Here is a 72,089-nt window from a genome sequence, read left to right on the forward strand (position 1 = left end):
TGACCGCTGGGGAAGACACCTGCTCTCAGGCACCTGTCTTTCCTCTCCGTCCCAGAATGGAGCCAAGACAAGGGAATAAAGAAAATTAAATAGTACACGGAGATCGGGTGTCTGGGCAGCGTCTTGGAAAAACTATCCACTACAGGTAAGAATAAAAATTATGTCCAAACCTCTGAAAGGTGTGAACATATCAAAGCTCCAGAAGGCGTTCATAGGAAGATTTATGGTAAAGTATAACTTTTATCCTACAGGGAGACTATTTTGTATCGAATTCCACTATTTCTCTGTAAAATGATCTGGGACGACAGGTTCACCTCTATTTAAAGGAACGAAATAGGAGCAAAGTGGTTAGTGGAAAACTTAAAAAAAAAAAAGTAAAATTTTTTTTTCTTTACATTTTTGTTGGTTCCAGCTAGCAACATGTTTGCAAAGGTTTTATTTAACCAAATCTTAATGTTGAAAAAAAGAAAAAAGAGGATTCTTTACTCTGCAACTTGTTTTAGGTATTGCTACTTAAAAATTTTGAACTTTTAGATTAAGTTTCTACAAAGCGAGTAATTTTAAGTTCATCTTTTCTGTACAGAGGTTTCTAGGAGGAAAGTAAGATTTGGGATGATAATCGTGAGGTTATAAAAACTTAAACATATCTATTATGCCATTAAGTCAAAACAGCTCTGGGAAAAAATACCATACATTGATACAGTCTTTTATAGTTTGTGCTTTCCCATTCACTACCTCGTTAATGTGAGTTAATGTCTCCATAACTGGAGATCTCAATCTCTAGTTCAAATTCAGAACCCACTAAATAGCGCTTGAAAACACTTTTATTCATTTGTATTTATGCCCTGCCACTCCTCTTAGGACATTCCCTCAATGTGTTATGTGATCTCATTACTTTCAAGTGACATCGGACCCTCAGTTTTCAACACCTCCATTGCCGCCTTCTGTTTGCTATTTAAACAAACAGTTAACAATGGAGAAAAGGGTATGATCAACTGGATTGGCTAGCACTGCACGGTGGTTAGCTCTATGGGCTTTGGAGTCACTGATGGCCACCTCATCACTTCTTCAAGACTATATACTGTATAGATATACTCCTCCCTTATCTGGTACTGCTATGAATGAACTATATATAGCATTTAGATCTCAAATGAAGATTTACCCAAGCTCTAAAAGTAATAGATGGCAGACCAAAAATGTAAGCTTAAGTCTCCTGACTCTAAAGTCAAACTTAGAACTTGGTTTGTTTTTAATGATACTGCATTAAAAAAATTAAAATAGCTTTATTCTTTTTCTCCTGTATTTTTATGGAATAGCTACATTTCTTTTATACTCAGAACATACATTCTCATTTTTCTGGGTTATGAGTATAAAAGAAATACAGCTGTTTCATAAAATAAGGAGGGGAGAGGAATATTAAGGAGAGAAAACAACTATTCTAGAATTATAGTTGCCAGGGTTGGGTTATAAGCCTTGGATTAAACCATTATGAAGAAATTTGTGACGGTGCATAAAATTGGGAAGGGCTAGTTCTACTATTCCGTAGCTTAAAGCACTCCAAATAGCTTGTTTTCTCAGTGACTGAGCAGTGGGTACTTGCTTCCTTCCAGCTGTACTGTCCTTTAACGTGGCTTTCCCTTCTCAATGCTTTCAGAAGTCATTTTCCTGAACTCCTGGTCATTACATAATCTACTCATTTACAAATAGTTTTCAACTGAAGCTAATTTGCTACATAAGTATAATTTTTTGTTTTGTGACCTGTGAATACTAAGCAACTACTTTACGCTAAAATACCACTTCTAGTATACTACTATCTGTAACTAAATGTTGAAGCACTTTGGGTCACAGTGTTTGTGCTTAAGTATACCTGTGCCCCCCCCCCCCAAATTTTGCACTGAATCTTAGTATTGTTAACTTTTGTTCCAAAATTTTCATACAATTGTAATCACTGTCCTCCATTGTAAGATAAAAACAGTTACCTAAGAGATCTGTGGCTCAGTTCCTTTTGTTCAGTATATATACCTCAGGGTACAGGACCTAAGGCTCTGGCACTTCCTACATAATTTGTTCATAAAAATAATTTTCTGTACCTGTAGGTGCAGGGATTCATAGTGATTTTTCGGTTTTAAAAAAATATCTTTCTACACTGTCTGATTTTTAAAAATGAGATTATCAGTATAAAAGAAATACAACTATTTCGTAAAAGAAAAATACAGGAGGAAAAGAATAAAGCTACTTTGTTTTCAAATCCTTAAAACAAAAACAAACCAAATTTGTTCTAAGTTTGACTTTAGAGTCAGGAAACTTAAGCTTACATTTTTGGTCTGCCATCTACTACTTTTAAAACTTGGGCAATTTATTCATTTGAGGTCTAAATTTATTAATCTGTTAATGGGAATAGATTAGAAATCTTCAGAGAAACTCTAGCCTTTGTAACATTATGTGACTATAATGCTGAGAACTGCTTCACTCATCCCATTCATATTTTAAAAATACTAACATTTTGTGTTTGAGCATTTTAATAGGCTCAGAAACTTAAAAATGACGTTTCTTTTCTAACAACATACTCTTTTCAATGGGATATTATGGTTGTTATTATTTAACATGACATTTAGGGACTCAACATACATTAAGGTGATGGCAATAAGATAAATGTAGAAATAACCAGTACCATGTAATTTTCATAAGTGCTTAAATTGTTGGCAAACAATTTTATGAGTTGGAGGTGTTGAGGCAAATATTATTAATATTTGAACATAAAAGCTGATCAAAGGGGCCTGGTCCACAGAAGATGTTTATTTGATGTAACAAAACAATACAGTTAGTGTTAGATCCAACCACAAAGAGCAAAAGGAATGAAAAATTTGTACAATGTACATAGAAAAAACAAGATATTTACTGTGACAACTATGTATTCCTAAAATAATGCTTCTAAAATTACTCAATTATTGAAATCTACATGAAAAAAAGGATGTTAATAGCGACAAAGTGCATAAAATCAAACATTGTATTTTGAGCAAATTAACATACTAGGCAATTTTGCTAAGAATGCATGATTTTTTTTTTCTTGTTTACAGTCTGCTCAAAATATCTTTATACCAACAGGGTAGGCAGAACATTTAGGTTTAATATCAGTTACACAATATTAGCATAAACTTCCACAACTACATAGGGTATTGTTTTCTTTTGAGCTGGCAAAGTGACTATAGAAACATCAGATGATTTCTCTGAATTGAGAATTTTATCCAAATAAATGCCACATACCTTCTAGATATATGCATATCTTTCTATATTATGTAAATGGCTTTACCCATTTAAATAATAAACCATACAGCATTTAAGAATCATTATTATGTGATTAACAATGTCATGTTCCAGGTTTAACAATTTCATAGGCCAAAAAAAATTTCTTCTTAAAAACTAGTTTTATAAACGCAGAATATATTCCATGAGTAACTGCTGGTATTTTTTAAGAAAATATATTGTGCAATTGTGGCTACCACGTACTGCTGGCAAAGCATTATTATTTATGTAAAATGTGAAAAAAAGGTGTAAAAATTTTTCAACTGCCTATGATCATGATGAAAGGTTACTCCCTTCTTACAAAAATTATATTGGCATCTTCTTAAAAATAATTCGAAAAAGGGATAAACTCCCTAGCCAAAAATAAATAAATAAAAAGGTGCATTTTTTTTAAAATGATGCTACTGCAATGCAATGGTTTAAATACCAAAAAACTGAGAAAATGAGCTGTCTGTGATCCAGCATTAAAGAACATAGTAAAAAAGAGCATTAATGTAAATTAAGTAGAAAGGGGATCAAAATTGAACTAACCAAGTTTGTGCAGTATTGTAGCCAGGCTTCTAAAATTAGATGTAGAAAATATAAATAGACTGCTTTAGGTAATGAGCCACCAGTGTCCAAAAAAAGGAATGAAATTATGAAAAAGCTCAGTTAACTTGATCCAAAGCTCTGAGTAATTCTTCACCCTGCAGTAGGTTTCTGCTGCCTTGTATAGGAGCATTAACTTCACAATCATAACTGGTCAGCTGTGGTAATCCACTTTCATCCATTGATTGCCCCAGCAGTCTACATGCTAAATCTGAAAAACAAAAGAGATACCTAAGTATACATTCATCTAGTCAATGAATATTAAACACCCACAGTGTGTTAGGTATCATAGAAAATAAAGCAAACTTCTGGAAGTGTTTTTAGTTTACCTGGCAAAACCACAACTATGTAAAAAAGTATAATCAAGTGATACTGTTGCTGTGTCACAAATGTTTACAGGATACAATAAAGGCACAAAGAAATAACAATTTGGAAAAAGGCATAAATATGGTGGGCATCGAGACTGATGCCTGTAATCCTAGCACAGGCTGAGGCAGGAGGATCACTTGAGGCCAGGAGTTTGAAACCAGCCTGGGCAACATAGTGAGACCCCATCTCTACAAAAACTAGCCGGGTGTGGTGAGGCATGTCTGTAGTGCAAGCTACTCAGAAGGCTGAGGTAGGATGATCGCTTGAGCTTGAGCACAGGAGTTTGAGACTGCAGTGAGCTATGATCATGCCACTGCACTCCAGGCCTGGGCAACAGAGCGAGACCCTGTCTCAAACAAACAAACAAACAAACAAACGAAAAGTAGTCATAAAAATCCACAAATTTCAGCTTCTATCAATATTGACAGCACATGGACATAGATAAGTCAAATAAAATTACTAAAAATGAAAAGCTCCACCTTGAAATGTTAATCTCTGTATTAAGACCATTAAATGACATACAACTTTACTTTTTTTTTTTTTTGAGGCAGAGTTTCACTCTTGTCGCCCAGGCTGGAGTGCAGTGGTGCCATCTTGGCTCACTGCAACCTCTGTCTCCTGGGTTCAAGCAATTCTCATGCCTCAGCCTCCCAAGTAGCTGGGATTACAGGCGCCCGCCACCACGCCCAGCTAATTTTTGTATTTTTAGTAGAGATGGGGTTTCACCATGGTGGCCAGGCTGGTCTCCAACTCCTGACCTCAGATGATCTGGCTGCCTCGGCCTCCCAAAGTGCTGGGATTACAGGTGTGAGCCACCGTGCCCAGCCGCAACTTTAGTTTTTAATCTTGCTAAGGAACCAAAGTCATTCTCACTTAGATTAAATCTCCTAAGTAAAAATGTTTAATGTATTTTGTCTTTGTGATGTTCAAGGTCAGAAAGAATAAACTAACCAGAGGGTATTAAAATAATTGTCTTTTGCTCCATTCCATTCTGTTCACTAGATTTGCATCCTTTTACACGTTTCCAAGAAAGTGATGTAGTAGCTGCATGATCATCTGGCTGCTGTAATAATGTTCCCTATAAACAGTAAAGTTATTTCAAGTTTAGTTTGTTGAACTTTTTTTTTTTAAACAACCAAAAACCTTGAAATCAGTGTAAATTTAATAACATTATAGGCAGTTTCTTAAATACTACCCTAAATTATTTTGAATTCCTTAAGTTATTTGCCATCCATTATGACCATTCTGTCTATAAATACTTTCCAGTTAATTTAGTTTGAAAATATCAGAATGTATTATACCACTATTGACTTACCCCAAAACATAGCAGTTCTTTTTTAAATTTGAGATGGGCTCTCACTCTCTCGCCCAGGCTGGAGTGCAGTGAGTGGCCTGATCTCAACTCACCACAACCTCTACCTCCCAGGTTCAAGCTGTTCTCCTGCCTCAGCCTCCAGAGTGGCTGGGATTATAGTTGTGCACCACCACGCCTGGCTAATTTTTGTATTTTTAGTAGAGATAGGGTTTCACCAAGTTGGCCAGGCTGGTCTCAAACTCCTGACCTCAAGTGATCCTCACCTTGGCCTCCCAAAGTGCTGGGATTACAGGCATGAGGCACTGTGCCTGGCCAACAGCAGTTCTTTTAATAAGGCAAAGTAACTTAAAGGGAAGAGAATGAGATTGGTGGTGATATTCAGGGTGGAGTAAGGGGAGAACTTCACTTTTTAACTCAAAATACACTGGAATTGTTTGGAATATGTATTTATTAAATATTTGTATTTTTAAAAACCAGTGTATACAGAGTAAAAAAACCCAATGTATAACTTCTGAAAATATAACTTTACTATTTGGAAGAGATGTGGAAACACACACACGCACAGGAAATAGCACATTAGCTAGAAAAGCAAAACCTACTACTCTCATACTTACAATTCCTACTGCTTGAAAAAGTGAACCATCATGTTCCATTTTTCGCTTTCTCTGAGCATTCTGCAAAGCTAGTATCTTTGGATTTAGTTCTTCCTCAGGAACTGTAGTTCTGAAAAGAAAAAAATTCTATATGAAAATATAGCTGTTTTTTTTTTTTTTCTGAAATACCCAGTGAGCTCTTTTAAAGAAAATACATAATTCCTTAGTTCTCCAATATTAAGGAATATAATATACATAAGATAACTTTCCTGATTACTGAAGTGTATCACCTTAAAAGTAAAAGCTTAATTTTTTTTTTTTTTTTTTTTTTTTTTTTTTGGTGAAACGGGGTCTCACTCTGTCAGCCAGGCTGGAGTGCAGAGACATCATCTCTGCTTACCGCAACCAAGCCCTGCCTCTGGAATCAAGTGATCCTCCCACCTCAGCCTCTCAAGTAGCTGAGATTATGGCTAATTTATATATATATATTTTTTGTAGAGACGGGATTTCACCATGTTGCTCAGGCTGGTCTCAAACTCCTGAGCGCAAGTGATCCGCCCACCTTGGCCTCCCAAAGTGCTGGGATTACAGGCGTGAGCACCTGGCCTTCAAAGCTTAATTTAACAGAAAATTTTCTACAGTATGCGTACCCCTATTTTATAAAATAGAGCTGAACACGACTAAATTGACACTATTGTAGAGTCAAACAGTTAAATATTGTCCTTTTATTCCACGAATATAACAATGCAGTGATATTGTTGGGACTACTGAAATACAAGATCAATCTCACATTCATATAGCATTTTCAGTTTATAAAACATTTCAAGTTCATTAGTTCATTTTGACCTTACTTAAGTTCCCAAGATAGATAAGGCAGGCCTATCATACCCATTTTATAAATAAGAACCCTGAGGCCTATTGGGTAACTTTCTCAAAGTCCTACTGCTCACTAGTTGCGATATGGAAGTACACTCTAGGTCTCCAGATCCCTACCTCCCCTCCCCTGCTCTTCCCACTATGCTATTTTTCACTCAGTATTGATGTGGTTATCAAACATGAACTATGTATATCTAAAATTAATATTAAATTGTGAAGAATTGTTCTAATGAGTAAAGTACATCAGCTTTGTTATATTATTTTGACTTTTCAAGACACCCCACAAACCAAATGCATAATCATAATGGCTCCTTGCTGTTCCAGATAGTTGAGAATGCCAAATAGGTAAGTGATCTTATTTTGCAGTTTTCTTTGGTTTTTAAAAAATTTCTATAAAACTTATATAGACAGGCAAGTTTAAAAATTCTTATATAGATATATTGTCTTTATGAAATGTAACTCAGTCTATTATGTAAATATTGTAGTAGTAGTAGTAGTACTTAGTAGTTATGTTTTTAATGGTTTATCTTAATTTTTGAAATTCCTTTCATAAAAGTTTTCAGTGTATGCTACATTGGAACTAACGTTTACAAACAATTGCTAGCTGGGTGCAGTGGCTCACAACTGTAATCCCAGCACTTTGGGAGGCTGAGGCAGGCGGATCACCTGAGGTCAGGAGTTTGAGACCAGCCTGAACAACCTGGAGAAACCCCATCTCTACTAAAAATACAAAATTAGCTGGGCGTGGTGGCGCATGCCTGTAATCCCAGGTACTCAGGAGGCTGAGGCACAAGATTTGCTTGAACCAGCGAGGCAGCGGTTGTGGTGAGCCGAGATCCGAGATCGCGCCATTGCACTCCAGCCTGGGCAACAAGAGCAAAACTCCGTCTCAAAAAAAATTGCCAAACCGACCTGATGTGTTGTTACACTTTGGCTTTGACAAGTACAAGAGAACAGTTGTTCAGAAAACTGGATATCCCATCCTCTGTAGCTGATAGTAAACTGTAACTTATAAGTGATTGTCATTTTTATTACTGTATTCATGCATCTGTCAGTCCAACAACTATTGTTTTTTTCTTTTTTTTTTTGAAACAGAGTTTCACTCTTCTCGCCCAGGCTGGAGTGCAATGGCACAATCTCGGCTCACTGCAGCTTCCACCTCCAGGGTTCAAGCAATTCTCCTGCCTCAACCTCCCAAGTAGCTGGGATTACAGGCGTGTGCCACCACGCCCAGCTAATTTTTGCATTTTTAGTAGACAGAGTTTCACCATGTTGGCCAGTCTGGTCTCAAACTCTTGGCCTCAGGTGATCCACCCGCTTCAGCCTCCCAAAGTGCTGAGATTACAGGCATGAGCCACTGCACCCTGCCTCAACAACCATTTATTGAGGAAGTATTACACATTAGGTCATCAGCTAAGTGTTAGTATCATTAAAATGCCCAAGATACTATGATTGCCCTCGTGGAGCTCCGAGTCAAAAGTGAGTTAGTGACACAGTAAATAAAGTAACATAAAGTACTTCTGAGTTCATCTAAAGCCCCAATATGTTTTCTAAGCTTAGGGAAAAGACCTCTCCCAGCACTCTAGGTCAAGGTGGGAATGCTAGGCAGGGAAAAAAGCTATGTGTTCTGGCTACCACAGTGGTTCTTTCCTATTGCTATTGATATCTGGCTTAATCTAGACATAGTAGAGAAGGAATCATTTCCCTCTTCCACACACTTATTAGATAAAACTTAATTTCTTCTAGCTATAGCCTTTAACTTAAAATATGTGAAATCCCCTTACAAATTATATACAGAAAGTATAACTTAAAAATTGGGTCATGGCCATATGTTTGTTTGAACTAGCTCCATAGAAGTAATAATTCATGCTTAGATTCCTGGTGTACAGTTCAAAACCCTGTGTAGCCTGCAATATATATATAGCTAATGTTCTACAAATACGTAATGAAAAATAAAAGCAACTTTAATATAAGTTAAGTATAATGAAATTTTAAAAGAGGGACCTGTAAACATCTATATTGAATGCTGAAGATGGAAGGCTCAATTTGGAATGTGCAATTGGAAATAACCCTTAAATTGGAAGGGCTTTTCTTCAGATAAGCTTAAAAAAGAGCTCTAAGAAATGGAAGCATCTAAGTAGCGAGGGTAGTTAACTAGTCTGATTTAAACAACTGCAGGAAGTACGTCTGAGCCAACTTCTACACATTTACAGAACTTACTGAGCTGGATTTTATTTTAAAGGTGTCAGAAGACCCTCTTACATTTAGATAGGTAATTTTAGAATTTATAATTATTTTAGAAAAAATAGGAGCGGGCGTGGTGGCTCACACCTGTAATTCCAGTTCTTTCGGAGGCCGAGGCAGGCGGATCACCTGAAGTCAGGAGTTTGAGACCAGCCTGACCAACATGGAGAAACCCTGTCTCTATGAAAAATACCAAAAAAATTAGCTGGGCGTGGTGGTGCATGCCTGTAATCCCAGCTACTCGGGAGGCTGAGGCAGGAGAATCTCTTGCACCAAGGAGGTGGAGGTTGCCGTGAGCTGAGATTGTGCCACTGCACTCCAGCCTGGGCGACAGAGTGAGACTCTGTCTCAAAAAAAAAAAAAGAAAGAAAGAAAAAGAAAAAATATATGAGGTTAATTTAGAAAGTTTTTTGAGTTCTCAAGAATTTGCCTTAGGGCATAGCTATCAGAAAGTTTGCTGTAAGTTTAAAAATCATGTACTATCACATACATTTATCTCAAAAATAATAAAAGAACTATAACTTGAATGTTACACATAAATACCTTTGACTCAAAGCGACAGATAACACGTTAGGGCTTCTTGGATGAGATTTTTCTGTCTGTTCTATGACTCCTTTTCCTGCTCTGTTTGGTGAGGCTGTCCGACTTTGAGTATCTCTATATGGTGATGACGTGGCACTAGTAGTTTCTTTATGTATGTGGGTAGGAGATGGAGATGCAATCAATATCTTAATGTCTTCCATACGGTCTTTTGTCACTGTTTTTAATTCATCAGTGGTGGCAGTGGTAGTGGTGACATTAGCAGTAGGTTCTTGTATTTGAGTCTGCTGGAATACTGTAACTGTGCTTTGAGGACTTGCGCTTTCAGGGCTTGCGGAACTGCTTTCTAATGGTGACAACTGATCGAAGGAACGTAACTGGAAGTCATCATCCATTGGGATATAGGGAGCTAACATCTCCAAGTCTAAATCTGTGTCCTTTAAAACAGCAAATACATGAGTTTTTACAATGGCCACACCTTATAAATAAAAAACAAGTGAAACCCAAAGTCACTTCAGACTAAAAACTAATGAAATTTAATATAAAACAAGTTCATATACCTGAGTGGAAAATGGGTTCTTTGCTTCTGTGTCTTCAGCAAAAAGTTTTTCTACCAATTCCAACTTGAATTCATTGACCATATCACTATCCACATAAAAACAATATTCACTGGGACTATTAGGCTGTAAAAAGAAATATGTTTACTATTTCCTGAAGAAGCCTCCATATACTTTGCTAGTTGTCAGAATTTTCAAACTAGATCCAGAAAAACCAGAAAACACACAACCAAGTCCATCGTGTTTATCAAATTTTATTTAACTAGGCTGGGCTCGGTGGCTCACGCCTGTAATCCCAGCACTTTGGGAAGCCAAGGTGGGCGGATCCCGAGGTCAAGAGATCGAGACCATCCTGGCCAACATGGTGAAACCTCATCTCTACTAAAAATACAAAATTAGCGGGGCATGGTGGCATACGACTGTAATCCCAGCTACTCAGGAGGCTAAGGCAGGAGAATCACTTGAACCTGGGAGGCGGAGGTTGCAGTGAGCCAAGATCATACCACTGCACTCCAGCCTGGCGACAGAGTGAGACTCCATCTCAAAAAAAAGAAACAATTTTTTTAGTGAAAATAGTGACATTTTGAAGCTTATACTAGTAACTAATTTTGCCAATATACATATTTCTGACTATGTAATATAACATCATTTACAAAATTGAGATGAAAAGAAACACCTTATTCTAAAGAATAAAACCTATTTGGTAATTCACATCCCACAATGGTACCTAATTGACCAATTAACTAGATGCCACATTCACTGGAATTTACCTTTGAACTGAGAAGGCACACTCCTGTGGTGACTGAGCTACCTAAAAATCTCACAGTTACTGTCGGGGGTGGGAGAGTAAAATAAGTTATTTTACCTGCATATACCTGAACGAATATACATTATTACTATTTTAAGAGTTCTGGGCAAGAATTTTAACAAAAAACTATAGCTGTGTATTCTAAGCAAGAAATTTTGCTTTCCTCATTCTAACGTTTTTGTTAGATTTACTTTTGTTAGATAAAAACCAAGATGAATCAAACATTTTTTTTTTGTGCTGGGTAAATTAAGCAACCAGAGCATAGGATATATATTCATTCAACACAAGGCTATGAGATGTCAAATCTCCTACTCTTAGCTTGTCAGTTTTATTCAACAAATACTTAATGTAGAATTATTTACCACTTATTAAAGCTTATTTATGCCTCATTTATCAAGTTATAATGTTCAGATCTAAGTTGCCCTACTCCTGAGCATATTTTTAGATGTAGGAAGCCCTAAAATGGAATCATTCTAGATTTAGAAATAGAGCCCTGTGTGGTATCTCTAGTCTTGGCCAGCCTAGCCTTTAAAGATTATTTTTATTGTGTTTATAGGACAATTAATACCAAGACAGATCCAGAATAAAAAAGACCAGTACTAAGTATTTATTTTACAAAACATTTGTTATTTTCGTATTATACTTATCCAAAATTTCAAAATAGTGATGGAAATTAGACTAAATTGGGCAAAGAATTTATAAGGTCCTTTCCCATTTAAACCCTGGTAAGTCTGTTGCTACCAGACAGTTCTCCAACTCAAAGGGGTAATGGGCCAGGCATGGTAGCTCACACCTGTAATCCTAGTACTTTGGGAGGCCAAGGCAGGAGGATCGCTTGAGCCCAGGAGTTTAAAACCAGCCTGGGCAACATAGTGAGAACCCTGACTCCACACACACACACAAAAAAAAAAGGTTAAAAACTTAGCCAGGGGGGTGGTGCGGGCCTGTAGTCCCAGCTACTTGGGAGGCTGAGGTGGGAGAATCACTTGAGCCTGGGAGGTTGAGGCTGTGATTGCACCACTGCACTCCAGCCTGGGTGATAGTGAGACTCTTTCTCAAAACAAAACAACAAAACAAAACACAATAAAACAAACTAAAAGGGGTAACAGGTATAGGCTGTAGCTACCTTGAGCACATATTCTCTTTAAATGTCCAAATTCAAGATGTTTTTGTCCTACTGATATAAATAATAGAGAAACAATGTACTTTTCACCTTTTGGTTTATATTAAGCTAGTTTCTTCCCATGTCCCTGACTATCTTTGAGCCTAAAACATGTGCTCAGGTCTAAGTTAGGCAATAGCTCTTGCAATAATTTTAAAGTGCTAAAATTCAAACACACAAATGTAATTTGTGGTTCAAATGAGTGTTTGAATCAAACTTATAAATACATTCTTGAATGTTAAAATCTGAAAGTTGTCCCTTTCTGATTATATTATGACACCTACCTCAGGTGAACTTTGTCTAGTGCTTCCATCAGAAGGACTAGGTGGCTGATCCTGAATCTGGGGCATGGTAAAAGAAAGTTCCAGTGACTCTGGATTTGGTTCTAATTTTAATGCAACTTCTTGATTGAGTGCAGGGTCAGCACTACTTCGAAGCGGCTTTGGTGTTTCAGAGGTGGGTAATGGAGACATTGCCAAATTTATATTCTGTAATTTTTCGTTGGGTGAGGGGAGCATTACATCATTATACAATGGTACTTCCTCAAGTTGCTGGTCATCAGTTTCTGTGTCTGTGGGGAAAAAATATGAGTCAATCTAAAGTATGGAAGGATTTTTTTTTTTTAACCCAAGACAGAGTCTTGCTCTGTTGCCCAGGCTGGAGTGCAATGGCGCAATCTCGGCTCACTGCAACCTCTGCCTCCCAGGTTCAAGCAATTCTCTTGCCTCAGCCTCCCAAGTAGCTGGGATTACAGGCGCACACCACCACGCCCAGCTAATTTTTGTATTTTTGGTAGAGACGGGGTTTCACCATGGTGGCCAGGCTGGTCTCGAACTCCTAACCTCCAGTGATCCACCCGCCTCGGCCTCCCAAAGTGCTGGGATTACAGGCGTGAGCCACTGCGCCCGGCCACAAGGATTTTCACATATAAAAAATTTATGTTCTTTTTCACAAAAGGTTTGTCGAATTCATCAAACAAGAAAATGTTACCAAATTTTCCTTCATCAGAAAGTTTACATATAATAGTATAGTATAACCATAAGTCTGAGTTATCTTTACAATCCACGATTGATACCTCCTCTTAATCTCTATGGCATAAAAGACAAAAGGCAATACCAACCTTTTTATATATTAAAATGTTCTCTACTTTAAAATTGCAGTTTTCATCTTCAATGCTTGTCGATGTTATAGTATGACTACTTTTTTATCCTTTAATGCAACAATGCCTACTTCCATATAACTCTGCTAAACTTGGAGAAAATCTGACAGCAGGATACAGAAATAGAGTAGCCAGGAAAAATTTATGTGGGAAGAAGAAATACCTTAAGGACACTTTGAAGCACAATTTCCAACAATATAAAAAAGCAAGAATGTTAAGAAATTACAGGGGCAAAAATATTTAAGCAAATACATTTAAGAAAACTATAAAAATATATTAGCTTGTAATGTCCAAATGATTACCAACAAAAACCGTAAAGTAATGTTTAGTTGAAATGGGGCTTGCAGCAACAGACACAATTTAGGCGATTAACAAAATAACTACTCACCGTTGCTGCCAAAATCTAAAGATATGATTGTGTCTCCAGCGGCTGGGGCCAGCAAAGTTAAAGCATCAGGTTCCTTCTTAAGTTTGTCAAAGAGGCTACTTGTATCTTCTGATTCAACTTTGGTGAATAGCTGAGTCATTTTCATATCTGAAGATTCAACCGGTTTAAGGACACATTCTGTTTGTTGAAGGGAGAAAATCAAGTCGTGCTGAATAATACCACTGTCAAAACAAGAGAAATTAGTAATTCACAAATGAGCACTTCATACAGTAAGGGGAAGGGGGACTGTGAAATGGTCTCTTAAAAAATTCTGCTTTATGGACAGGAACATTTTAAGATTTCTTGAAATGCATGATCACTCATGCGTACTATGTCACACTTAGGGTTTTAAAATGCTAATACAAACTAAAGACCCAATAAAATTCACAGTATGCAGCCATAAAAAAGAATGAAATCATGTCCTTTGCAGCAACGTGGATGCATCCAGAGACCATTATCCTAAGTGAGATAACCCAGGAACAGAAAACCAAATGCTGCATGTTCTCACTTGTAAGTGGGAGCTAAACACTGGGTTACTTGTGGACATAAAGATGGCATCAATAGACATTGAGGACTACTAGGGGAGAGGGGCAAGGGTTGACCAACTGTTGGGTATTATGCTCACTACCTGGGTGACAGCATCAGTTGTATCCCAAACCTCAGCATCACATGATATATTCACGTAACAAACCTATGCATGTATCCCCTGAATCAAAAATAAAAGTTGAAATTTAAAAACTCCCCAGTACAAGATAATTTGACTAATTTCAGTTAAGAATTTCAGATATCCAGGCTGGGCGCGGTGGCTCATGCCTGTAATCCCAGCACTTTGGGAGGCTGAGGCGGGTGGATTGCTTGAGCCTGGGAGTTCAAGAGCCTGGCTAACATGGCAAAACCCCGTCTCTACTAAAAATACAAAAAATTAGCCTGGTGTGGTGGTGCACACCTGTAGTCCCAGCTACTTGGGAGGCTGAGGCACAAGAATCGCTTGAGTTCGGGAGGTGGAGTGAGCCCAGATCATGCCACTGCACTCCAGCCTGGGTGACAGAGTGAGACTCCGTCTCAAAAAAAAAAAAGAAAAAAAGAATTTCAGATATCCTTTGAGAAGAGTGGTGATGACAAGGCAATTTGTAGTCAAGTACATGAAGGACACCAAAAAATCTTCAGAATTGTTGTGCTGACACACATTATGAAACTGGCACAAAAGAACTCTTTAGCATCAATATGTGAGGCATGATCTAAGGATAGTCCTAAAGATACACAGATAAATGATCAAGAACTTTCTAAGACAGGGGCCATATTTTCTTTGGTGGTAAGAACATAAGGTGATACCACCTACAGGATACGGTTGAAGAGGGATGATGAGCAAAAGTTTATCTTCACGTTTGGCTTAAATGTAAATTACTCCTTTAATTAACGTATTAAATGTTCACTATCTGAAATGAACTGAGAATGCAAAGATTAAAATGGCCAACTCTTGACCTTAAGAAATTTATAACCCATTGTGAAAGTAGATATGTAAACAATTAAAATACACTGTGATAACTGTGAAAATAGAGAAGGCTTGCTTCACTGAGAAGCTAACAAGCTGATACTTGGGATCAAGTGGCATTTGCTAGGCAGACTGGCGTGTGAGGAAGAGAAAGACATTCCAAGTGGAGGATTCTTACATAATGGTAAAGCCACAAAAGAACTCTGTGGCACTAATATTAAAACATTAAAGGATGGTGTCAGAAGTGGCAAAAATAAAAAACTGGCCAAAGTCCTCCTAAGAGGGGTGGCCCTAGATGTTAAAGGGAAGGCTAAATCTCTGATGCATGAGTATGATGGTAAACAAGGATGCTATACACCTAGGCAAGTGTTTATCTTGGAAATGATAAAAAGATCGCTAAAATTCTAAGGAAAATAAGATGATGACATATCCACACTAGAAAGCTTAGCCTGGTAGTAATGGGCAAGATGGACTAGAATGTGGTAATAATGTGGACAGGTAGACTAGATGGGGCAGGAGTCTAGTAAAATAGATCATATGAAAAATTAAATTTTGATGTACATAATATTCACAAGCCAAAGAGCTAAATGAAGAGTTCATGAATATACAAGAGCCATGTATTAACATCATATAGCTTATTAATCTCATAGAATTTTTTTTAAATTATACTTTAAGTTCTAGGGTACATGCGCACAACGTGCAGGTTTGTTACATATGTATACATATGCCATGTTGGTGTGCTACATCCATTAACTCGTCATTTACATTAGGTATATCTCCTAATGCTATCCCTCCCCCCTCCCTAATCTCATAGAATTCCATTTAATTTTCATTATAACCTTCTGAAGGATTATCTACATAGATGAAATTCAGAAAAATGAAGAGACTTCCCCAAGGTCAGGGAGCTAATGAGAAGTAGAGCTATGATACAAACCTAGGCCAGTATTCTTCCTACAAAAAGAACACAGCTGTCTTGAGATAGTATATGCCAATATCTGTATAACTAGACCAAACCAATCAATGGATCTGGTATTTTTTTCATGGTCTTTTTAAAAATAGGAGTGAAGGTATGGGGATAGACAACCACTGACAGTATTTAGTGGCATCACTGTAGAATAGCTGGACTGGAAACCTAGGTCAGAGTATAGAAAATAACAATTTGGTAGTGATGTAAAAGAATTAAAATTTAGTTAATATTTATAATCTTATCTTCCTATAAATGAACAGAGTATCCAAAAAGAATTATTATTTGTTCCCCAAAAATGTTTATTTCTCAAACTTACCTCACAACATAATTCACACATACAATGCACTGTGGTTGAGAGTTCTTGGTGTTATATATGACAGTTGCTTGAGTTTCAACCCAGACATATCCACCTCTTTTGGCAAGCATCCTGTACTGTCCTGTGGTGACTTGTCCTTTAGTAAACACTAGGGGGGGAAAGGAAAAAGAATCATGCAGAGAAAATATTGTAACTTTGAATTTTCAATTAAATGAACAGATGCTGAATGTTGATCATTGTTTTGGAAAACAAATGTTTATTTAGTGGAATCAGTTGTAACTGCTTACATTCTGACAGTGTGTCCCAGAATAGCTGAAAATATACCCATTTCCTTTTTCAAACCCCCTAAATAAAACTCCTTTGCTGCCAATGAGCTAAGTGAAGAGTTCATGAATATACAATCTTCAGTAACTAAAATTCCTTTAATGACTTAGGTTGAAAGTGTCAGATTAGAGAATAATCAATAGCCTTTTTAAGAAAATGGTGCCGCAATAACTTCCTTAAATTCTGACTACGGTTTCCAGAGAACCAAAGATGCTTTAAAAAGCTGTATGTAGCATATTTAAATATAAATTGATACCACATTGTAAGTCTTTTGGCAATTTAGGCAATTTAAATTAAATATTGATTTGGGAGAAAGTACTAAATAAATCCTAATGATGGTATTATTTTGAGGATTGGGGGGTCCTGACTGCAGACTTGGATTTACTCTTAAGTTCAAGGCTGATCAGTCACACAAACTAAGTGATATTTAGGTATCCTCAAGCACAGTAGAAAGTCATGCATAGGTACAGATTAAACAGGTGAGATAGTCCAAAGTTTAACTTACCTTGGGGATCTTAACATTCGAGTAAAATTCAGAATCAAATCTTATGTCAAAGGTACTTGTTTTGGGTGACTATAGTCAAAAATAATTTAATTGTACATTTTAAAGTAACTAAAAGAGGCCGGGTGCCAAGGCATGTGGATAACCTGAGGTCAGGAGTTCGAGACCAGCCTGGCCAACATGGCGAAACCCCGTCTATACTAAAAATACAAAAATTAGCCAGGCATGGCGGTACATGCCTATAATCCCAGCTACTTGGGAGGATGAGGCAGGAGAATCTCTTGAACCTGGGAGGCGGGGGTTGCAGTGAGCCGAGATTGCTCCACTGCACTCCAGCCTGGGCGACAGAGTGAGATCCTGTCTCAAAAGAAAAAACTAAATAAATAAATAAAATAAAATAACCAAAAGAGTATAACTGGATTGTTTGTCACACAAGATAATGCTTGAGGTGATAGGTACTCCATTTATCCTTATGCATTGCATGCCTATATCAAAATATCTCATGTAACCCATAAATATACACAGCTAACTATGCACTTATATGCATTTTTAAAAATGGTACTTATTACCAAATGTGATGTTCACCACCTTCACATTCATTGATTGTACAAATATTTTCTGAGTGCCTTTTACATACGAACCACTGTTCTGAGTATTTATGTGAATTCTGAAAATTATGCTATTCAATACTCTATAATATTTGGATTTTCAAAAGTCTTTGTATTTAAAATGCCAGGAAGTTTTGTCTATGATTAAATGATTCTATTTTTACTGTTATTTGTTGCAACACATACAAAACACAAAATGGTCAAGATCTCTACTGAATAGGCCTGTTAACACATTTAGTCTAGGAAGACTGTTCATTTCAACCAGAGAATTAGATGGGTAGCCAAACTGTACAGAGGTTGCAACAGTTAAGTAATTAGAGTATCTCTGAGTTCTTCCATTGTACTTACTATCATGATGAGTTTTGGTCAGATGATCAGAGTCCAAAGCATGATAATATTCATAAATTGAGCGGCCTAAAAGTTCTTCTGGCTCATATCCCATCAATTCGGTAATTCTGTTAGTAAAAAATATAAGACTTAAGAAAAAAAAGGGAGACACTGATAAAAATTTTTCTCCTCCCAAGTTAACTGATAGGCATTAATCTTATGGACAAGTTAATTTTCAAAAATAAAGAGCATCCTCCTTTGCTTAGAATAAATTTACACCTCACCTTTAGCAACTACAGTTATTAAATGCAACACCACACATTTCTTTAAGTCCTCTAGGTTCGTCCTGTTATTTAACTCTTTTATCCTGTTCACCCAAACTTGTTACTTATTCTTTTTTTTTTGAGACAGAGTTTCCCTTGTGTTGCTCAGGCTGGAGAGCACAATGAGGTGTGATCTCGGCTTACCGCAACCTCCACCTCCTGGGTTCAAGTGATTCCCCTGCCTCAGCCTCCCAAGTAGCTGGGATTACAGGCATGTGCCACCACGCCCAGCTAATTTGGTATTTTTAGTAGGGATGGGGTTTCTCCATGTTGGTCAGGCTGGTCTTGAACTCCTGACCTCAGGTGATCCACCCGCCTCAGCCTCCCCGAAGTACTGGGATTACAGGCGTGAGCCAACGTGCCCAGCCTACTTGTTACCTATTCTTATTACATCTCATTATACATACTTTTGGTAACAAGGCAGAGTATTAATAAACAGATAAGAAATACTACTAAACTAAATGGTAAAAGTTGTAAAGGTAGTCACTGACACTTATTTTAAAATATAGATAAAATCTATAACATTTCTTCATAAAGCCAATTCTTTATGTAGTAACTTTTAAGCCCCTAGGCAACACCTCACTTTGAGAGATCAATAGCCATTACACAATTCTAATATCATCAACCAAAGAGCATCTACACTAAATGGGAACTAAAGGAATTATGTTTTAGAAGATGCTCTTGTACTTAGTTTAGTTTTTGGCATTCCATGAAATTATGGGAGTAATTTAAGATAAAACAATATTTCAAATGAAAATAGATTGGAAAACAATCCAATTACCCTATCTAGCTCGCTGGCAGAGAGTAGACCTTTATTTAAGACACAGACTAGATCTTATTCTCTGTAAGCAGTATGAAATGGCAACCATGACATGAGAAAGAGAAAGCTATCTTCCTAGTACCATGCTGAACAGAAATACTCTCTTCTCAAGTCTTTCTAGGAGCAAAACATGAGTTAAGCTTTTAGATTCTCAGCCTTTAGATTTCAGAGGACTTTCTTACTGAGGTGCAAGCAAACCTTATATAACATGCTGTGTGTCAAAAAAAAAAACCCACCTAACTACAGGAAGGACATAGGCAAGATAGCCTATAAAGGTATAAAAGTAACATTGCTTGTGTTCTCACACTTAAAGGCAAGATCTTCCATAGTTTATTACAAAATAAATACATAAATGAAAAGCTGATTTGCCAAAAACCAAACCAAACTCAACTCAAACCCTCAATTCTTTACAAAGGGACATCTCTAAACACAGCAACACCAGGTGGCAGCATTATAAAGGAAAACATGTTTTTAAACAAAATCAGTCATATTTCTTGAAATTATGCTTTAAAAATAATTTTAATTGGTCTTATATTTTTCTGTTTAAATAAAATCCCCATGGAATTAAAAACTTTTTCACTATTCAAATCTTAATATGCCTATGTGTGCCTGGCATTATTCTAGGCATGAAAATGCAAAGACAAAACTCAACACGTGGCTAATCTTCCAGTAGACGTAGTGTACTACTTAGGAAATAATGTGATAAATGCAGTGATGAGAATCTATTCCATGGAATCCTATGCATACAAAGGAATGGTAGAATGAGGAACTGCCTCTTATAGGAGACTTATGACTAGAAAGAGACAAAGGAAAGGCAAAACTGCTTTCAGGAAAAAGGTATGGTATAAGCAAAAGATTTTTAAAAATGCTTAACATGGTGCAGGTAACAAAGATTCTATAATACGATTAGTGGAGACAGATATGAGATGATGCTGAAGAAGTAGGTAAGGGGATCAGATTAATGAGGGTATTATTTATATTGTCATAGGAAGCTCTGATTTAATCTAATGTCAATCAGTGCTTCTCAATCTGAGGTATGTCTATCACTAAAAGATACCAAGAAGTCAAAAATATAAACTGTATATGCTTTCCTAGAAGGTCAGTTTTACACATATTGGAGCAAGAAAAGTGAAGTTAATTTAACTTTAGAGAATTACATAGGTTATATTCTGTACCAAAGGGGTGGGGGTGTCCAGAAAATATGACTAAAAAGTGTTTTTAATGGACTAGGAAACCCATGATCTAAAGCAGTATACAACTCATTTATTTTGAGGCAGGAACTGTTCATCTTCATTTCTACTTTAGTGCCATGAACATAGTAGATGCTCAAATAAAGTGTTGAATAATTTGTAATGATTATTACTCAGTATAGTAAACAGCCGCTATTTGTGGAATATTTTGGAGTTTAGGAGCTTGATATGTTAGATTTTCTTAAAATTGAGCAAAATTTTTTCCATAGCTTGGTTCTCAGGGGTTATAGATGCGAGAAGTTCCTGGAAAGAGCTCTAAACCAGAAAATAACAGTCTGCTGGTCAAACTCAAAACTGTCTTGGTTGATATATGAGCTGGCTGTCTTTACTGTTGCCTCCCGTCATGATCATTTTGCTAATTTTCTGCTATAACTAGAGGGGAATGTCACTCCCTTTCTCATTTTTGCTCCATTACCTTCCCTTCTCCCTGGCCTCACCTCTACTTTGTTACCTTAAGTTTTCAAAAAAATAAAAAATAATTCCTCAAAATAGGATGGAAATCTCTGTTCCATCATACATTTACATGAATACTAGTAGTAAACACCTTAAAATAATTCTTAGCTTTTCTATATTCATTTTCTTAAAGTTCACACCAGTAGTGAAGCATTCACTATGTGCACTAGGCACTCAACAGACTCCTTTAATCCTTACAACATCCTTCTGAGGTAAGTTTTTTTTTTTTTTTTTTAGAGATGGAATCTCACTCCATCTCCCAGGCTGGAGTGCAGTGGTGCAATCTTGGTTCACTGCAACCTCCAACTCCTGGATTCAAGCAATTCTCCTACTTCAGCCTCCCGAGTAGCTGGGATTATGGACACGTGCCCCCATACCCAGCTAATTTTTGTATTTTTAGTAGAGATGGGGTTTTACCATGTTGGCCAGGCTGGTTTCAAACTCCTGACCTCAGGTGATCCACCTGCCTCGGCCTCCCACAGTGCTGGGATTACAGGCATGAGCCACCAGACCCGGCCATGATTCTTATTTTATAGATAAGGAATGTGAGTTTTACAACGGTTAAGTACCAAGGCCAAGGCCACATTGTAAGTATCAGAGCTGCATGCCATGAGTGAATCTAACATGGGATTCCAAAGAGAGAGTTAGGGCCAGAGCATAAATATCTTTGTTTGCCATGCTAAGTTTAGATTGTATTGTGTGGGTCTATTTTTTTTTCAGTCTTTTAAAATGCACATCTTCTTTTGATAAATGAAAATTTACTTCCCTCATCTAGTATTTTTGTAAACAAAATATTTTTGTGTGCAAAGATGAAGGGAAGCATTTGAGGCATTTTCAACAACAGAATGATATGATCTGATTTTCACATTAGGACACCCACTTTCTGGCAACTTAGATGAAAGATTACAAGGGTACAAATCTGTTGGCAAAAAGGCAGCTATGCCAACAACTCAAGTCAAGGGTAATAATGAGCTAATGAATTCAATGGCAGGAGCGCAAGGATGGAAAGGAGGAAATGGATCAAGAGATATATGTAGACAGTAAATCTGTAAGATTTAGACACTAACTGTATGTAGCTAATGAATGTAAAAGAAAAGTTACGGATGACTTCCAAAGTTTTGCTGGAGTCATATGTATATGGTGGTGTATTAACCACGATAAGCGTTACAGGAAGAAAAGCAGTTTTTGATGATGATATTGTTTGGGGGCAGTAGTGGTACAGTTCAGTCACAGAAATACTTAGTTTACAATATAGAAGAATATCCAGATAGAAATATTAAGTTGGCAATTAAATAGAATTAGTTACAGAAAGAAATGTGGGAAATAGTAATAGAAACCATGGGCAAGGTTGAAGCTTCTCAGGGAAAATATGTAGGATGAAGAGATATACAAACACTTGGCTTTCTAGTCCCCAACCTAAGGTAATCTATCTTTGCTCAGAATACACACTGCCTATCTTTGAAATTCTCTCTTTAAGTAAGTAAAGCCCCTATTGGGGAAAAAAAGACTCATCTTAATTTCTGGATAGCACCTAGTAAAGTAAGCGTTCATAGTACAGAGTAAATGTTCAATAAATGTGGCTGAATTAATTTACAAAGTTAATCTAATATTATAGGATGTATCATTCTGTTCAATTAAGTGGAAAGCATAGTTTAACACTGAGTAATTTTTTTGTTTTTTTTTTTAGATGGAGTCTTGCTCTGTCATCCAGGCTGGAGTGTGGTGGTGTGATCTCAGCTCACCATAACCTCCACCTCCCAGGTTCAAGCGATTCTCCTGCCTCAGCCTCCTGAGTAGTGCCCGCCACCATGCCCCACTAATTTTTGTGTTTTTTAGTAGAGATGGGGTTTCAACACATTGGCCAGGCTGGTCTCGATCTCCTGACCTCAGATGATCCGCTCCCCCTGCCTCGGCCTTCCAAAGTGCTGAGATTATAGCTGTGAGCCACCATGCATGGCCAACGCTGAATCTTTGCTATGGTGAATATTCAATAATGCTGTAGACTAATTAAAAATTTCAAATTCACATGTTAGATCGAATTTACCTTTCGTCACAATAAGAAAATTTCATATCCAGGCTGTGTCGACTGAGGAAAGTCTTGCTATCTAAAGGAATTTCAATATTTGATGGGTGAGGAATGGGTTCACAAATCAGCACCAAGCAGGTCATAGGTGGTTTCTTATACCCACACTGAGGTTGGTTACTGTTGGTATCATATACGTGAATATGGCCTGTGCAGTGCAATACCTGTGTATGAAGAAGAAAACAAAGCAGTTAAAAAAAAATATTTACAATGCTAGGAAACAAAAAAAGCAGAGATAAGTAGTTGAGTCTGACATGGCCAGTAAGCTTTGATAAAATTTACTGTCACTAGTGGATTAATCATGTTTTTGAAAATCAATGAACATTTTTCCTATGATACCACCCATGACCTACTTCCTGCCCAGGGCCTATACATTACTCTTTAAAAAATTCCCCTCATATAAAGTCTAGGCTGCTTTTTCATTCATCTCATCATCATGGCTGTTTGATAGTTATCTCTGGCACTGATGACTATGTTTCAACGTTGAACAAAGATACAAAACCATGATTAATAGAAAATTAAGCCCTATCAGGATTCAAATATTGTGTGGTTGGCAAAGCCAACTGATTAAGTAAGCCTGGTACACCAGTGCCACAATTCACATAATTTAAGTTTGTGCCTCAAATTGGCAAATTACTACACGGTTCTGGATTTTGGGGATCACAGGCAAATCAGTTGAAGATATAAATGTCACATAACCAAACACCAAGGAACTGTAAACCTTCCCTCACAATTCTAAAGTTATCTTAATACTACAATGTCTATGTATAAATAAAGTGTATCATCAATCATAAATAATTTTTACTTACCTTCCATGTTGCAGACTTTATGTTCATAGTTCTTCCTCGGCTAGTTAGGGTACACTTCATTCTGAGAAAAAAACTTCGCTGTGTGTTTTGTTCTCTACCCTTTTTCACAGGGCCTAATGAAAGCATGAAATAAAGTTTTAAAGCAACTAAATATACAAATTTGTTACAATAAAAGTAGCAAAGTGCCCATCACCTAGATCAACTGAATACCTGTTCAATTAAGTCTTAGCATGAACACAGTAATTCATTCCCCTTTTACTCACTCCAGCACACCCAAGAGATCTGACATACACTACTCAGTAGCTGTGATTCCCTGAATTGGCTGAAAGATAATCCGTATTTGGGATAACAGTTAATCATTCAAGCCAGTAAGCTTAGTCAAACTACACAGAAATATAAAAATGGTATGAGTTTGTTCTTTAACTGTGCTATCGGTACACAAGAATCCCTAAAGAAAGAACTTCAGCAAACTCTTCTTATCCTTTCCTGAAGGCACTAGCTCAATTTCTAATAAGCACTCTATGTCTTTATAGAACCTTTAAAATAGCAACTTTCTTGTTAATAACAAATAACATTTTTACATATCTTATTTTTTTCCCCTTAATTTATCTAGCAAAGCAGGCAGAAAATTATTTCTACTTTGTTACTATGAGAAAACAACAACAACAGATCAAATGACTTATCAAAAGTTACAGAAATAGGCAGGGCACGGTGGCTCATGCCTGTAATCCCAGCACTTTGGGAGGCTGAGGCAAGAGGATCACTTGAGGTCAGGCGTTCGAGACCAGCCTGGCCAAAATGGTGAAACCCTGTCTCTACTAAAAATACAAAAATTAGCTGGGTGTGGTAGTGGGTACCTGTAATCCCAGCTACTTAGGAGACTGAGGCAGGGAAATCACTTGAACCCGGGAGGCAGAGGTTGCAATGAGCTGAGACTGTGCCACTGTACTCTAACCTGGGCGATAGAGCATGAATCCATCTCAAAATAAAAAAAAAGAAAAAAAAAAAAGGTACGGAAATAAAGTCAGAATTAAGTAAAGTCTATTCACTCCTATTTCAAACCTTCTATAACTAAAAATGAGATTATCTTTAGGTGACTAAGGAAATAGCATCTTGCTGGGTGCAGTGGCTCATGCCTCATGCCTGTAATCCTAGCACTTTGGGAGGCTGAGGCAGGAAGATCACTTGAGGCCAGAAGTTTGAGACCATGCTGGCTATCATGGCAAAACCCCATCTCTACTAAAAATATAAATATTAGCTAGGTGTGGTGGCACACGCCTATAATCCCAGCTACTTGGGAGGTTGAGGCATGAGAATTGCTTGAACCCGGGAGGCAAGAGGTTGCAGTGAACTGAGATTGTGCCACTGCACTCCAGCCTGGGTGACAAAGTGAGACACTGTCTCAAAAAAAAAATAAAATAAAATAAAATAAGGAAATAGCCTCTTGATTTCTTATCTTCATTGGTCAGTGTGCTTCAAAACACATATAAAAATATTTACTATTCAGAACCTGGACTAGATATTGCAGGCAATACAAAGATGAGTAAGACACGCCACCTTTCCTGAAGTTAAAAATGTAGTAGATATAGTAAGGTCAACAAAAACACAATGTAGAGTTGGTACTTGAGACTTATGAAAATGCTTTAAAGAAGGATAGGGAGAGCTTAGAAGATAACTTCTAGTCAAGGGAAATCAAGAAGTCCTGCTTAGAAAAAGAGACATTAGAATGTCAGTAAGTAGAGATGGGTTAGAAGGGTATTCCAGGGAGAAGGAAGAGAATGAAAAGCACAGAGGTAGGAAAAATAGGACATGTTTGAAAAACAGCATATAGTAATTTGTCCACAACGTAAAGTACATGTAGAAGAGTAGTAAGGCAAAGCTAGAAGGGAAAGTTAGGGCTGTACTACGGAGGGCTGTGGATATCCACATGGAGTCCTGCCTAAATATTCAACAAGGGGCTTTAAAAAAGCACAATCAGTAACTTAAGAAAAATTAACTTAGCAGCAATATATGTTAGAATTAGGTGACTGTAATGAGAGGGCTGAGCCAGTAGCAGTAGTATGAGTGAAAAGAATCGTGGCAAAAGACAAATGAAGAGGTAGAATCTTAATAGACTTGAAAACTGATGGAAATAAGACAGGAGAGAAATCAAATCTGGAAACTATAATGCTAGTATATTGAAAGAACACAGTCAAGTAGAAAAGAAATGAGAGTAAGTTTAAATGTAGGCATGGTTAGCTAAAAATGCTGGACTCTTGAGGAACAAGATGAATTCTAGCCTATAGTCTATGAATAATGGAACTAGGAAAGATGGGCAGTCCTGGTGCTGATGCATGCCATTTGGGTTTACTTAGATAAGAAGTGAATTTGCCCTCCCTGGAAGGATTCAAGAGTATATTTTTAAAAGATGCCATGAGAGCAAAGGGGGGAGGAAGGGAGGGAGTGCGGGAGGGAGGGAGAGAGAGAGAGAGAGAATGTGTGTGTGTTGTGTGTGTGTGTGTAGGTGGTGATGGTTGTGGTAGTGGCAGTAAAGATCCACATGCAAAATCCTTTAGGTATGCTCAGTCCTTCATAATCTAAGCTTGAATTATACTGACCTTTGAAAGGAACCCAAGGCCTTTGAATGGGGACCTGCAGATTAATTTAAAAATCAAGGTAACTGAAAAGTACTAGTGTTTTCCTAATGAGGAAAAAAACACAAAAAACAAAAAACAACAAACCATTAAAAAAACCTAGATTTTAAACTCTCTAAAATAAGTCATATTTTTTATAATTTATAAATTCTAAAGCATTTTTCTAGAATTTATATGGAAACTAGGACTATTTGTATAAACACACCACTGGCTCTCAGTGTATCACTAAAATGTGATGCTTTGTAACAGTCCCTGATTTCCAAAAGAGAAAAATCTGCATTTTAGTTTCCCAATGGAACATCAATAATTCATTAACCACATTAGGAATGATTTCAAAATGTTTGTGTGCTTTAAAAAAGAACATTTGGTTCGAAACATACATTTAAACTATATTAAGACTGTCTGATTTAGAATAATGCATTAACGTCATTACCAAATCAGAACAAGACTTCCTAATATCCATCCATTTATAGTCCAGCCCCAGGGAAGCACTGAGCAGTCAATATAAACCTCAACTCTGCATATTAGAACTCATATATTAAACTCATTGACAACCCACTTAGGTCCTTGCTCACAGCGTATTTACTCCTCCTTTATACAGAATTCTAAAAAGTATGCATTTGTTTTCCAAATTAACAGTAAAAACACAATATGAAATTTAAAAACAGGAGTCAGGTCCTGCTGACAGCGTGAAAAAAGACAGAATGTGAGAATTCAAGAATATGAAAAGCGCTCCAAAGGACTAATGAGCATGGACTCTGAAGCCAGTCTACTGAAGTTCACCCCAAGCCCTGTGATTTACTAACCAAATAATGTTGGGAAAGTTACTTAGTAACTCTGTGCCTCAGTTTCCTAGTAAAATAGAAATTGTCTAACAGTTAACTTCACAGGGTTGTTGTGAGGAATAAAGGAGTTAAAAGCATATAAAACAGGAAGAACAGTGTCCTGGCACAGAGCATTCTCTCAATGGAGGTTAGCTATTATAATAAATGAGATGAAAAACAAAACCTCAAAAATTATACAAAAAGTAAATTTTAGGTAGTATAATATAGAAGCAAACAAACGTATGCACTTCAATTGGAGAGCAACAAAGAACAGCAGAACATAAGAAATTTTCCTTGTGGTAACTTTCCATCATGAAGAAAAGTTCAATTATGATCAGTATACACTGCTTAAGAAGGCAAAAATGTGGAAAGACTTTCTTGAATTGTTTTTGTAATTCAAGAGGTACTTTCCAAAAATCTTAGAACACATGATTTTTTTTAATAATTATGATCAGTATACACTGTTTAACAAGACACAAATGTAGAAAGACTTTAATTTTTTAATTCGAGAGGTACTTTCCAAAAATCTCAGAACACTTGATTTTTAACAATTCATTCCTAAGAATTAGAGGTCTTACTGTCTGTTTTTGTTAATATGTGGGCATCCACAATGTAATACTTTATAATCTAACTACACGGTCTCGAATTATTGAGAACATCTGAAAAAGTCAAATAAGCAGTTGCTTGTCTTAAAATTCTGGTGAACTTCTTTTATTGGGCCTTAGACTCAAACTGGCACCTCAGCTTCAATGGCTGCCTAAAGTCCTATTATCTGCCATTTGTATTATAATTTCTCCTTGCCTTAATGGTGTATTTTAATTTTTAACTCCACCAGGTGTGGTGGCTCATGCCTATAATCCTAGCACTTTGGGAGGCTGAGCCAGGAGGATCACTTGAGTCCAGCAGTTCAAGATCAGCCTGGGCAATACAGCAAGAACCCCCATCTCAATTTAAAAAGAAAAGAAAAAAAAGGTAGCCTGGGCGTGGTGGCTCATGCCTGTAATCCCAACACTTTGGGTGGCCAAGGTGAGAGGATGGCTTAAGCCCAGTAGTTCAAGACCAGCCTGAGCAGCACAGTGAGACTTTGTCTCTACAAGTAATTTTTAAAAAATTAGCTGGGCATGGTAGCATGTGTCTGTGGTCCCAGCTAACTTGGGAGACTGAAGTGGGAGGATCGCTTGAGTCCCAGCAGTCAAGGCTGCAGTGAGCTGATTGTGCCACTGCACTCCAGCATGGGCAACAGAGCGAGACCCCATCCTAAAAAAAAAAAAAAAAAAAAAAAAAAAAAAAAGTTATTTATAACTCTCTTGGTCATGATTTTAATTTACTTTTCCATTTTATTTCTCACACACGCACAATTATTTATGCAATTAGGTGGGCTTTCAAAATGAAATTCCTAAAAACTAGAATAATAGTTTTAATGAAGAACGGACTTAACATTTTATTAAACATGAAATAACATTTTGCCTTGGGTAAGTACAATAGCAAAGTTTAATAATTAGCAATAGTATCTGATTATGTAAAACCACCTGTCACATTAAATCAAACAACAGACTTTTCTTACCATTTCTGTGTGTAAGCATTTCTCTCATTTCCTCATGGTCACATGGATGAGTAAAATCAAACACACTGTGTCCAGTTAGTTCAAACTGTAAACACATTTTTAAAAATTAGGGCTATAACATAAAATCATAAAAACATATAGAAGGGCTCTTAATATGTGTGCATTTTACCTGAGTTAATCCCATGTATTTGTTCACATTATCAGAAATGTAAATCATGTCACCATCATCTGTGAGAACCATAACAAAACCATCCAAGGCTTTCAAATAAAAGCAATTCATCTGTGCTTTCATTTCATCTTCAATATCCAAATCACCTAAAAAGGGCACAAGAAGAGGAAAATAATTAGTTAAAAAGTTGTATTTAAATGATACAATATTTAGATGTTTTTATAAAGTTTTCTCCCAGATAACTTTATTTAATATATACAGCCATTTTAACACAGAAAAGTGAAGGCCAGAAGCTAGAAAGACTATAATTAGATGTGCCAGCTGCTTTTCATGATTATTTAAAGTAATGCAGCAAAGCAAAGCATAGAAGAAGAAAGGTCATGTTTTTTTTAATTAATTAATTAATTAATTAATTTATTTATTTATTTTATTATTTTTGAGACGGAGTCTCACTCTGTCGCCCAGGCTGGAGTGCAGTGGCACGATCTCAGCTTACTGCAAGCTCTGCCCTCCGAGTTCAAGTGATTCTCCTGCCTCAGTCTCCCTAGTAGCTGAGATTACAGGCACTTGCCAGCGTGCCCATCTAATTTTTTGTATTTTTGGTATATACGGGGTTTCACTATCTTGGCCAGGCTGGTCTTGAACCCCTGACCTCATGATCCACCTGCCTCGGCCTCCTAAAGTTCTGGGATTACAGGCATGAGCCACTGCGCCTGCCCTGGCCTGAGTCATGTTTTTTAAAGGAAGAAAGGTAGATGGAACTGGAGAAAAAGGGGGAAAAAAAAAAGCCAGTATCTTATTCCTGACTAAAGCTTTAAAAGCAGGTAATAAAAAGGATGAGGATGTTATATTAGAAAAGAATTGACGGTATGTTTAGGAGAATAAAGCAAAACAAATTACAATACATAAAGAATTATTATTTCAAAGAATAACTGATGAGAAAAAAATGAAGCTTGATAAAAATAGTGAGAATTACAGAAACAATTTTAAACATGTACATATCACAATATAAAGAGGTATACAAAATCAAAACATTGCAACCACCTTCTAAAAATAATTTCTATTTACTTCTAACTTCTAATTTTCAGGCCTATTTATACCCTTGTAAAATAACTCACCAGCATCCAGAAGTTTCCTCACACGCAAATAGCTGATGGTAAGCCTCATAACAGAGGCCTTATCAAGATGCGAACTCACATTATGTGGAAGTGGCAACTGATGAGCAAGCTCATAAAAAACTTCAGATTCTTTACTTCGCCGAGATCTGGCTGCATCTCGAGACTTTTCTTTTCGACGTTCAGAGCTTATCCTACTTAACAACAACAACAACAAAAACACGAGATGGAATGTGTATACAAGTTAATTTGCCTTAACTTGAATAAAACTTTACATTTCTGCTTATCATAGAAGGATTAGAAGATGCCATGCAATTAAGTTACATGGAGATTTGTCTACTAGATTAATGTACTTTTATAAAGGACAACTATACAAATTTTGGATTACTGCACACATAAGGAACTCTCACAAAAAGGCCAAAACCAAGCTTTAAACCTGTCGGAAGCAGGTGTTTCCTCCCCAGCATGTGTAATTGGAGAGAATATTTTTATTTTAGGCAAAAACTTAAAGTAGCCTGTACATCTAAGGCTGTACTTCATAGAATTCAAAAGTAGTCTCAACACAGAGAAACCATGATTAAGGCTAGAGAAACTACCTAAAGTTGTACATAATAACTTGAAAACAGGAGTTGTTAGCAGGTAGAACGGTAATAGCTACAAACTGATTTCTACTCAAGTTTCTTTAGACTTCAGTACTTTCTCACCCTTTTACCACATGAACAACACTGACGATAAGCTATAGGAACTGATATTAGCAGCTATAAGCCAGTGCAGGTTGCCTCCTCCCGTAGCAGCCCCTTATCTATTACTGGCACAACAGGTGCCAAATAAATGCAGGAATATGGAAGAAGAAAAGCTGTGGCACACACAATATCCAAAATTTAAAGGGATAGGTTAGCAAAGATAAAGGTGTCAATACAATGACATATCTTCAGGGAACTCTTCCAAGAAGGAAGTCAGAAAGATTTTCATTGTCACACCAAGCGAAGCTGTCTTCCTTTGCTTAACTGCCTAGTGACATCTAATAGCTTGTTGAATAGCAACAGTTTATTAAAGGTTACCATGTGCCAACATTACCCTGTACTAGGTGCCTAGTTCTCTCACAACAACCTGTAAATAGGTTAAATATTATCCCTATTTTACAAATGAGGGAACTGGCGTTCAATAGGTTAAAAGTAGCCATTATGTAGCAAATAGGATTTGAATCCAGGTGTTTTTTTACTCTAAAGTCTTTGCTCTTCCACAGTATTTCTCTTCTTAATGGGGAATGCTGCTTCTACTTTAAACACTCACATGATCTCCTATGCCCCTCAACTCACTCCTGTTAAATAGGTTCTTCACCAAATGTTAAAAACAGCTATTATGATTTAGTGAGCATTGGGCAGTATGCTAAATAAGGACTTTTAGCCAGCATTATTTTACTTAATCCTCCTTACATCCTGTGAATGAAGTACCGAATTGTCTCCACCTCAAATCTCTCCTCTTTCCAAATGATCTGCAAAGTTGAAAGGTACAACCATAGAAGCAACATTCTGGAGTAACAAGCACAGTTCTCAGCAAATGCTCTTGTTAAAATATAACATGTTGTATTGTGACAATAGTGATACTAGTTTTAGCACTTACTCAAGTTTGTGTGCTTATAGGACTTTTATACTTTGATAAGGAATGTAAGCATGTTATTGAACTTTGATACAAAAATTTCAACTCAAGCATCTAGATCAATTTAACTTGAGTACCTTGAAATTTAAGGTGAGCTATTAAAAACTATTATCTTCATCTGGTTAGATGGATGGTGGAGGAAAAAAGGAAGAAACTACTATCACTTAAAACTAGTTATATGAATCTATATGAACTATAGTTATATTAACCAGGATTTTCTCAATGCTGTACAATAAAAAAAATTAGTCACTGAGGCTACATGAAAATGCAAATGCCAGCAGTCTGTAATTTTATTTTTTATTTCACTGCATTGTTCTCTGTAAATGTTTTCAATTTAAACTTAAAAATAAAATGTATGACTTGATCTGTATAAGCAGAAGAGTAAAATAAAAAAAAAAGTATGATGATAATAACTCCAGCATACACTGGAGTTCCATACACCATTCCCAGGATGGGGGTTAACTATCAGGTCCCTATTGGCCCTAACAGAAAATCCCTCACTTCCTCCCCAACCTCCTTAAGTTGTAGGTGAGAGGCAGTGATAGCTGTGGGAAATAGATTTCTGTCTGGTTCAAATAAAGCCTCCAAAATAGAGTGATGGTCAATTATCTCTTGTTAAACCTGAATATTAGTTCAAATGCCACATTCAGTCCAGGCGTTCTTTGTTACCTAGGCTGGTCTTGAACTCCTAAGCTCAAGCAATTCTCCTGCCTCAGCCTCATAAAGGGCTCAAATTACAGGCTTGAGCCATTGTGCCTGGCCAAAGTGTTCAGAATTTTATAAGCAACTTACTATATTTTTTCTGAACCACTCAACTGATGTAAACTACCAATAAATGACTACCCAAATGAAACACTTGGTGAAAAAATTGAAAACCTTATAATACGTGCTATATATGCTTTTTTTTTTTTTTTGTAAATGGAGTTCTGCTCTTGTCACCCAGGCTGGAGTGCAATGGCAAGATCTCGGTTCACTGCAACCTCCACTTCCCAGGTTCAAGCAATTCTCCTGCCTCAGCCTCCTGAGTAGCTGGGATTACAGGCATGTGGTACCATGCCAGGCTAATTTTTGTATTTTTAGTACAGACAGGTTTCACCATGTTGGCCAGGCTTGTCTCGAACTCCAGACCTCAAGTGATCCACCTGCCTCGGCCTCCCAAAGTGCTGGGATTACAGGATCGAGTATATGCTTTTAAAGGGTATCCAATCAAGCTAACTACGGTGAGGGAATGTCTCCAGTTCCTCTGAAATACACGTATTGACCAGAACTTCAAAGATAGCAACAACTATCCAAGGAGTGGCAATAAGCGTCTAAGACAAATCCATTAGAAATGTGAGGTTAGATAAAGCATCTAAAGGCCAGTATATTTAAAAGCTAGTGTAGACTGAAAATAAGACTGAATTTTAGAAGAAAACCAGCCTTCAAGAAAACAACTAATATAGAGTTGACAAACCTGTATTAGATGAAGAAGATGATAAAAATGATTATGTCCTTTATCACACAATGAGTCTAGACATAAACCAATCAAGGGATCTATAATAAAGATTTAATGGAGAAATTTTTATGATATTCTTCATATGTGACTACTGGAGGTCTTATAACATTTCTAAGTAAGCTTAAAGCTTAAAGTGTAAAGCTAAAGCTTCGGAAGTTCTTATGAGTTTCAGCATCTAAACTGCTCGGCTTCTTGTCTAGTCACAGGAAAGCTAATTTTATCAGTTTTAGACCACAGAATTACAGTACTGACCAAGAATTATTTATGTTAGACCAGGGGGTCTAGCTCCCACAGAGGTGAATCCTGTACTATTTGTTTTACTGCTTACATTGCACAACAGAAGATGTGTAGATCAGAAAGAAGTACATTTTCCGCATGCAAATAAGGTCACTTTATTTCTCTAAATTTTATAAATTGCATCTATTTTGTTTTTAAGTACAGGTCAAGTGAAGTTCTGCTGCTGCTATGTTCTGCTACTGCATAAGGTACTATATTTCAGTTAAGAGTAGAGTCAAAATACTTTATTTACCCATTTCTATGACTGTTCTAGAACTAAAGTTGGAGTATACTACTGGCAAAATAGCTCAATCTTTGTGGTATTGTAATTTTTACATGCTTACTATTTTATTATTTAACATACAGTATTAGACACAAAAGTAACAATTGTATCTTGAAATTATTTTGTATAGGAAATATATTTAGAAAAATAATTTTGAGCCCGTCTTATTAAGCTTCTTGTGTACAAAGTTCATGAATAAGCAAGAATTGTTTTATAGAGAATGCCTATTATTCTTCAGATTAAGAACATAACATATTTGGTGCTTTGTAGTAGGTCAGTAAAAATTAAAAAAAATAAAAGAACACAAAATAATTGTAGGCATTTAAAGTCATCTTTTCGTATTGCACAAAAAGCCTGTTAGCATTCCTAGTTGTAAAAATATGTGACTTCAAGAACTGAAGTTAAACCATAACTTTTTAAAATGTTAGATTATCAGATTTATTTCTAATAAAGTTAATGTACCTCAATTATATTATTTGGCGAAATAACTCTTTCTGGCCTTGAAGGTACAAGTTGGTTTTTGTTGTTTTTGCACTTGTGTCAGTATTTCTACAGGACTGACATTCTGAAGTGAAATTTCATAATATAAAAAATGTGCTACTGAAATTTTTTAAAATACATAATAGCTTTCCAAATGGTTCTGTGCCCATTTTTGTCTCTGCCAGTTCATGAATGTGTATATCAATTCCCCCATGCACTCTGCAATATTATATATTATGCATCTTTTTAATCTTATTAATTTCTGCTGAGCTGATAGGTGAGAATTATATCTCATTGTTTTAACTGCCCTGCACTTCTTAAAGTCTCAGGCCCAAAAAAAATGCAAAGGAAAGTTCACATTCACTCTTCAGTTGGCATTTTTGCCTGCAGTTTTATTTTCATTTTATTTTAGAGACAGAGTCTTGCTCTGTCACCCAGGCTGGAGTACAGTGGCATGATCATAAGCTCACTGCAGCCTTGAAATTGTGGGCTCAAGTGATCCTCCCCCTCTCTACCTCAGCCTCCCAAGTAGCTACAGGCACACGCTACCATGCCCAACTAATTCTGTTAAATTTTTTGCAGAGACGGGCTCTATGTTGCCTTGACTGGTCCTGAACTCCTTGGCTAAAGCGATCCTTCTGCCTTGGCCTCCCAAAGTGCTAGGATTATAGGTGTGAGCCACCCAACCTGGCCTTTGCCCGTATTTTTAAATCCAAACACCTATGCATGGTGCTTACTATGTACACAGTGGTATTCTAAACATTTTTCACCTATTATTTAATCTTTATTATTATCACCGTGTTACAGATAAGGACCCTGGCTAAATAGCTTACCCAACATTACTCCGTTAATAAATGGTAGAACCTGTATTCCACTCAAGCAGTCTGGTGTTCATGCAATTAACACTAGACTATGCTGTCTCTCAAAAACTCATCCTAATTACCAAGGCAAGTATTTGTAAGTCTAGGCTATTATTATAAAGTTCGAAATTTGCCTACTTCACATGCCAAAGACATAAAGAAGGAATTATAGGGGTTGGCTTCAGAATTTAGGACTTGACCTAAGCTATTCAGAGAGACTCAGAACCAGGCTCTTTCTTGGAGTTTGCTTATAAATCCAAAATCCTAACTGAAAGGCACCTACAATGGTGATAGATGCTCTCTGCTCTACTGTCCAGCAGCTCTTCAAAGCAAGGTAATCCCTTCCAGTAATGCCAATCATTATGGCGAAAGTCAAAAGATGGTAATTCAGTTTATACTCCCAGTAGACTTTATTTGTACAGAGCAGCTATTTCAATATCTAAGTTCAACATTGTTGGTGTTTTACTTGCTCAACATTTGTCTGGCAGTCACAGAAACTTTATTGTTTTTTGTTGTCGTTGTTTTTTCCTGAGACGGAGTTTCACCCTTGTTGGCCAGACTGGAGTGCAATGGCGCGATCTCGGCTCACTGCAACCTCTGCCTCCTGGGTTCAAGCAATTCTCCTGCCTCAGCCTCCCGAGTAGCTGGGATTACAGGCATGTGCCACCACGCCTGGCTAATTTTTGTATTTTTAGTAGAGATGGGGTTTCTCCATGTTGGCCAGGCTGGTCTGGAACTCCTGACCTCCGGTGATCTGCCCACCTCGGCCTCCCAAATTGTTTGGATTACAGGCATGAGCCACTGCGCCTGGCCCTTCCTTGTTGTTTGTATTCATTTTTAAAGTTCTAACTTGTATTAGGCCAAATTAATGAAGAAAGGCTGAAGTTTTTTAAATATTAAAAACATTTTAGATCTATACCTAAAGCTAACACACATACTATAATGATGCAGTCTCCTCACATGAGGTGATTTTCTGAAACTAACTGGGTTTTAAGTGGGAAGGGTTTTGTCTTCCAGAATTTTGTATGATGGTGGCATAAACACTGGAAGGTAACTCTCAAGGTCTAATCCTCAAGGTTTTTAATTCCATCATTTCCCACAGGAAAACAAAGGGAAAATCCACCAAGTTCTTGGTTTGTATTTTGTTCAAGGAACATCCCGAGCACCTAGAACAATTTCCGACACATAAGAAGTATTCAATTATGTGCTGGCTGAATGTATGAATTAATAAGTTGAGATTCAATCACTAGTTGAAATATAAATATATATTTTTTGCAAGAATAAATGCTACAGTAACTGATTATGACAGCTAATTCTGTGTACAAAAACAACCATTTATTAATCTAGCCAAGTTCCTGGCACAGAAAAGCAGCTTAGTAAATGTTAACAAATGAATCGTGGAATAAATGTGAACATAGGCAAACATAGGCATTAGCCACAAGGTAAACATCAGAGCCAGCAGTGTCATCTTCCTGAAGTAGAAAAAAACAGCTATCAATTAAAACAATCACTCACCAGTATAACAATGAAGAATATCACCATAAACCAAGGCAAATAAGTGATCTTGCCAGGAAAGAGACTTAGAGGTGTAAAGAGAGAGCTGAGAAACTAGAAAGCCCATTTGCTGAAAAGAGGTTCAGTGTTTAAGATTAGTTCCCTTATCGCTTTCATCTACACTCATGTCTTTTACTGTTTTGTCCTAAGCTAATGTGGTCAGGAAAATGTATGCGTTACAGTTAATGTTCTTAACCAATTAAATTATTAGCCGCGTGTAATGATGCACTCCTGTAGTTCCAGCTACTCAGGAGGCTGAGGCAGGAGGATTATTTGAGCCCAGGAGTTCAAGGCTGCAGTGAGCTGTGATAGTGCCACTGCACTCCAGACAGAGCAAGACACTGTCTCAAAAAAAAAAAAAAAAAAAAAGGAATACTTAAACATCTTTATCATCTTTACGTTTTCCGAACCCAGGCAGAAATAGGAGTTTACTAACTTTGGTTTCCACAGTCTTTTTCAAGAAAGTGCTGTCATGAAGTTTTCATTAAGTTGATACCTAATCCTATTGCTTTTTTTTTTTTTTTTTTTTGAGACAGAGTCTCGCACTGTCGCCCAAGGCTGAAGTGCAGTGGCGCGATCCCCGCTCACTGCAACCTCTGCCTCCCAGGTTCAAGCGATTCTCCTGAGTAGCTGGGATTACAGGCGCCTGCCACCACACTGTGCTAAATTTTTGTATTTTTACTAGAGATGGGGTTTCACTATGTTGGCCAGCTGGTCTTGAACTCCTGACCTCATGATCCGCCTGCCTCCGCCTCCCAAAGTGCTAGGATTACAGGCCTGAGCCACCACGCCTGGCCAGCTTTGTTTTTTTAAGGAGGGTTACTTTTAGACAAGTATTTTATATGTATTATTGGAAGTATTATTAATAGGATCTGTTGTTACATTTTCTATCTAGTAATTGTTGCAAAACCAGAATACTTAAAACATCACATGTAACTTTTAAAAACCCTATCTCTACTTAATGGAAAAAATAGCAAAAACTTGACATTTCAAATTAAATATAAATTACATTTTCAAGACAGCTAGCAATCTATTATTTTATCTGGGAAAATGTCTTCTGAATTCTAATCAATAAACTTTAAAAATAAACCTTTAGGATACCCACATGTTAGAGAATGTTATTGATGTGTTGAACAAATATTTCTTGATCACCTTCTATGAGTCTAACACTGTTCCCAGAACAGGACATGGTGCAATAAACAAAACAGACCAAGCCCCTACCTTCACGGAGGTTATCTTATGGAACAAATGTATTTTTACATTGCTTGTTGTTATCCAGCAATATTTTACCAGGGTCAATCCCTAACTGACAAAACACGTCACAGAAATTGTCTTTCCATTAAACCAGCTACCATAAAATTTCAGGATAAAAGCAAAGTCTACAAAAATTAATCTTTGCTTATACTAGATGCTACAATATAGTATTATATGAAAAGAGCAGGCTATACAAAAAAAAAATTGAGTATGATTCCACTCCCGTGTGTAATGTATGTGTATAAATATAAACATATGTAGCTATACACACATATAACTCATAGATGCACAGATAAAACCAGAATACAGTGATATACAGTGTTAGCAAAGTTTACAAATATTAACTAGTTTCAAGATGTCAGGATCACAAATTTTTTGTAATTTATTTTAACAAAAATTCACCGTGAACTGACACTATCACTGTACCTGTATTTGTCAAAAAACTCTGAAAGAAGTAGTAATCTAACTTGAACTATCATATTTCTTTCCTACTGTATATCCTAAAGAAAAGTATAGACTGAACAGGCAGTATAATTCAGTATCTTCAGTTTCTCATGTTAACCTAATTTTCAAATTTTGAAAATTCTGTATAATTAATTTGAAATTCAAAAAAAACAGATGAAACGGTTTGTTTCTAAAGAAAAATGTTCAGAATGAATATACTTATTTTATTTTTGAAAGCAACTAAATTTCTTGGTTTAGATCATCATTATCTGAATGGCACGACAACATCTCTTTTAAATATCCATAATTAAAGAAAAGATGGATTTATTCGCCTTCCAATAACCTCACCAAAATGCTTATTTTAAATGTGATTTTCTAATGCAGTAAAATAAACAGGGGGAAAAGAATCACTGTTTTAAATTGGAGGCTTCATTCTGAAAATGAAATCTGTATCACATCTGAAATAGCCATAATGTGTAAATTTTTCGTTTACATGTTACTTTATTAAGTAGCTAATACTTTTCCATGTGTTTACATTAACGTGTATTGAAATATTATTTGTAAGAAGAATGTGCTTTTTGTTTTTAGATTATTCCTGACTAGTGATATAAATAAAATCTTTCCTGGTCCAGAATTGGTGTTGAGCCTCTCAACAAATCTTTGAGCCCTGATTATATATAAGGTATTGTGGCGGGTGCAGTGGCTCACACCTGTAATCCCAGCACTTTGGGAGGCTGAGGCGGGCAGATCACCTGAGGTCGGGAGTTCGAGACCAGCCTGACCAACATGGAGAAACCCCATCTCTACTAAAAATACAAAATTAGCCAGGCATGGTGCCACATGCCTGTAACCCCAGCTACTCAGGAGGCTGAGGCAGGAGAATCAATTGAACCCAGGAGACGGAGGTTGTGGTGAGCTGAGATTGCACCACTGCACTCCAGCCTAGGCAACAAGAGCAAAACTCCATTTCAAAAAAAAAAAAAAGTATTGTGCTAGATAAATAAAACAACAAAAATGTGTATGCAAAGTTTTTACTCGAAGATGAAGGTTCTCAAACGTCAGTTTTCATCACAGTCCCCTGGAGGAATTCTCAAAACACAGAATGCTTGCCAAGTCAATCCTAAGCCAAAAGAACAAGCCTGGAGGCATCATGCTACCTGACTTCAAACTATACTACAAGGCTACAGTAACCAAAACAGCATGGTACTGGTACCAAAACAGAGATATAGACCAATGGAACAGAACAGAGCCCTCAGAAATAATGCCGCATATCTACAACCATCTGATCTTTGACAAACCTGACAAAAACAAGAAATGGGGAAACGATTCCCTATTTAATAAATGGTGCTGGGAAAACTGGCTAGCCATATGTAGAAAGCTGAAACTGGATCCCTTCCTTACACCTTATACTAAAATTAATTCAAGATGGATTAAAGACTTAAACGTTAGACCTAAAACCATAAAAACCCTAGAAGAAAACCTAGGCAATACCATTCAGGACATAGGCATGGGCAAGGACTTCATGTCTAAACACCAAAAGCAATGGCAACAAAAGCCAAAATTGACAAATGGGATCTAATTAAACTAAAGAGCTTCTTCACAGCAAAAGAAACTACCATAAGAGTGAACAGACAACCTACAGAATGGGAGAAAATTTTTGCAATCTACTCATCTGACAAAGGGCTAATATCCAGAATCTACAATTAACTCAAACAAATTTACAAGAAAAAAACAACCCCATCAAAAAGTGGGCGAAGGACATGAACAGACACTTCTCAAAAGAAGACATTTATGCAGCCAAAAAACACAGGAAAAAGTGCTCATCATCACTGGCCATCAGAGAAATGCAAATCAAAACCACAGTGAGATACCATCTCACACCAGTTAGAATGGCCATCATTAAAAAGTCAGGAAACAACAGGTGCTGGAGAGGATGTGGAGAAATAGGAACACTTTTACACTGTTGGTGGGACTGTAAACTAGTTCAACCATTGTGGAAGTCAGTGTGGTGATTCCTCAGGGATCTAGAACTAGAAATACCACTTGACCCAGCCATCCCATTACTGGGTATATGCCCAAAGGATTATAAATCATGCTGCTATAAAGACACATGCACACGTATGTTTATTGCGGCACTATTCACAATAGCAAAGAGTTGGAACCAACCCAGATGTCCAACAATGATGGACTGGATTAAGAAAATGTGGCACATACACACCATGGAATACTATGCAGCCATAAAAAAGGATGAGTTCATGTCCTTTGTAGGGACATGGATGAAGCTGGAAACCATCATTCTCAGCAAACTGTCACAAGGACAAAAAACCAAACACCGCATGTTCTCACTCATAGGTGGGAATTGAACAATGAGAACACATGGACACAGGAAGGGGAACATCACACACCGGGGACTGTTGTGGGGTGGGGGCAGAGGGGTGGGATAGCATTAAGAGATATACCTAATGTAAATGACGAGTTAATGGGTGCAGCACACCAACATGGCACATGTATACATATGTAACTAACCTGCACGTTGTGCACATGTACCCTAAAACTTAAAGTATAATTAAAAAAAAAAAACAAAACACAGAATGCTGAGCCTTGCTTCCAGAGTTTCTGATTTACGAAGTCTGAATGGTGCCTGAGAATGTGCATTTCTAACAAGTTAGTAGGTGTTACCAATGATGATAATCTAGGGACCACTCTGAGCCCCTCTGCTCTAAGAAAATACTTACGTGTTCTTCAAAAATGCCCAAAGAAGTAAAAGAACAACACTCAAAACTAGTTTGTTACATACTTTTCTCTTTAAAAAACCTACCCAAATGCTTTACGAATACAGGAAATATATCCACCTCCTAAGACATTAATCCTACCACATACTTAGAACTTAGTAATTATAAAATACACTAACTATACTGACTAGACTATTCAATGGTTGACCTGTGGTATATATCCACAATCATCAATAGAACTTTTTTTCCTCCAAATATAGAAGGCCAAATCCCAACCCTGGAAATTCAAATTACAGGCTTGGCACGTCTGTTTAAAAAATAGTATCAACATAATCCTGATGAGCGCTCTTAGCTGTTTAAAGTCTATGTTTCATCTCTGAGTGCTTGTAAAATTTACAGATCCTGTCCATCCCAAAATTACCAAATCAGAATCTATGGGGAATGAGTCCCTAGGAATCCATAGAGCAACTAGATACTCAGGTGATTAAACCACAGAAGTTTGAGAAACATTAGCAGGTCTTAAAGCAAAAGCTTAACAGGTAGGCCAGCAAATTTTGAAAAATGAGAAGAATTTATTTTTAGCTATAACTGAATACACATCCTATAACATACCATGTTTGTCAGGCAAAACACTGAATATAGTGGGTTTCACAATAGTATGTAATGTGAGGTACAATTGCTAAGAATAAGAAGCTAGCAGTAAAACTCGGTAAGCCAGCAAGAATAAGTGTGCGTTTAGTAAAACTTTGCCTTAAACACGTAAGTGCATGAGTAGAGTTCAAAGATGACCTAATGAAGAATATGGCAACTGAATTTTTTTCCAGTTCTCTGAAACAATTTTTTAAAAGTCAGCTTTTAATACCTTCATGAATGCCACAAACATTCATGGTTAAGAGCTGTGTATCACTGACTTTCCCCAAATTACCTACTCTATCACTCTTCTCTCTTTGCACTGCATCCTTCTCAGCTTGTAAATCCTTTTCTTTCTGTTTCCCTTATTTATATGCTCTTAGATGGTAACAGATCTAAGACTAGAACCTAAGAAGGTCAGTGACCCTAAACTTTGTGTGTATGTAGAAGAATGTGTCCTTGAAATAATTATTTGCTTAAATATAATAGAATATGCATAAATAATAATAAAGTAGTACATAACAGGAAAAAACACATGTATTGAAATAAGGGTATACAATAGAAAGCATACCCTAAAGACTCCTTCTATTAAATATTTAGCTCTAAACCTTGACCATGATGAAGATTCTGGAAATGACAAAGGAGTAGCTCTCCTAAAGCAAGAGTCTCTGTTTTCCAACTATACTAATCCATCCTATCCAATATTACCAAATAAATTTTCCCAAGTGACCTTCTGATCCTGTTTCTTTGTCTTTAAAAAGGGTTAGGTAACACTATTAGTGTGTGGCAGATCTCAGATTCCACCTGAGAATCTCTACCCTTTTCCCCATTTTAATATGAAGCCCCATTTTTAATATGACCTATGCCTTTCCACAAATCAGATGCTCAATATACAATTTTTAAATTCAAAGATTCAAGAAATTTAGGACTATTTTTTAAGAACAGAAGGAAGAAACATGATAGCTACCCTCAGATATTTGAAAAGGATATCACACAAAAGGTGGATTTGGTAACTTATACAACTCCAGAGAGTAATAAATAGGAATTACAACATGGCAGTGCTTTGTTTAATAGAGTTAAAGCAGTGTTGAAGTTACATTCTACGAGAATTTTTAAAATCGTGTTTTCATTTTGGTGGCATCGTAAAAAAAAGAAAAGGCATATTCTACATTATCTAAATGATCTCTCCATAGTTCTCTATACTTGCTTCAAGCCTTCTGTGTTTGAGGCTGCATTTGTTTATAATCAAACTGTTACCAAATGACCACTAAAAGGAACAAGGTTACATTTTTAAATGCAGTATATATACTCAGACTGAGGTCACTGGGTACATCTCAAAAATTCAGAGGATTATTTTGCTCCAAAAGAGATCTGAACATTAATCCTGTGTTAAGAAACACAGGAATAGAAAAGAAAATGAGTAGATTGTCTTGTGAGAATGTTTTGTGTATGTATGTCTATGAAAATTCTAAAAGCAGACTGGCCAATGCTCCTGTGGTGGTTGATATTAAATAACAAAACTTAAACCCAAAAGTCTGTACTTCGCAAGAACCTCAAACTTCAAAGTGCAATGAACTAAAAATTTAAAAATGGAATATGCTATGAATGAATGAATTAACATCAAAAATGGAATGTTCAACTGTGGCCTAAGCCATCAACGATTCAATGCTGTACTCAATAAATTAGCTGCACAAATACCTGTTGAATAAATGAATGCACAATAATCTGTTATAGATCATAGTATAATAGTTAGGTGCCTGAGTCATGGTTAAGGGTTGAAGAAATTTTTTGAACCATTGAAATAAGTCAACTTAAATTATTCAAGAAAATATCCCTTCATCCATTCACAGTGAAGGCTCTGACTACTGGTTTGACACTATAACCATTTAAATATTTTAACTATGTTAGCTACAAAAGCAGGCAATATCCAACTTTCCTCTGCTAACAAGTTAAAAGACATTTAATGAGATTCTGGACACGAAGAACATGGAAATGTAGGTTTTCTTAATTTCCCTCTCCTTTAACATCCCAAATAAATAGCTTTGAGAGCATTTTTCTTCCTTTAGTATTACCACTATGGAAAATTATTTTAGAATAACATGTCTATACATAAACCAGTATTTAGTCTGCAAAGGCCAGATGTTCATGGAAAAAAAACAAAGTAAAGGAAAAGCATCAGTAACTATTCTGCCACTATTATTTATTCACTGGTGGTGAATAGCCTTCGTCAGATTATCACGAAGAAGGCTTGAGCGATTCCAAACAATGTTGAAAACAACTTAACAAACATTATAATATTATGAATATAGGGATAGTTTCTACTTAATTAAGCCCTTACTTTGTGCCAAGAGCTGTTCTGAGTGTTTCGTATGAGTTGATGTATCATTTCATTCTCATAACAATCCTATAAGGCAATTATTCTTATCATCCCAATAAAGCAACTTGTGTAAGATCACACAGTAGAGCTAAAAGATCTAGAAAAATGTGTGATCTTAACACATATTTAGTAGAGAAAAGGATCATCTTTTTCTTGAGATGAAAACCCTAACCCATAGAAGAAATACTCAACTTCCCAAAAGTCATGACAAGAACAGTTGCAGAATGACTACGCTTGGTATAAAACTATAGAATATGAATTCAAATGACTTGCAACAAAAAACTCATGGCCCATTGATTACAATGGTAGCACTGATCAAGAGTTCTGTGTATAATAAGATAATATTCTACAAGAAGACAATCAAATATGCTACAATAAGACCTATTTGACTCATGTAATCAGGGAACTCCATTCACATGGCCAAGCAGGGCAAACCAGCATTCTTCTAGGAAACTGGTACATAGACATTAGAAGAGAAAGGGAGTTTTTTTACAATTTTTTTTTAATCTTACAAACTGTATGGATGCAGGTATGGGGATGCTAGCCGTCCTCTTCCACACCACACAGACAGCCTGTCAGTGGCAGAATAAGGCCAGCATGCAAATAGAGCGAAAGTATACAAGCCAAGTAATATCAAGACAAAAGTCAGGGATTATTACACTCTGAGATCATTTGAGACTCTAGATTTGTCTCTTAAACCAAAACTAGATTGTGTTAGCCAATGACTACCTTTTCCCCTCTTAAACTAGATTGAGTTGTATTTTGCTACTTGCAATAAAAAGAATCCTAATATACTTATCAAATTGCCAGTGTTTCAAATTTAAAACTTTAATGATGATAAAGTTCAAGAAAATGACACTCTAAAATACAACTAGGTCAAACTTTCTAGAAGATAAACAGGCAATTATATTGAAAGCTTTAAAATGGATACTTTTTGACCCTGTAATTCTACTTCTTCGAATTTATTATTAAGAAAGAACCATGGGGCCGGGCATGGTGGCTCATGCCTGTAATCCCAGCACTTTTCTCATTTTTTTGAGAATAGGTTTGATAAAAAGGCAATAATGGTAAAATAGACTATATCTGAAATCTAGAGAGTATTAAGAGCCATATATTAAGTACCCAACATTAATATTATCTAATTTAACCATCACCACAATCCTACAAAATTCTGATACACTTCCTCACTATTTGGACGGGAAAAAATGTAGATGTAAATTTTTTAAAAGCAGGTTAAAAACAGTACTCATTCCCTAATCCTACAGTTATTAACATACGTATGTAACAGAGAATTGAGAAATAGTAGACAATGGTCTCTACGTAGTGAAAAAGCAGGTGATTTTTATTTCTTTGTGCACCTGTGTAGTTTTTAAATTTTTTCCTCCCAAATTTTTAAATTTCATTAAACATTAAAATAGTTTAGCCAAATCAGATGATCGTAAACACGCTCAGGGAACTCCTATTTAAATGGTATTCTATTATAAAGCAAAGAGAATAATCAATGCTCTTCTATTATAAAGCGAAGAAAATAATCAAGCCCGAACCTTACTATAAAGTAATAGAATTTAAATATCTATATCAAAAAAAGTCAGAGGAGATTCTATAACTTTCTTCTTACCAATCAATGAATCTCAGAGAGACAGGGAACTAAAGAATTAAAACATTCTTTTTAATTTTTTTTTTTTTTTTTGAGACAGCATCTCACACGGTCGTCAGGCTGGAGTGCAGTGGTGCGATCTTGGCTCACTGCAACCTCTGCCTCCCAGGTTCAAGCGATTCTCCTGCCTCAGCCTCCCGAGTAGCTGGAATTACAGGCATGCGCCACCACATCCCACTTTTTTTTTTTTTTTTTTGTATTTTTAGTAGAGACGGGGTTTCTCCAAGTTGCTCGGGCTTGTCTTGAACTCCCGACCTCAGGTGATTTGTCTGCCCCGGCCTCCCAAAGTGCTGGGATTACAGGCAGGAGCCACCGTGCCGGGCCGACAATATTTCTAAAGAAACCTTTTAAAAACCTGCATTCTCTTTGTTCATCCAATTATTCAATCATTGTCTCATTTGTTAATTCAAATACTTATTAAGAGCTCACTGTGTACACCACGTACAAGTATTCACACCACAGATTTCTTTTTTAATTTTTTTGAAACAGAGTCTTGCTCTGTCACCCAGGCTGGAGTGCAATGGGGCGATCTTGGCTCACTGCAACCTCTGCCTCCCGGGTTCAAGCAATTCTCCTGCCTCAGCCTCCTAAGTAGCTGGGATTACAGGCGCCCGCCACCACGCCTGGCTAATTTTTGGTATTTTTAGTAGAGATGGGGTTTCACCATGTTGGCCAGGCTGGTATCGAACTCCTGACCTCAGGTGATCCACCCGCCTCGGGATCCCAAAGTACTGGGATTACAAGCATGAGCCACTGCGCCCAGCCCACAAATTTCAAATTCAGTCTACTTGGGATTTGGTCCACTGAAACATATCCAGTTTTATAATGGAAAGGGGGAGGGTAGAAATCATTTTAAAGAAATTTGCTTAGCATCTGAATTTACAAGACTCTTAAGAACAGAAACATATCCCAACCCTCAAAGACTTCAACTTTCGCCTTTAAACCTTATGTTTATTTTTAACCATAGTATTTTTCAGCTGGAAAAACAAATCCTCCCAAACTACTTGGAAAAAAAAAAGGGGAGGAAACACAGGGAACCTGTCCTTAATGAGTGAAAATTGCACTAAATACTAGACACTTTTAAATTAATTTGCCTAAATATATTGTGACTTTTCAAACAAGTGAAGAACTACATACAGTAAGCTATGTTCCATCACATTTTCCCATTTACAAGACAATAAATTTTCAAAATCATATGTTGAAATAATCTTTGTGGTTAAAACTGTAACCGGTTAAGGTGAAATTTTAAAATAAAGGAACACTCATAAATAACAGTTGAGATCACCAGAATAGCTAAAAGCTAACATCTTGGAACAGTTTTTAATAAAAATACATTATTTCAATTATTGTTTTAAATCTTAGAGAACAAATTTCCTAATTAAATTGGGCGTTATCAACAATAGAACAGGTGTACACTATTTTACCCAAAAAGTGTTTCTGTGAAAGAGTACTGGCAGAGCAAATCTAAGTCACTAGAAAAATTGAATTCTCATTTTAAAGGTACTTAATCTCCTTTCTGTTAAAGCTTCCACTGGCAAACTGTAGTTAGCTTTCAGCTGGTTAATTATCCACAAACAAGCCCTTAAAAACAATCACTTCAACATATTAGATGGCTACCACTTCACCATATTAGATGGCTGAGAGAGAGAGAAAGAGAAAGAAGAGAAGGAAGGAAAGAAAGAAAGAAAACAAGTGTTTAGAAGGATGTGGAGAAATAGGAACCCTTGTGCACTGTTGGTGGGAATGTAAACGGGTGCAACTGCTATAGAAAACAATATGGTGGTTCCTTGAAAATTAAAAAGGGTTACCATATGATCCAGCATCCCTCTTCTGGATATGTGTTCAAAAAAAGTGAAAGCTTTAAACAGAGATTTGCAGACTCATGTTCATAGCAGCACAATAACCAAGATGTGGAAGCAACCCAAGTGTCCATTGCTTGATGAATGGAGAAACAAAATATGGTACATATAATGGAATATTGCTCAGACTCAAAAGGGAAGGAAATTCTGACATATGCTACAACATGGATGAACCTTGAGGACATTACACTAAGTGAAATAAGCCCATCACAAAAATATTAAAACCCTATAATTCTATTTATGAGGCATCTAGAGTAGTTAAATTTGCAGAAACAGAAAGTAAAATGGTGGTTGCCAGAGGCTGAGGAGAGAGGGAAATTGGGAGTTGTTTAATGGGTATGATTTCAGCTTTGTAAGATGAAAAAGTTCTGGAAGTTAGTTGCACAATGTGAATATACTTAACACTACTGAACGGTACTTAGGAATGGTTAAGATGGTAAATTTTATGTTAATGCTTTTGAACTACAATTTTAAAAAACAATCAAAAGCTATAGAAAAAAGCCATGAGGTAACCACAATTTTTGGTTTTACGAAACAAAAATTTTTAATTTTGTTTTAAAAATTCAGGTTTTAGATACTAGATTTCTCTAAAGGGATCATGTCTGGCCAATAGATAAGGGTTTATAAATTTCTACTGCAGAAAACGTGAACATTAATACTCAATGCATATACCAAACAGTTAATTCTTGATGTGTCAAGAGACCAAGAGATATAATTATTTTTAAAATTCCAAAGCCTATAGTTAATTTAAACATTCTGACCATATTTTTACCAAAAATACTGAGCAACAAGAAGCTTGGCTTGTCTTAGTTTCAAATTCTCTTTCTAACCTTCCAGAGTTAAGCAGAAAACACATATACACACTGGGTAAAATCCACCCACTGGGTAACTAGTCACAAAGTTTAAAAAATCAATTTCTTAATCGGAAACTCATCCAACATCACATTTAAATTTAGATTATTTTTCTCCTGGTTAAGAAACAGACTTATGTTAATCTTAGATAAAGGGATACAGTATTTTAAGTATCTAAATTAAAAAATTACATATTAAGAGAAGGCATCTATGAACACACAATTTAACCCAAATCTTTAACATCCATGCAAATCAATTTTTAATTTCACCACCAAACATAATAAACTATTTTGAGTTCTTCAGAAAAGAAAAAATCAGTCAAGAGACTAAATAATCCCCCTCAGCTTTCTATACACCACTCTTGACATACAAGAATAGAATGTAACCACAAAATCTAAACCCTGAGCCCAGACACCATTAGAGTCACAGACAATGGCGTTAAAAGTAAAGACAATGGAAGTTAACAGGTAGAAAAGTTGACATTCTCCAAACTGCACAAGGTGCTCTGCAGTGGACCGTAGGAATGAACTCCAATACTTTCTCAGTCTAAAATAACTTGATAGTTCAGTAAATACACACGTGTGGAAGAGTGCATAGACTTCATACAAATTGAGCCACAAAACAGACCAGTAAGACAAGCTTGAAGTCTTGCCTTCAGATGGAACCCAATGGTCTTAACTCTGGAGAAACTCATAAGCAAAGGACAGTTTTTCTACCATGTAGCTGCTTTACTGAGAATATTTTATCAACTCATTATCTGTCAAAAAGATTAATTTTTATAAAATTGTCTAAACTTTGGCATCAAGACAAAAAATGTCTTAAGTTACTGCCAGTACTAAGACTGCAGTGTCTTGCACATATCTTGCTTAAATGAACAGTAAGACTAGAATACTGTGTATGTTTGACTCTAGAGTCCAGAGTAAACTCAAAATATTCTATTTGGGGAGAAAACACAGGGATAAGGAATTGTGAAGGAGGAGGCCTCTACTAGAGTAGAGTAGATCAGATGCTCAAGAAAAATAACTGATACTAGGTGCCAGTATAACCCAAGGATGTACTCTTTTGCCCATTTTAACAGGAAAAAAAACCCTTTTCAAGCTCTGGATCCAATGTTAGTCTTTTCACTTTCAGGAGATAGAAAAGATGCATGAAGACACAGAAAAGAAACTAAAGGAAATAGCTGGAAGGACTAGCAAAAAAGAATTTTAAGAGCTGTGGAAGTTTAAACAAGAATTTTAACAGGTAACATCTATTTTCAAGTACACAGTGTCACCAAGACTCCTGGCAATGGGCTAAGTGCTTCACAAGCATTATCTCATTTAACCTTTACAATACTGCTCAGATGGCTGCTATTCTTATCATCATTTCAAAAGGAGGAAAGAAGCTCAGAGGCATTCAGTAACTTGCTCAAGCTCACAAGTGAAGGGCTGGGACCCTTAACTCAGAGGTATCTGCCTCTAGATCCTATGCTCTTAACCACCATATGCTGCTTCCTCAAACAAAGGGACAATCAAAATAGAATTATAAGGAGAAAAGTTTGCTAACAAATGAGAGAGCTTCTTGACTTTTAATGCCAAAGTTAATGAAGGAAATTAAGGAATCTCTATTCTCAGAAATTTTACTTTAATGATTCAGTAATTATTTGTTTTGGAAAACTCTGAAGGAGTCTGGCCTGAAGGCTGAAACAGAATCATTACTCTCTTGACATTCCCTTAAAAATCTAAAAATCAAAATGCACGTGCTATTAAGTAAGTTCAGCCCCTATAACTAGGAACCAACATGAAATGTCCTATGTTAAATCTACAATATCATAACACCCATTTTCTATTCTGATTTCTTCCAATTCTTCAGGTTTTGAGTTTCCTAGACCTTCTTTTAAAAAGACAAATTTGTTTCCCAAACTCCGACATTAGGAGCTCATTTAAAATGAAAAAAAAAAAAAAAAATTGCATGAAGAAAATCTCCATCCCTCAACCTCTCAGTTATCTTTCAAAAAACTGTAAATTAGTTAGAAAAGGTCATCTATTATAAACAGCATCTAAAAGTGCTGAGTAACCACCACTTATTAAGTGTTTAAGTTTTCAGTTATATCAAGAACTTCTATACTAAGAAATATGAATCCGTCCAATCCAAGGTTGCCAAGTTTTCAAATGGGAAAATTTTGAAAGTAACAGATGGGCTGAGGAAAATCTAAGAGCTCATTTAGAATTGGGGCTGATGAACAGTAGCTAATTTATTAATTCATTCATTTCAAAACTGCTTCTGATATTCTGAACGGATGAATGGCAAAGAAATGAGTTCAATACTGTATATAAAAAAGTGATTGGTACATAATTTAATGCATTGTATTAAGTACGATTCAATATATAATAAGGATAGAAAACTGGCACTACACAGAGGTAATCTGCCTTAGGTTTACAATATAGCAGCTTTATCATTTCATCAAAAGCACTGTAATCACCTGCGCAAAATAAACTGCAATTAATTCCTGGTAACTCTTGGAATTAATCTAGACCTGTTTGCTCACTTTTTGAATTTTATAAGTGCCTTCTCTGGTGTATACAAACTAAGAATTTAATATTCTATTGAAGAAGGACCAGGAGAAGGGACCTACAAAACAGCAATATAAACAAGTTTATCTTCTGCTGATACTGATTAGTGAAATTAATCTCTCTGCCAGAAGAGTGGAAGGATTTAACAGCAAAGCCAGTCTACTAACCAAAACTCTTACTCTAAATCTTCAATTCTTTAAATGATTTCCTTAAAAGTTAAAATGCCAAAGTGGGCAAAATTGTGTGTGTGTTGGGGGATGGGGGAGTCCGCTCTTAATACCACTGGACCAACTCACAATTCTCAATCTCTAATGTACCCCTTAGACTCAAACTTCAAGGTGATTTATAAAACTTGCATTAAGTTCTAACCGAGTGATTACTTACTTTGGGTATATGTTGAAGGTTTTTCTTTAATATACTTCAATTTCAGGAAAATGAGACAGAGTTAGAAAATTTTTGCAACATTTTAGTGCCGCATTTCATTCACTCATCATATACTTTTTTCAGTATCATTAAAACTGTCTGCCTACATTTAACCAGCCCCTACATTTTCATTATTTGAAGAATGAATGAGGCATATATTCATTTATAATATCTGCGTTCTCGTGACAGGTGATATGAACTCAAGTATCCAATTCTGAAGTTCTTTTTAAAATGTTGCCATTTCCCTAAATTCCCATTACTCTGACTCTCAGTCTAGGCAAGTTTTTCAAGGCGATTAAAACGAAACAAAACCTGCACGTGCAGACTAAAAAGTTCTCATCTTAAGGCCATCGCGGCAAATCCCTAATGCACAAAGGCAAAGACACCCGCGACGGCTGGACAACTACAGGACAAGATCGCATCCGACCACGCGAGTCCCTCAGTCGGGAACTCAGGGCCCCAAGTCCACAGGGAAACCAGGACCAGCGTGCAAGGTCCGCCCCAGGGCCGAGTTTTCAATGGAACCGGAGAGGATGGGGGCGGGAAGGAGCGGAAGCTCCGGGTGCAAACCGCGGCTATCGAGCTGCAGCTCATTTCTCTTCCCGGGGTTTTCAGGCTGGGTAAAGTCCCCTCCGGATGCGGCCACAGAGCAGGATGGGTTTTTGAGACGGGTAGGTGGGCGGCGCGAGGCCCCCACGGCCGGCGGGGAGGGCAAGCAGGGCTCAGACCCCGGCCCCTGAAAGCACTTTCGAGGCGTCTCCCACCCCCCACGACAAGATGGCGACGTGGACAGCGGGGGAGCCCGGCCGGCGAGGTTGGGGGAAGAGAGGGGAGGGGAGCAGCAGCAGAAACAAAAAGGCTGCCCCCCCAGCCCCATTAACGCCGAGGCCGGCCCGGGAGCCCAGGGCGGGCAGGCGGGCGGGCGGGGTCGCCGGAGGAGAAGGCGGCCGGCCGAGGGAATGGGCTTACTTTTTCTTGTCGTTCGCGCCGCCGGCGCCCTCCATGGTGAATAGTTCCCCGCGATGCCTTCACGGCGGGCGGCCCCCAGGATCGCTCCGGCCTAAGCGCTGGCTCCCTCCACACGCGGAGAGAGAAGGAAAGGCAAGTCCAGAGGTGGGGGTGCGAGGCGGGAAACCCCTCGTGAGACCAGAAGCAGGAGAATCGGGCGGCAATCGCCGGAGTCCGGGCCCGGCTCCGAGCCTCTCCTCAGGTGGCTTGTCAGGGCCCAGCCCGACGCGCTGGCCGAAGCGACGACGAGGGTGATCCTCTTGTCCCCTCAGACGAGGCAGCACTGTGCACTGAGGAGCTGAGGCAGCGTCAGGGGGCGGGCAAGGGCGGAGGCGCGCTCGGGCGCGCAGGGAGGGGAGAAGGGGCGGGAGCGCGCCCGCTCGCCTGCCCAGGCCGGCGCGCGCTCCCGCAGGCCCGCCTCACCTGAGGTGGAGGCGGGTTCCTCAAGAGCCAATGGCGAGCGATGCAGGCGGCAAGTCCCCACCCCAGCCCACGTCGTTCTCAACCAATCAGGAGGTGGTCAGCTGAGGCACAGCTGGGACGCGCCGCGGCGCTCACGTGCTCGTCTGTGTTTAGCGGCGTAGGAAAGAGAAAGGAGCTGGGGGTGCGGCTCAGCCCGGGTCTGGGGACTCTGCGCCTTCTCCTAAGGAAGGCGGTGCTCGGCTTTGGGAGGCGCTGCTGAGAAGGGATTTCGGTTGCCTGGTCGCAAACATGCATCATATTTTCCTACTCTTGGAGCAGTAATGTAATGCTCCCGCTCTTTCTCCTCGGCCTCACTGCTGGGCATGATTGCCGCCCAACTCTGCTGAGCTCTCTGTTCAAAAAAGCAGACTTCGCCTCGTGGCAGCAAGCCCTTCCTTTGGTCTCGTTGCTAAGATGTGTTACAACGGGGTCTTTCCTTGCCAGGTTACCCAACCATGGGTCAGTGTCACCCACCGCACTCTTTGCCACGGAACACAGGGGAACTCCCCTTGTCTACTAAGTTTTTCTGTGGCGGAGTTTAATTACTGAATAAATGCAATTAAAAATAAAAATTAACAACTCTTGCTGTAAACTTCAAGGGAAATAAAGTTGCAGGGAAATCTTAAAATCTGAAACTATGTTAAGCATTTACAAATAGGTATAAATGACTTTAATAAGCATATAAACCAATTTCAGGGAAAGAGTAGAAAAAATGGCCTTTGGCAACTTTGCAAGCTACTAAATAAAACGTAATCACTTTTGTCTTTGGAGGCATAAACTTCAAGCCTGTCAGTCTTCTAAAAGAAAAATATATTTTGAGCCCAACAAAGGAGCATTGCACATATATCTCCACTTGGTGCTAAATTATTTTACTTCTCACCTTTGCCTTATAAGTTTCTTGTGAAAACCTACCTTTGGGTTGTAAATATAAATATCTGTAGTGGCTTTCAATTGTACTAGCATGTAAAAACAATGGTCTATATAAAAGCATCAAACTCTTGACAAGACGACAACCAATGTATACAGCACCTCTTTTTAACTGGTCAGTAGACCTACAAAGATACGATTAAACATTGACCTTAGCGGACACGGTGGTTCCAGCTACTCAGAGGGGTGAGGCTGGAGGATCCCTCTAGCCTGGGAGTTCCAGCCTAGGGAACATAGCGAGACTCCATCTCTTTAAAAAATTTTTGATCTTCACGCTACTTTTGTTTTTTCAGACCTACAACACTAAATGATATGTGTTATGTCTTGAAAAGAACCATGGGAAATGCCTGAAGAGAAGAAAGAATTCAAAATAACTACTCATAATTTCTTTTTTAATTGTGGAAAGAATAATTCGGTAAATTAAAAACCTTTTAGTTTAACATTCTGAAGATACTGTGTTAAGAACGCTGGCTCCAGAGTCAAGTGTGAGCTTGTACGCAGGCTTTGAAACTTACTGGCAAGTCGTTTAATCTCTCCATAACTCAGTTTACTTATTTATAAAATGGATATAAAAGTGTCTATGCCACAGTATTACAGATGGTTAAATGAGATAATACATGTATACTTAGAACAATATCTGGCTCATAGTAAGCACTCAGTAAATGTTAGCTCTTAGTATTGTTGGTGGCGTTATTATTATCATTATTACTATTTTGAGACAGAGTCTCGCTCTGTCCCACAGGCTGGAGCCCAGTGGCGCGATTTCGGCTCACCGCAACTCCACCTCCCAGGTACAAGTGATTCTCCTGCCTCAGCCTCCCAAGTAGCTGGGATTACAGGTACCCACCACCACACTCGGATAATTTTTCTATTTTTAGTAGAGACGAGGTTTCACCGTTTTGGCCAGGCTGCTCTCGAACTCCTGACCTCAAGTGGTCCACTCACCTCGGGTTCCCAAAGTGCTGGGATTACAGGCATGAGCCACAGTGCCTGGCCTATCATCATTATTATTGTGCTCAAATTTATTCCTCTGTTAACAGTAATTACTCGGGCTTCTCCTACAGTTTAGACATTTTTAACTATCCAAGAATACCAATTATGTTAATATAAATCCGCATATATTCTCTATTTTCAACTTTGGAACTGCCCATCGTGTTCCCACCCTCATTTATAAGGATAGCTGCAGAGATCTTCAATCATTTCCCTTTTCATTATACTTATAGCAATTCTCTCTGGCCAGTGATTATAGTATATAATGTTTGTGACATCAAAAGACAAGCATTTTGTAACAGTAAATCTAAGTCATTAAAAAATTTTTGGATCATTTCAAAAGTTTAAAGCAGAATGATAATTTGATCAGCAAAAAAATTTTAGAATATTCATTAAATTTGCCCTAAAGTTAATTTTCCTTTTCAAAAATGTATAAAATATATTTTTATGTATATGTCTATACACAAATATAAATATGAACATGGAAAGGAAAGTAGTATATGTGTATGTATATATGTGTGTATACAAATATAAATATGAACATGGAAAGCAGTAATATTCAATCAACTAATTTTCACAGTTACAAAGGCACCAAATAGTATCCCCTAATTTAAACAATCCTATTAAATAACAGACACCAAAAAGGAAAATTTCATATAGGATAAAATTTTAAATCCTCCTCTTTACAACCACTTAACAAATGCATTTAGGTTATTACTATGTAAGTATATCTTAACAAACAGTCATTTAATCACTTTCTAACTTTGCAGAACTTTCTGAGTAGACTACAAGATTACTTGCAAATGACCCCATTGACCCTTAGCCCATATTTATTAGGAAACTGGGCAGTGAATCAGGAGGCTAGGTAAAACTTGAAATTTTGATTACTACTAAATAATACAGAGCATTGAGCCTTTTGAAGCTGAAATGCATCAGATGCACACAATTTATAGGGTATCAAACTATACAAGAAGACCTAGTATTCAGTGATTCCTGGCCCATTATTACCCTTAGTTTTTTCTTTTTCTTTAAGCTTTTCATAACAAGAACAATGGCAGCAAAAGAGTATTGTTTGGAAGGAAAGTGCTTACAAGATAAGAGGCATTAAAAATCTTTGTTTTTTCCTTTCAAGAATCAAAAAACAAAGTATCTGTAATTCCAACATTTTGGGAGGCTGAGGCAGGAGGATCACTTGAGGCCAGAAGTTTGAGACCAGCCTGGGCAACAAAACGAAACTCCCATCTCTACAAAAAATTTTAAAAATTAGCTGGGCTTGGTGGTTAGTGCCTGTAGTCGTAGCTACTCTGAAGGCTGAAGCGGGAGGATCACTTTCTCCCGGGAGTTCGAGGCTGCAGAGAGGTATGATTGTGCCACTGCACTCCAGCCTTGACAGAGCAAGACTTTATATCTTAAAAAAACACAACAAACAAACAACAACAACAAAACCCACACACACACACAGACACACAAAATAAAATCTATATTTATCTGAGTTTAGGGGAATAAAAACAGACTGAAAATTTGATATTAGAACTTTTCAATTATGATAAATATTTTTAAGATGAATTTACAAAGGAACACCAAGGGGCTTTCAGTTTCCTGTTCAACATGTAAAGAGCTTGGAACTTGTCACTCCCATCCTCACAACAAGAAAAAAAAGCTAAGCAAACCGAAATCAATAACTCTTCTTAGATCCACCAGAGAACTGAGGTCACAGGAAAAACTACTGCCTTAAAAATTAGAGAGACAGACAGATAGATACAGAGAGGCACAGCTTTTCAGAGAATCGCAGTTTACCAGGAGCGAGCCCAGGTACAGAAGCCAGAAGCTGAAGCTAGTTTCACAGCTGGAGCCAACATCAGTAGGAACACTTAACTGTAACTGGGAAATTGCTGGAGGCTCAGTGCAGACTAGCTTGAGAGTTAAAAACTCCAAGGGGGCTCAGTCTGAGAGGGGCCTCAATACTTACCTCAGTTTTACCTCTGTGAATCCTGTCAGATTCTCACTGTAAAGATCTGAGAAAAATCTGCTTTGCTTTTGCCAGGGAGAAGGGGTAAGTAACCATCGTGAAATACTCTCAGGGCTCTCTGTTCTTCCTAATAAGACCTGGCCTCAAGGGAAACTCTCTATCAGAGCCTAACCAAATGGATCTACTAAAGGCTAACCAATCTGGAGGAAGGAAAATTACCAACTCTGGTCAGCTCTAGCCTTCCAAATGGGAGAAGGGAAATACTCAACTCAAGCTCACTAAAAGACTTGAGTCCTAATCATAGGACTGCAGAAAGCCCTCCTCTCCCCCTCACCTTATCACCACATCAGAAGAGCTCCTGTGTAATAATGGGGCATTATAGCTAAAAGAACTCAAACCTCAGACCCTATTTTAAGAGTCTCTGGGGACATCCAAAGACAACATAGGAAGCAAAAACAAGGACACAGTTGGAAATTTTAGCCTCTGACACCACGAACAGTAACAAAGCCTACTTCTTTGCCAGATAAACATGAAACCTCACACTAAAGGCCCATCTACCTAAGTTCTTTTTACCTGATACAGCATGTCTGGCTTTCAACAATGACAACAACGACAAAAAAATTAAAAATATGCTAAAAGGCAAAAAACACAATCTGAAGAGACAAACCAGACATCATAATCAGACTCACATATGGCAGAGATTTTTTAATTTCAGACCAAATTTTAAATAAATATGATTAATATGCCAAGGATTCTAAGCAAACAGTGGGCAACATGCAAGAACACATGGGTAATGTACTCAGAGATATGGAAGCTCTGAGAAAGAATAAAAAGGAAATGCTAGAAATAAAAAACAATAGAACAAATGAAAAGTGCCTTTAATGGGCTCATCAATAGACTGGATACAGCCAAGGAAAGAATAAGTAAGCTTGAAGATATGTCAGTACAAACTTCTAAAACTGAAATGCAAAGCAAAAAAAAAAAAAAAAATGAAAAATATGGAACAGAATACCCAAGCACTGTGGGTGCGAGACAATTACAAAAGTTATAACCTAACTGTAATGAAAGTACCAAAAGAGTAGAGAGAGGCAAGGAAAGAAGAAATAGTTAAATAATGACTGAGGATCTTCCAAAATTAATGACAAATACCAAACCACATATCCAGGCATCTCAGAGAGCACTGACAGGATAAACACAAAAAAATCTACACCTGGACTGGCCAGGGATGGTGACTCGTGCCTGTAATCCCAGCTCTTTTCAAGGCCAAAATGGAAGGATCGCTTGAGCCCAGGAGTTGGAGAGTTAGAGACCAGCCTGGGCAACATAGGGATACTCTGTCCCTACAAAAAATAAAAAATTAGCCCGAGTGGGTGGCATGTGCCTGTAGTCCCAGTTACTTGGGTGGCTGAGGCAGGAGGATTGCTTGAGCCCAGGAGTTCAAGGCTGCAGTGAGCTATGATGGCACCACTGTGCTCCAGCCTGGGCAGCAGTGTGGGACCCTGTCGTTTGTGTGTATGAGTGTGATGGAGTCTCACTCTGTTGCCCAGGCTGGAGTGCAGTGGCACGATTTCGGCCCACTGCAAACTCCACCTCCTAGTTTCAAGGCATTCTTCTGCTTCAGCCTCCTGAGTAGCTGGGATTACAGGCGCCTGCCACCACGCCCAGCCAATTTTTGTATTTTTAGTAGAGACAGGTTTCACCATGTTGGGCAGGCTGGTCTTGAACTCCTGACCTCAGGTGAACCGCCTGCCTTGGCATCCCAAAGTGCTGGCATTACAGGCGTGAGCCACCGCGCCCAGCCTAACTCTGTCTCTTAAAGAAACAAATAAACAAAATCTTCAAAATCTACACCTAGGCATAGTATTTTCAAAACTGTGGAAAATCAAAGACAAAGAGAAAATCTTGAAAGAAGGGGCTGGGGCAAGGGAGTATGGGAGTGAGAGAAAACACCGTACTTACAGAGGTGGAACAATAAGAGTTACATCAAACTTCTTTTCAAAAACCATGCAAGCAAGAAAAGTGTGAGATGAAATACTTAAAGTGTTAAAAGAAAAAACTCACCCATCTAAAATTCTGTACTCAGTGAAATTAACCTTCAAAAATATTGGAGTAAAAATTAAAGGAGTAAATTATCCTTCTTTCTTCAAAAGAAAGTCTGACTTTCTCAGACATATAAAATGGAGGAAATTTGTTGCCAGTTGAGCTGCCTTGCAAGAAATGTTAACAAGAAGTTCCTCAGAAAGCAGAAAAATAATATAGATCAGAAAATTGAATCCACATAAAGAAAGGAAGAACATTATAAAAGGAATGAAGGTAAAATAAAATATTTTCTTTTTCTTAATTGATCTAATACATAATAGTTTGTTCAGAAAAAGAATAGTAAAAATACATTCTGGATTATTTTATGGAAAAGGGAAATGAATGACAGCAATGTTAAAAGGGATGGGACGGAGGAATTAAGAATACTGTTATAAGATACTTGTACTACCAGTGAAGCAGTATAATATTATTTGCAAGTGGACTTGGATTAGTCATATATGTGTATTGCAAACTCTAGGGCAACCAGTAAAATTTTTTTTTCTAAAGTATAATTGATATGCTAAGAGAGGAGAAAGAATGGAATTATGTACACTGCTCAATTAAAACCAAAGAAGACAGAAAATGAATACAGAAACAAAGGACAAGAGCAAAAAAGAGAATTCCAAAGAATTGACAAAACAAAACCAAACAAAAAATCTTCTGAAACAAATAAGCTATTATAGCAAAGTTGCAGGATACAAGGTTAATGTACAAGAGTCTATTTCTTTCCTGTGTACAGCAAGGAACAGTTGGAATTTGAGTTAAAAACACAATACCAGCCAGGTGTGGTGGCTCACGCCTGTAATCTCAGCACTTTGGGAGGCCGAGATGGGTGGATCACCTGATGTTAGGAGTTCGAAACCAGCCTGGCCAACATGGTGAAACCCCGTCTCTACTAAAAAAAAAAAAGCAAAAATCAGCCGGGTATGGTGGCAGGCACCTGTAATCCCAGCTACTCAGGAGGCTGAGGCAGGAGAATTGCTTGAACGTGGGAGGCAGAGGTTTCACTGAGCCCCAATCGCATCACTGCACTCCAGCCTGGATAACAAGAGTGAGACTCTTGTCTCAAAAAAAAAAAAAAAATTACCATTTACATTAGCACCAAAATATTGAAATGCTTAGGTATAAATCTAAGAAAATATGTATAAGATCTATATGAGGAAAACTACAAAACTTGATTGAAAGAAAACAAAGGAATCTAAATAAATGGAGAAATAGTTCATGTTCATGGAAAGGAAAATTCAATATTAACAGGTCAGTTCTTTTTCCAGTTGATCTATAGATTTAATGCAATCCAAATCAAAACCCCAGCAACTTACTTTGTGGATATCAACAAGCTAATTCTAATGTTTAACATGGAAAGGCAAAACCAAATAGCCAGTATGGTATTGAAGAAGAACAATTCAGAGGACTGACACTACTACTACTTCAAGGCTATAATATAAACCTACAGTAATCAAGACAGTGTAGTACTGGCAAAAGTATAGACAAATAGATCAGTGGAACAGAATTTAGAGCCCAGAAATAAGCCCACACAACAATAGCCACCGAAAATAGCCATTCGTTTTTGACAGAGGAACAAAGGCAATTCAATCAAGAAAGAATAATTTTTTTTTTAGCAAATACTGCTGGAACAACTAGATATCCATATGCAAAGAAAATTAAATCTAGACTCTGACCTTATTACACCTATCACAAAAATTAACTCAAAATGGATTCTAGACCTGAATGTAAAATGGAAAACTATAAAGTTTCTGGAAAATGACATAGGAAAAATTCTAGGTTGACCTTAGGTTTGACAATGAATTTTTAGCTACAACACCAAAAGTACAATTCATGAAAGAAAAAATTGCTAAGTTGGACTTCATTACATTTAGAAAACCTTTTCTCTGCAAAAGACAATGCTAAGAGAATGAAAAGACAGGCCACACATTGGGAGAAAATATTTGCAAAACGCATGTCTGATAAAGGACTTGTATCCAAAATATACAAAAAACTCTTAAAACTCAACAAAAGGAAAATAAATAACCAAGTTAAAAAGTGGGCATAAGATCTGAATAAACCTTACTAAAGATGTACAGATGACAAACAAGCATATGTAAAGATGCTCTACATCATGTCATTAGGGAATTGCAAATTTTAAATAACAGTGAGATACCACTACACTCTTAAACTACTAAAATCCAAAACACTGATAATAGCATATGCTGATGAGGATGTGGAGCAACTGGAACTCTTCTGTGGCTGGTGAAATGCAAAATGGTACAGCCACTTTGAAGGACAGCTTGTTAGTGTATTACAACACTAAACATAGTCTTACCGTACAATCCAGCAGTTGCACTCCTGGTTATTTGCCTGCATGAGTTGAAAACTCGTATGTTACCTGAAAACAAATGTTATAGCAACTTTATTCATAATTGCCAAAAATTGTAGACAATCAAGAATTGCTAATAGATGAATGGATAACATGTTGTGCTGTATCTATACAATGAAATATTATTCATCAATAAACAGAAATGAGCTATCAAGCCACCAAAAGACTTGGAGGAAATTTAGATGCTTATTGCTAAGTGAAAGAAGCCAATCCAAAAAGCCTATATATTGTATGATTCCAACTCTATGGCATTCTGGAAAAGGCAAAACTATGGAGCTAGTAAAAAGATCAGTGGCTGCTAGAGATTAATAGGTAGAGGGGAGGGATGCATAGGTGGAACATAGGGGATTTTCTTAGGATAGTGAAACTATTCTGTATGGTACTCAAATGGTAGATACATGACATTATGCATTAGGCAAAACCCATAGAACTACACAACGTTAAGGGAGAACCTTAATACTAACTATAGACTTTAGTTAATAATCATGTATCAATATTGGTTCATAAGTTGTAACAAGTGTCCCAAACTGATGCAAGATGTCAATAATAGGGAAAACCATAAGTTTGGGGGTGGTGAGGAAAGAGAGAGTATATGGGAATTCCCTGTACCTTCTGTTACAATTTTTCTTTAAACCTAAAACTGCTCTAAGAAATAAAGTCTATTAATTAAAAGGAAAAAAACTGAATACTTTTTTTTCTTTTTTTTCGAGATGGAGTCTCGCTCCATCGCCAGGCTGGAGTGCAGTGGTGCGATCTTGGCTCACTGCAACCTCCGCCTCCCGGGTTCAAGCGATTCTCCTGCCTCAGCTTCCCAAGTAGCTGGGACTACAGGCGCGTGCCACCATGCCCAGCTAATTTTTTTGTATTAGTAGAGACGGGGTTTCACCATGTTGGCCAGAATGGTCTCTATGTCTTGTTGTCCAGGATGGTCTCTAGCTCTTGACCTGGTGATCCACCCGCCTCGGCCTCCCAAAGTGCTGGGATTACAGGCGTGAGCCACTGAGCCACTGCGCATGGACTGAGTACCTTTTTAAAAATTAATCCAAGGCCACTTTCAAAATGAATACCCTCTTTTTTTTTTAACCAAAGTCACGCTTTCCTATCTTTCTGAATAAAGCAAAAGGGTTGATGTGTAAGAATAAACCTTAACAAAACATCCCATTCACTATATTCTGACTAGAAAGGAAAATGATATTTGGTGTTTCTCCAACATCAAAGTCAATTGGAAGATTCTTAAAAGCCACGGTTCCATAAGATATTCCATTTCTAGAAAAAGAAGACATAACAGAGAACAGAGTTGCATTTTTGAAAATTAATGGTAATAGTCTCCCCTGATTCAGACACTTACAGGATTTCAATATATTTCTTCACTCGTAAAATTAATTTTTAAATTGTTAAAATGATCAATTTCAATAGCTGAAGAGTAAATAGCATAGCTAGCTATAAGTTGGTATATTAATAAACAGAAAAGGACAGGCATGGTGGCTCCTGCCTGTAATCCCAGCACTTTGGGAGGCCAAGATGGGAGGATTGCTTGAGCCCAGGAGTTTGAAACCAGTCTGGGCAACATAGTGTGACCCCATATCTATAAAAAAATTTTAAAAATTAGGCATGGTAGTGTGTGCCTGTAATCTCACCTATATGGGAGGTTGAGGCAGGAGGATCGCTTGATCCCAGGAGTTTGAGGCTGCAGTGAGCCATGCTCATGCCAGTTCATTCCAGCCTGGGTGACAGAGTGAGACACTGTCTCAAAATAAATACATAAATTACCAGGAGAAGGATATTTATTAAGAATCTGCTTTGCAGGGCCGGGCGTGGTGGCTCATGGCTGTAATCCCAGCACTTTGGGAGGCCGAGGCGGATGGATCACAAGGTCAAGAGTTCAAGACAAGCCTGGCTAACAGAGTGAAACCCAGTCTCTACTAAAAATACAAAAATTAGCTGGGCGTGGTGGTGTGTGCCTGTAATCCCAGCTACTTGGGAGGCTGAGGCAGGAGAATCGCTTGAATCTGGGAGGCGGAGGTTGCAGTCAGCTGAGATTGTGCCACTGCACTCTAGCCTGGGCGACAGAGCAAGACTCCATCCTGAAAAAAAAAAAAAAAAAAAGAATCGGCTTTGCCTGCTTTCTATCTCCCATCCCAGACAATACAATGTGTAAACTTACTTAGATTATACCATTTTATAATTCATCAATTCAATATATTGTGTCCATTCTACTGTGAGTCAGACATATATTTTGGTTTAATCTGCAGGTTTGTGTGCCACTGTAGATAGAGTGTGAGCTCCTTATGGGCTGGAACACTTTTATCTTCACAGTCCCATAATCTAGGATCGGTGCCCAGCACACAAGAACAATCATTTCTTGAGCACCTGCTACATTCCAAACACTGTAATAAGCATTTTAGATATGCTCTTTCCTTTAAGCGTCATGACAGCCCTATGAGGTAGGAATTCTAGTAATCACATTATGCATCAGTAAGTTAATGGTCAAAGAGGTATGGTCAAATACAAAGCCAAAAAGCTAGGAAGCAGTTGAAATAGGATTATGGACCATGTCGCTCCTTTATTCTACTCCAACGGCGATAATAGTGTGTAGGAAATGCTCACAACTCTGGAATGTGGAGGTGGGGGGAATTACTGGAGGGGAAAAAACACAGTTCATCTTCCTGGAGTGTCAATTTTAGAATGAGAGAAAATTGAGTGATATAACTACATTTGTGATTTTTGGATATGTTTTACATTTAGTTAAAATTTTTTCTTTTTTTTTTTTTTTGAGACGGAGTCTCGGTCTGTCGCCCAGGCTGGAGTGCAGTGGTGCAATCTTGGCTCACTGCAAGCTCCACCTCCCGGGTTCACGCCATTCTCCTGCCTCAGCCTCTCCGAGTAGCTGGGACTACAGGCGCCCGCCACCACGCCCGGCTAATTTTTTGTATTTTTAGTAGAGACGGGGTTTCACCGTGGTCTCGATCTCCTGACCTCGTGATCCTCCCGCCTCGGCCTCCCAAAGTGCTGGGATTACAAGCGTGAGGCACCGCGCCCAGCCAAAATTTTTTCAAATACAGTAAATGAGCAAATACACAAAAGTTCTCCTGACTTCCTTTGCCGATTCCTTCTCTCTAGAGGTCACTGCTGCTATCAATTCTTTGTGTACCTGTCTAGAGGTATTCATTTAGTATACCAAAATATCTGTTTAGTGTCTTTTCCTTTATGTACAAATGATAGAATAGTTTATGCTTTGTCTATCTGCTGAATGTATTTCATGTTACAATATTGTTGGAGATTATTTCCTATAAATTCACATACATCTAATATTTTAAATATTTTATATATCCTACATCTGTTAATTTTTTAAATATTTATTTAAATATTTTATATATCATACATATCATATTAATAAACATAAAAGGACAGGCATAATGGCTCATACCTGTAATCCCAGCACTCTGGGAGATCGAGGTGGGAGGATTGCTGAAAACAAATGTTTAATATTTTAAATATTATAAAATAAGCAGATGTATGATATGTAAAATATTTATATGATATGAAAATATTTTATAAAGTAAACAGATGTATGATAAAGTCAACAAAATCACAAGAATTTTAATATTAATGTGGCATTAATATTTATAAACAAGTATCTTTTAAATTTAATTGCAAATAAAATTAGATTCCTCTAGGCAGGTTAGCAAAGAGACATTTAATAGCTAGGAAGACAAACTTTTATAGAATGAGAACCTTAGATATTCTAGTTTGCTTCAGGAAAACTCCACCATATCAATTTCCTTATCCGTTTGTGAAAGCTATCAACCTTAAATGAGATGTAAATAGAGAAAATTACTTTCCACCTATATTCACTATTCCAACTAGTTAGAAGATTAGGGTTTTTCTTTCCTTTGTCCTTACTATCTATGGAGTGACAACAATGATTTTGCATCTCATACATCATTTTTCAGCAGCAAGGACACTAAATCTCTTTATCGTAAATGACTAACAATTTCAAAATCCAGTTCAAACCAGCTTAGATGTATCTGATTTTTATGAAAGCGAAAGGTGAAAAATAGCCAATGAATCCAATAATTCTTCTACTATAGAATTCATCTGCTAGATTTTGACCAAGCTACTGTGACATGAATTAATATTATATAGTTATTTTTTTATTTGGGGCCAAAATTTAAATGTGTTCATATGTCTCTACAGGAGAAACATCTTCAAGTTCTATATACAGTCTGCTGACCTTCTGCCAAAACACTGCTGAACAATAACTCTTGTTAATTGGTGAATCTTCCAGAATTTTTGTGCATTTCCATCCTATTTTGTTTCAATGCTACGAAGAAAACTCTTTTTCTTGTATAATAATAATACAGGCAGTCAGGTGATGGAGGGTAGGTGAGAGAATCTCAAAATAAATCTTAGGACACAAGTTTTTACTTCTATAAGCTATTGTGACACAGTCATTCTCCCAAAAACAACTGTGGTTTCTATCAGGAAGAAAAACACTATCAAAACATTGAAAATGCCAGTGAACATGGCATTTAAAAGTTATTTTTTCCCCTAACTGTTAATTTTCACTACAAGTTGTATCTTTTTTATTTGGGGATTTTTACTATTTTAAAATGAAAAACTGTAATGGAAGAATTAAAGCAGAAAAGAAAGAAGGATCATACATAGCTTAATATTTATCCTAACTTGGTTTAATTCCCATGTGCCCTAAGCCACTGGCAATTCATATTTTCCAAATTTTGGGTGGATAATATTTTCCCTTTGATTTTTTTTGTGGGTAATGAAGGAACATTAGCTGTTTGGCTCTTATATTGGAAAACTTATAAAGTTTCCTTTGGTTAAGTGTGTCAGAACTTGTCTACGAAGAAGCAGAAGCAGTCACAAGAAGTTGATTAATTTTATACCTGGACTTGCAAAGACAGGTTAGCTACTCTCTTGTGTGAGTGTAAATTACATGGCAGTATCAAGTAAGCCAGAGCTTCACAGGATTATCTTATTACAGGGATCATGATATTAAATAGGTACTATGTGCCAAGTTTTGGGGTGGATCTTGGGAATTACAGACACCCTCCAACTTTACCTCAACCAACACTTTCTAGTCCTGACTATACCTCCACCCCTCACTTTTTGTCTGCTCTTCTAGGATCATAAGAGACAAAAGGAAGACCATCCAGTGGGTTGTATCTGTGTTTAGACAGACAAGCATCTGGATTCTTGAACTGACTGTCTCTACCACATCCCGCATGTGACCAGGCAAACAGAACATTTTCTGATTTTGCTGCGCAGACATTCTCCAAGCCCTGTTCCAGATCCTCTTAGCAAGATCTATCACAACTCGGTTCAGGAACAAGAGTTTGCCTCAAGGTCTTATTGCTATTGATACTTCATTGATACTTGCTGCTGGAGCAAAGACAAATCCCAGTGCTTGGCTATCTGAGGACCTGTGGGAGGAAATAAGCTGAGAAAACTATGTCTTGGAATAACAGAAGTCCACCCTAAAACACTATTATATTATATTGGTGTAGTGGTGGATACGTGAATGTATGCATATCTTAAATCAAGCTCACACAAAATGAGTTATTTTATTGTATGTAAATTATACCTCCATAAAGTTTGTTAGAAATGATACTGTCATAAAGAGGCTCACCACCTGTTCACTGTATTGCTCTTCCAATTTCTGTTCCTTTCCTTCATGTGATCCTCACCAGACTACATTTCAACTGTCAATTGGTTGATCACCCAGATTTTATCTACACCTTAGCCTATGGTTTTTCATCTCATCTCTGCCTATGGCCCATTGACTCCTGGATCCCAGCTCTATTTTTCAGTACTTTACACACCCTGCTTCCAGTACCCCAATTGGAAGAATATATATAGCAGTTAACTGTCAGCTGGCAAAAAGGAGGAAAATTCAGGAAGATAAAATAGCTGAATGAATTATCCCCACTCCAGAACGCAGAGGAAAAATGAAATGACCAGACCCAGATGTTAAAAATTTGTTCTTTGCTCTTCCCTGCCCTAGTAAGGGCTTTTCCATGTTTAGGGGATGAATGCCGCTGAGAGTATTAGCACAAATACATGTGTCATTGAGTCTGAGGAAGATAACTGAGACATACAGGTATTTCTCATAATGCATGTGGGCATCCATAGACATATTCTTAAATGGCTTAAGGACTTGGAAACTACCTCTAGGAAACCTGAAACTTGAATGTTGGTCCACTAGGGAGAAGAAATGTTCCATTAGCCTTCCAACTAAAGAAATACACTATCAAGAAGAACATTAGCTGTGTGTCCTATAAGCTTGGGAGAATAAGTTACTTTTATTTTAATACATATGTTACTTTTATGGCCAGTATTTTGGTAAAATATATGCTCTATTATGGCATTAATTTGTCTGTCTTATTAAGTGCTATATCTGCAGTACCTTCTGTGCATAACATAGCAAAGGAGCTCAATAAATATCATTTTGTTGCTGCCCTAAAAAGAGTTCCATGAGCACTGGTGTGTAGAAGCTCTGGAAATAAGGAATGGTGTGAATAAATAAATAGCTTACTTGGAAGCTCAGTGAAACCCATGTTGGATAATTGCTGTGTTAACTAATCCCAGAAAAGGGAGAATTAGGGTCCTTGAGAACACTCTTTTATGATGTGGTGAAGTGAATGCTATTTATGGATCAGGATCTTGAGTTCTTGACCTGTTCCACCATCTGCAATTCCGATAACACTTCCTTCCTTCTTTATGCTTCACTTTTTTCATCCTAAAATAAGGGATTTGAGCATATGACCTCCAATTCTCTTCTAGCTCTAACATTTTATGACAAAGTTCCTCTAAAATAATTTATTTTACACAGCCCTTAGAAAATTAAGACTGAGAGGCCGGGCATGGTGGCTCACGCCTGTAATCCCAGCACTTTGGGAGGCCGAGGCGGGTGGATCACGAGATCAGGAGATCAAGACCATCCTGACTAACACAGTGAAACCCTGTCTCTACTAAAAATACAAAAAAATTAGCCAGGCGTGGTGGCGGGCACCTGTAGTCCCAGCTACTTGGGACGCTGAGGCAGGAGAGTGGCGTGAACCCAGAAGGCAGAGCTTGCAGTGAGCCGAGATCATGCCACTGCACTCCAGCCTGGGCGACAGAGTGAGACTCTGTCTCAAAAAACAAAAAAATAACAAAAAAAAAGAAAATTAAGACTGAGAAACATAGAGTGAGTATCATAACTAAATAGGTGGACAATTAGAGTCAAAGACCAAATTTTTGTTAAGTATTACAAAAATAAGAATTCTTCACATTTGAATTGAACATTTAATATTTTCAAAGTGCATTTGCATCCATCTCCTTATTTGATTTTCAAAGCCACCATGCAAAACTATTTAATACATTGCTCTAAGAAATAGGTTTATGGCAGGAGTTCACAAAGATAATTAGTGATAAGACTAGGATTCAAATCTCCAGAATCCTGTTTTAGTTTTTTTCCTTTTAAATATATATTAAGTTGCCTAGTAAAATATTTTACAAATATTTATTTTGAAAATGTAATAGGGCTTTTCTGGATGGGCCAAAACTAAGATTCCAATACAGCTATGGGGACAGAAATAGGCACCTTCCTTTCCATGTACATCTATTCCATTCGGTTTGATTTATAAGGTTGCTGATAAGCCTTTTGGGAAAATAACTGGGATAGCATCAATAATTGGATCTCAGGCATATATAGGAACTTATAGATTATGAAGAATCCAATGAGAGCAAAATAGAATAAAAAACAGCTGAATCTCACAGACAATTTGCCCTATAGGGAAAAAGCCTGGTGTGAATTGGATTTAGCAACAAAAGCTAAGGGATTGAAGAGCAGTTCTGGGTTTTTTGTTGGTTTTAAACACATTAGGTTCTAAGAAATGTTGCTGTGGGACCCTTTAACGTAGTTTAATACAGAAGGCAGAAAACTGTTTCCTTTCTCACCTAGCAACTCACTGCTGCTGTGCTATTACAATTTAGCAAGGGTTGAGAGCACTGGTAGCTGGAGGGGCTAGCAAGGATCTGTACCTGGTGTAAAACATGAACATAGCAGAGGCCAGCAGCAGCGTGTAAGCAGAGCTCCAGCCGGCATTTAGCTGCACTAGAGCCCAAGCATGGCAGAGGCCAGCCACAGTTAGGAAAGTGAATGACCTGGGCTACTTAATTAATGCATGCAAGACATTCCTCCGGGATTCTCAAAAATCTTTAGGGAATTGGAATTCCTGCCTAAACAGGTGGTGACTTCTACTAGCAAAATGTCATACAAGATTACAAGACAATGAGTACTGTTTTCCGGATTTTGGCTCCTCTTAAACCATGCTGTTCTAGCTTGCTTTGTGGTTAGAAGTTTGTCTTAAACTGTCTGAATAATTCTTTTTTTTTTGGAGACAGGGTCTCACTCAGTCACCCAGGCTAGAGCGTGGTAGCGCAATCTTGGCTCACAGCAACTTCAGCCTTTTGGAATCAAGTGATCCTCTCACCTCAGCCTCCTGAGTAGCCTCAGGCCCACACCACCACACCTGGCTAATTTTTGTTTTTTTTTGGAGAGACGAGTTTTCACCATATTGCCCAGGCTGGTCTCCAACTCTTCAGCTCAGGTGGAACACCCACCTTGGCCTCCCAAAGTGCTGGGATTACAAGCGTGAGCCACCGTGCCGGGCCTGCCTGAATAATTTCTAAGCTTATTCTTAGTGAGTGATCTTGATTTCAACTAACTCCTGAATACCATGCGATTTTTTTCTCATTATATTGTTTTAAAATATTTCCAGTGAAGGCTGCTAATATGCAAATTAAACTGTCTGAAGTTGAAATGATACTTCATTAAGTTTCTGAAAAATCCGACCAATAAATATAAGCTATTTTTTGTGTTTGCGGATTTCCTTTGCTAAATGTGTGTCTCATTCACTTTCTAAAAAAATGAATTATATCAAAAAAGTTTACAAATTTTGTTGACAGTTTTCTTCAGAAAAACATCTGACTTTTGTACATAGAGACCTTATATACTGCTTCTTAACAACACTTAATTTTCTGAAAAGGCAGAAAATGTGACTTACTATGTGACTATATTTTATTGATGGTTTTACTTATTATAGTGAGAGAGCGATAAAGAACTGGGCTAACATTTTTGCAACTAGTTGATCTCGATGAACAATGCAGTTTAATGCAAGAACATTAAGACATACTTCTTTCAGGTGAGCTATAAACCTTTGTGTCTTCCAGCCACGGAATTTGCTCCATCAGAAGCACCGGACACCTGATTCTCCAATGGCACTTGTGTTGTATCAAACAAAAACTTTATAGTAGCAAAAATCGATGTTCTAGTATAGTCAGTTTCTAAAGAACTTACAAACATCGCTTCTTGCAATATACAATCATCATTGAGACAACAAACAATTGCCATTAGGAGGGTTTTATTGTCAGTAACTTTCATCAATTTGAATCGAAATTTTTTCTTGTTTTGAATGTGCCAATTAACTGCTTTTAAATGTTAACTAACAACTCATACATATGTCTTTGAATTGAATTATTGCTCAATGGCAGTTCTTTCAAAATACTGGATTTTGCTTCATCACTATTGAAATTGCAGTCTAGGCAAATGTATGAGCATGACCAGGTTTTGTAAGGATTTCTGCAACTTTTTAAGACCCAATCATTTTATCGTCATTTGTTCATGTGTTCTTAACTAAGGAAGTAGCAGTGTTACATTGCTCAAAATTCTGTTTGAAAATTTTGAAATATTCTGTAAATTTACCTTCTTTATTAAGAACTATTACAATATAAGACACATAGACTGTCTTGAGTTTAATGGGCTTTCAAAAAAATCATAGTCAGATATTCAGAAAGATATTCTCAATATTTCTTTTCAGCAGTTGACAAAATTAATGATGGGTTGAATGACTTTTGCAGAATTAAATAATAATGTATAAACTAATTTTACTTAATTCTCAAAGTCCAAGTCACACACAATAGCACTGAGGGTCAAACATAGACAGTACCCACAAGGTAGCCAATGGTGGCCAATAGACACACAGTCCACCTCTCACCACACAACCTCAAGACAGAGCAATCCATCAAAAGAAAGTCTGCCAGTCACAGCCATCTATTCACCTTAGTTTTATAACATTGATCTTTTTAAACCTTTTGTGTATTTTCCATAAAGTCAATGTCAATATGGCTCATGTAATGCCTAAGAAAACCCAATAAGAGAAATGATATAAAGAATAAGATATTGTCAGGTAGGATCGAGCTTTGGAGAACCACAAACCATCATGATATTTCAGAGTTTTTTTCCACCCAAGAATCTATTTTTGCTCTTTTGTGGTCAATATTGCCACCTTTCAAAATGCACGTATTAGAGG

The 72,089-nt window shown here is 37.4% G+C and overlaps 1 protein-coding gene across 2 annotated transcripts; it reads right to left on the bottom strand.

Annotated features, from left to right (window-relative positions):
* Positions 1-2,776: 2,776 nt before the first annotated feature.
* HIF1A (hypoxia inducible factor 1 subunit alpha) lies at positions 2,777-53,235 on the bottom strand. 2 transcript variants are annotated; one of them, XM_032134756.2, is made up of 15 exons: positions 52,877-53,235; positions 30,524-30,717; positions 29,406-29,551; positions 29,237-29,321; positions 24,216-24,328; positions 23,368-23,570; positions 18,499-18,605; positions 16,717-16,864; positions 13,903-14,123; positions 12,640-12,926; positions 10,389-10,511; positions 9,832-10,265; positions 6,190-6,298; positions 5,212-5,338; positions 2,777-4,102 (listed from the first exon to the last, which is right to left on the bottom strand). In XM_032134756.2, exons 1-15 carry the CDS (start codon positions 52,909-52,911, stop codon positions 3,951-3,953), a joined length of 2,484 nt encoding a protein of 827 aa, XP_031990647.1. In that variant the 5' UTR covers positions 52,912-53,235; the 3' UTR covers positions 2,777-3,950. The 2 variants fall into 2 exon arrangements, with proteins under 2 accessions (XP_031990647.1, XP_031990648.1); XM_032134757.2 differs by having other exon boundaries at positions 30,524-30,714; positions 52,877-53,234.
* Between the last annotated feature and the right edge of the window lie 18,854 nt (positions 53,236-72,089).

The sequence above is a fragment of the Hylobates moloch genome, unplaced genomic scaffold, assembly GCF_009828535.3.
Source record: "Hylobates moloch isolate HMO894 unplaced genomic scaffold, HMol_V3 SCAFFOLD_16, whole genome shotgun sequence".
Taxonomy (NCBI): Eukaryota; Metazoa; Chordata; class Mammalia; order Primates; family Hylobatidae; genus Hylobates; species Hylobates moloch.

Coding starts and splice junctions, on each gene's coding strand:
- HIF1A (XM_032134756.2), bottom strand. CDS start 52,911: ATGGAGGGCGCCGGCGGCGCGAACGACAAGAAAAA. Junction 29,322..29,405: donor AATACATGGGATTAACTCAG/GTAAAATGCACA, acceptor ATGTGTTTACAG/TTTGAACTAACTGGACACAG. Junction 6,299..9,831: donor TCTGTCGCTTTGAGTCAAAG/GTATTTATGTGT, acceptor TTTTCTTTTCAG/AACTACAGTTCCTGAGGAAG.